General features: G+C 46.2%; 2 protein-coding genes across 9 annotated transcripts; one reads left to right on the plus strand and one right to left on the minus strand.

Annotated features, from left to right (window-relative positions):
- Positions 1-994: 994 nt before the first annotated feature.
- Positions 995-38405, minus strand: LOC144158523 (uncharacterized). 3 transcript variants are annotated; one of them, XM_077689431.1, is made up of 8 exons: positions 38061-38405; positions 35271-35415; positions 35151-35213; positions 27290-27363; positions 25637-25796; positions 19558-19643; positions 8079-8207; positions 995-1101 (listed from the first exon to the last, which is right to left on the minus strand). In XM_077689431.1, exons 2-8 carry the CDS (start codon positions 35371-35373, stop codon positions 1060-1062), a joined length of 657 nt encoding a protein of 218 aa, XP_077545557.1. In that variant the 5' UTR covers positions 35374-35415; positions 38061-38405; the 3' UTR covers positions 995-1059. The 3 variants fall into 3 exon arrangements, with proteins under 3 accessions (XP_077545557.1, XP_077545556.1, XP_077545558.1); XM_077689430.1 differs by having other exon boundaries at positions 7988-8207; XM_077689432.1 differs by lacking the exons at positions 995-1101; positions 8079-8207 and adding an exon at positions 14086-14233.
- Positions 38406-39105: 700 nt separating this feature from the next.
- On the plus strand, positions 39106-54440 carry LOC144158525 (uncharacterized). Of its 6 annotated transcripts, XM_077689436.1 has the most exons (5): positions 39106-39281; positions 39351-39446; positions 43395-43505; positions 43799-44458; positions 51846-54063. In XM_077689436.1, the coding sequence occupies exons 4-5, from the start codon at positions 43814-43816 to the stop codon at positions 52272-52274; spliced, it is 1074 nt and encodes a 357-aa protein (XP_077545562.1). In that variant the 5' UTR covers positions 39106-39281; positions 39351-39446; positions 43395-43505; positions 43799-43813; the 3' UTR covers positions 52275-54063. The 6 variants fall into 6 exon arrangements, with proteins under 6 accessions (XP_077545562.1, XP_077545560.1, XP_077545561.1 ...); XM_077689434.1 differs by having other exon boundaries at positions 39106-39446; XM_077689435.1 differs by lacking the exon at positions 43395-43505 and having other exon boundaries at positions 39108-39281.
- Positions 54441-71520: the final 17080 nt, after the last annotated feature.

A 71520-nucleotide genomic window follows, 5' to 3' on the forward strand; every position in this document is an offset into this window, starting at 1 on the left:
GCTGGTTCCGTGATGCTGGCCTGTGACACACACCTGGCGCGTATACAGACCAAATATACCACACTAAGATCGCGTCAGAAACATTTGCACTCTCGTAAACACAGCCCATTTGCGAACAGAGTGTCTGCTCCATAAAAACATGGATTTCAAACACCCGCAAACGGTAAATCTCGGTCGTGAACGTGCCGCAAAAGCAGCTGTGACAGTGGGGAGCGGGACGGAGACGCCCGCGGCTGCTTTCGAAATGGGCCACTAGGGGGATTTCAGTGCCGCCCCTACAGGCCGCGCTCGAGACGTATACATGTCACATTTCTTGCACTAGTACAGGGGTTCTCAAGCATGTTGGTCCCAGGGAACCCTGCTAAGTTCTGTTAAGTGCCACGGAACCCCTCCCCCAACTCCCGCCAGTTTTCATTCCGTTCATGCTACATTAACGTGCAATAAATTCAAAAGCAAGCAAGGGTATAGTTTTTTTAGTCGAGTTTACGCGAATGCGTACGCTAGCGGCACCCATCTCCAAACAGGAGAAATGCGCGTGGGGGTAATATAAGCCCGAGATTCAAGTGCAATATTTTAACCACGTGGCCCGTTTTCAGAGTCTGGCTGGCTACAAGCAGCTGGCGAGATTTATTGCGCATCTCGCGCGTTTCTGTTATGCGCCGAGATGTGCTTACTGACACTCGGGCGTGAGTAATGGAGGTTCCTTAGATCGATCGCACCTCAAGGTCACCATATGAGACTTTGCGACTGCGCAACCAGGGAAAATTTATCAGTGGCTCGCGGAACCCCCAGGAGGGGCCTGCGGAACGCCTAGGTTCCGCGGAACCCACTTTGAGAAACCATGCACTAGTACATCCATTCATTATCAGGCCACTTTTCTTCCATAATTTTGCCTCATAAGTAGAAGATTTCCTAAGTACCAAGCCACAGTTCAGACGACCACACCTGCAAAAATATGTAGGGAAGCATGCTTCAGAAAAAAAGAGTCCATGTCTTCAGCAGAACCTCTCTTTTATTTTGTGAATCGGCCTCTTGCCAACATTGTAGACAGGCTGCCACTTATCTCCCTGGGGAGGCAGCCAAAAGTGGCACACGTGTATGCTGTAAAAATAACAAAATGGGAGGAACACAAAATTCAGAACTCATTAAAAGAGTTTCATAAAACTGGTCAGGAACACATCAATGCCAAAGCTCTTGCAAGAGTGTTTCGCCCTTTTCCACTTATTCAACATTAGAAGAAGCACCACACAACCAGCACGACAAAGTGCATATTGGCCCAACAGAAGCACTAAATTGACATTAGAGTGCGGGTACTTCCTGCTTCCAGATTTTAGACTTCTGGCCGTAGGAGACATGGGCTGCACCCTACTGCTTCAAGAATGAATTGAAGGCGGTGTGAAGACAAAATGCATTTGTCTTTGCTTATTTGATCTGCTTGAACGACCTTTTAATAACATAAATCCCAATTATGTTCACAAGTCATTGCTTCTAGAATTTGGGAGATGCCTTTCAAATACTTGTTTTGAGGCGCATCACAAGCAACCATGCACACATCACCGATCGGTCGCGCAACTAGCAGTTACGTCCCATTAGGAACATCCAAGAGTTAAACACTTTTCGTGTCAGTAGAATATCGATAAACGGAAATTGCTTAAACAGAACAGTAGCCTGTAAGTTGGTTGGCTTTGTATTCAGATAACGTAAAAAAGCTCGGTAATCGGAACTAAAATTTCCATGTCACCGTGTAAACGGAACTATACCCGGTTACAACTTAAGAACGGCACCACCTCATGTAGCGTATCACTCCGCCAAAGCGTTGGACCCGTGATGTCAGTGCGCGCGCGTTTTGAAAGGGGTTTGCTATGAATGCGTGATATCGTCTGTCTTGTCTCACGTAGTTTGTTTGTCGTCACTGGAGTCGTTTATAAGCATATTAAGTCCAAAAAATCACGGGAACGGCTCACGCCATGTTCAAAATATTCCCAGTAATGCCCTACTTGCGCTGCGCAGAGAAACATCTGGCTACGGTGATAAGGCACAGCGGCAACTTCCGGTGCCGTTCTTAAGTTGTCACCGAGTATAGAAATGGAACTTCTTGTGAAATCCACTGGCATGAGAATCAGCTTTTTACGGTTCAGGCTGTTTCATTTTTTTTCTTCCTCCATGTTTTTTTTTTGATGTCGTAAGCCTCATCTCGTTAGTGGTCAGCCGTGTTAGCGCAATGAATGCAACATCACAGTTCTTGTTCCAGTCGTTCGGTCTCGATTCAAAACGCTGACGTTACAGGGCTCAGCTCCTTCTACCTTGTTCGTGCAATCGTAATGCTATTCGTGCTTCATTACCGCATTGCCATATTCTACATTCGGTGGCTCGTAACACTCGTGAAGTTGAGGCCTCTAGCCTCCGTGAAGACGCAGTTGCAAGGACTCAAACAAAAATAACTGAATTTTGTAGTGCACAGTGACCCATTGTTGCCAAATAAGCTTTGTTAATGCTGCGCCTAAGTTTCCTTGCTTTCTGAAAAACTATCAGCGAGTTCCATGAAATGGTATGAGTGCGTACACACACAAATTTGCACTTTTGCACATCTATCTTAGTAAACAGAACTCCTGTTAAACAGAACTAATTTTTTCGGTTCCTTGAAGTTCCGTTTATCAAGTCTACTGTTTATTATTCTGTACAGCTGCAAACCCGATATTTTAAAAATAAGGCATCCTTTATGCATTGCCATTAACAGTTTTCCAGTGCCGGTGTCGAAACCACTTCAGTTCTCTGGTGACCATTGTAGCAGAACTCAAACCTACTGGCTGTTTGTATGGTGTGCAGCCAGTTTCCCTGCTGAAATTCGTGTTGTTCTGCCGTATTCTGTCCGGAATCTTACCATTTTCTGTATCAATTGGCACAAAACTGTTCAAGTGGAAAAAAAAGTGCCCCATGTGTGATTCAAACTTGTGGCTACCGAGCCAGCCCAATTTTATGGCCATTGTGCACTGAAGTATAACACTTCACCCACTACACTAGCAACGAGAGAAGCATGCGTGGCAGAATACTGAGGCATAAAAGCCGCTAAGCATTTGTAACCCAGCACTCTGGTGTGCTTTCATGAATTCTAGTCAACCCAGAGGTTTAACCGGTAGCTTACTGTTGAATGCTTCTGAAGTAAGCCAAAGGGCAGCATATCCAATGATCCAAACAATGCCAACAGCATTGTTTATTGGAGGAAATAGGAAAGCAATCGAACAGCGTGATGGTGGGACTTTTGGTGGGATGGTGGGAATTTTGCCCATAAAAGTAAAACTTATGGTTTACAACGCGCTTTTCTCTTCCAAAATCAATTACTGTGGTTTGGTTTGGGGCACAACATCGAAGAATAATATAAACAGCATATTCTCTATTCAAAAGAAAGCGCTTAGAAATGTTGCAAACGTTTTCTACGATGTGTCACTACACGATTATTATAATTCCCTTAGTATCGTACCTGTCCCCCAATTGTACAATTTCATGTTGCTGGCTAGTTATAAAAGGAACTTAAACAGTAATAATACCGCATTTCTGTCACTATGCAACCTGAGAAAGGTTCCTGATACAGGATATACATTTCGAAACAAAGCCACTTGGGCGGTTCCTTTCTCTAGAACCAATCATGGGCTAGATAACATTGATAACCGTATTTCGCGACTATTAAATGACATGATTGTTGAAAGTGTTAACATAGACAGTATTTCCATATCCGCATTAAAGCAATATTTTATAAATTGCCATTCTTGAATTGTACATAAACATTGTGGTTAAGAGCGTAGTGACACGTGAAGAAATGTATGTGCTCTAATTTTGTTGTGTTTTTGCTCGGTTTTTCCTTTCCAATTCATAGCTTTACTTGACTGAGTCATAGGCTGCTGTCACATTATTTCTCATTGAACATGACACGGTTCGTATTTCGTACATTATAGTGTTGTCTTATGTTCCAATATTTAGGGCTACAGTTGAACCTCGATATAACAAACCTCGATTTAACGAAATTCGCGATATAACGAATTTTTTCAAGTTTTCTATCAAAATTTCGCTAGATCCATGTATTTTTATCTTGATTTTACGAAGTAATTTCGTGCGGCGCTTTCGATTTAACGAAGTCATGGCGAGAAAGGAAGAACGAAATTCCGGTCGAGGCACGTTTTATTTTGCCTCTCAGAGGCTACATTGAAAACATTCAGCACTCACATTAACTCTTAAAAGGCTAAAATGAAAGGAAAGCGGGGAATTATGCGGTTGACAACAATTAAAAGCGATGAAAGAAGCTGCTCAAAAACCGCTAGCGGTCATGGACGGTTTAATAGTGCGGCCACCATTTTGACGTCTCCATCGTTGCCTACGCCAGTGCCCTCTATGCTTAGACGCATCCTTGCTCACGGTGCTGCTGCTCTAGGTTGTGCTCGCTAATAACCACATTAATATTTTGTTCGTCCATCATTAGATGAGTCTTATAAGCAGCATGACCACTCCGAGGGAAAGAAAAATGTTCTGAACAAGAGCCTGAGGAAGTGTCAGTGAAACCGAAGGCCATTGAAGTGATGGATGCCATTGACATTCTGCGGAGGCACGCAGGCACACGCGAATTTTGAAGAGCAAGCCTTGTTAACACTGTCAGCATACGAGCGTCACGTAAAGCCCACCCTGGTCAAGAAACGCCAAGCACTGCTTACGGACTTATTTCACTACGGCTTGAATATCTAATGCTGGTGGCAATAAATTGCTGTCCGAACGTGGTCAAAACGTGTTCATTAGACAGCTGCGATGCGGAGAAATCGGTTTCTTTAGGGCTCAGCGGGCATAAAAGTAATTGCTTAATCGAATTTGGCCAGAAGATATTTAATGTAAGCTTTCCGCTTCAGCGGGAGCACGTAAGCGCTGCTCCACAAAGTGAAGCGGTCCGTGTGTACTCCGCTCAACTCTCAATCATGGCTTTATCTCGAGTGTCGTGGTTGCATCACGCGCCCATACTGCAGAGTCTTTGTGCATGAAAAAAGTCTCGAAAGCTTTATAGCCCCCTTCCGCGGTTGGCCCGCCGCACCCCTCAACGCCGCGCCTAAGCCTACCACTGAACGGACGAAAAGAGGCGTAAATTCGAACAAGCACCTCGCCGGGGTGAAGTTCACGGGGCATGGACGCGGGTTCAATTAACTAACAGCGGCGTTTAATAGTGACCGAAATGAAAAAAAGAAAAAGTGGAAACCTAGCCTGCTATCCTATTTAATTGGCGTTGCGGAAAAAGCACCGGTTTTACGACGATACCAACTACTGTCGGCTATCCGAATTCCATTGCCTAAGTGTTGAAGCTCTTAATTCACATAATTTTCGCGGCCAGTTTTAGTACAAATTTCGGTTTAAGTGGAGAGGTAACTACATAGCAGTTGTTTCTGAGCGATGGGCAAGGTTTTGAAACCTCAATAACTGGTTAAATTAACTGTAAAATCGAAACCTCAATTTTACGAAATTCTCAATTTAACGAAATTTTCGCCCGCAAGTACGACTTCGTTATATCGAGGTTTAACTGTACTTGATTTTTCTTTTTTTTTGCATACTTGATTTCTTTCTTTCTCTCCTAAATTGTGTCACTGCAGTAATTGTTTTTTTTTAGAAAAATGCAAGTTATCGTGTTTTTTTTCTGCATTTCTGTAGTTGATGTTTTCTATCATTGCTGTTTTCATTAACGTTACACAGTCTGTTACTCTACCAAACAAAGTGTTTTTCATTCCATTAAGAGCTGCACTCTGCCTAGCTCACTGCCTTGTAAGGGGAGATGGGACCCCGTCAAGCTGATCTAGCATCAGCTTTCTGTCCCCTCTCCCTGCATATTCTTTGTGCTATGTAAGAAATGCAAATAAACTGAAACTGAAACTCGGCGCAGTATCACTGCTTCTCGCAAGTTATTTTTGCCCTTGAGTAAATAACGGGTTAGGTATAAGTTCTCAATACTCAAAGTTCCTTCGATAAACGTAGAAAATTTTCATTTTAATCTATCGGCCATTATCTCGTCAGGTCACAAGTTTCATCATCGCGGAAGTCACATTACAGGCTATGCGAGACAGACGTCGGCAAGCCTGTGCAACAATACTTGCTAGCAGAACGGTAGTTCAGACTCGTGCGAAACAGTGTAAACAGTTTACAAATACCCAGTTTACCCTAAACATGGTTACATCTGCCTGCGCCACTTGCCCGTGTTGTTGACTGACCATGTTGATCGGTCCCATCAGAGATCAGACATCTCCCGTTCAGTTGCAGGGACAGTTTCCTCATGGCGGCAATGTTGTAGCTTTGTTTGACCCTTTGCGAGCCCAATCTATGCCAACATGTTGTGCAGATGAGGGGGAACTGTGATTCGTTTCTTACCAAGACATCACTTCACGAGTTGAGGAAAGCCTCGGTGAAACCATAACTGAATTTTTTTCCTTTCTGCCAATATCGAGCAACAAAATGGGTATGCATTGTTTTTTTATCCCACGATTATAAGTGCCCACACAACACAAATTTTTAAATCTCTTCAGGACCCCTTTAAGCAATTATGTTAATTAGAAATAAACAGCCCTGCATGACTGATAAAGAGAGCCATGTGCGTTTCTAACTTTAATGGTAAACATTATCTGCTTTATCTACCTGTTGTTCGTTTCACACTGTACAAAATACGATGAGCTACTTAACCTCCTATTCACAAAGCAAACAAACACAATTTTTTAAATCTCTTCAGAACCCCTTTAAGCAACTATGTTAATTAGAAATAAACAGCCCTGCATGACTGATAAAGAGCGCCATGTGCGTTTCTAACTTTAATGGTAAACGTTAGCTGCTTTATCTACCTGTTGTTCGTTTCACACTGTACAAAATACGATGAGCTACTTAACCCCTATTCACAAAGCAAAATCACCTGATGATACCAGGAAGCCTTTTATAAGTGCCCGAAAAGGACCAGAATGAGAACGGCTGTCACGTTTCAGAAACTTTCCTAAATTAAAGGCGCCCTTATCTAAGGCACCTTTCTCCGGAGCAAGTTAATATTAGGATCCCATAAAACAGACTAACACATTGGGCGGGACTTAACTTTGGCACCAATATGGAGGGACGCACCCGTGGCACCAGCTTCAAAGCACTTGGATCAGCCAGCTCCGTTGATAGCGTCCCCCATTGAGAACTTTAGGCTTAATACCCTAGTTCACACAAAAAAGTGTGCATGACTACCTCTGGAGTAAATTTTCACCACACTATCATCCCCTTTCTCACATGTGTAACTTGGTCTACGTGATTGGCTCCATTCTGACAAGCAGTGACAAACTGTAGCCGCCACTGCCTGCATCGTTCCATGAGCGCAGGCAGCGCCATGGTGTCAGTGCTGGTCACATCCAGCGCCGGCTGGGGTGGTGTGTGTATGGCGTTGTGTATGTGCGTACATGTGTACACAGCTGTGTCAGGATGGCCAGCGTGTGTGCCACTTGTTTTTGAGTGCAGAAACCCGTTCAATCTTCACAGCTGTTCATTTTAATTTTTCGCGAAAAACATGCGAAATTTGCATCCTCAGCGAAACTACCGTCATCTGCAATGTTCATCAGAAAAAGGCACACTTAAGGTAGGCTGGTAGCTACCTTGCATAGTGCTTACTTTTTGGGCCGATAAATTTGCAAAAAGGTGTCCCTCTGGCACAAGTTTGGTTTTTGAAACACGTTAAGGAGCCGAAAAGAATTTGGAGGCAAAAGTTCCACTTAAGTTCGTGAATACAGGAGTAAGCAAAACCTTGCACAAGCAAAAAGTACTGCACCTAATATAGTACTAGTGTAATTAGTTACTGCCAAATGCCAGCTTGGGTGCTTCATGTCTTAAACAAGTACTAATGCGGTGCAACTGTATATGTTTGGTTTTTAATTGACACTTTGCTGTCTTTCTCCATGGCTGTCCCTGTTTTGCACCCTACCCATCCAAGAAAGTGGCATTATATACTTACAAACCACAGCATCCAGCCTTGCGCTGTCCAGCGCCTTCTTCACTGGCACATCTTTTTTCACATTGCATGGTTTTCCATACAGGGAACTCACGGCCAGTTCTTCTGGTGAAAAGACAGCCCGCAGTAAATTGCGGGCAAACTTTGTTGGCTGGTTTCTAGCGCTCAGCTTCAGATGGGCCAGAAGCTGGGTGTCAACAAGGACATTGTTGCCGATGTCCACCTGCCCCAAAAAAATAGCAATTAGCATTCATTTCAGTAACACTGTTTCAATATGGTCGAAATACATTTCAGGGAAGACCCAAGACTGAGCTCAATGAAATTGCACCAAGCATAAGCTTCGCCAAATGCAACACTCAGTCTAACTGCATCAAAGGCGAATCACAATCGTAAAATCAAGAGTAACTGGTAATACGTCTAAAAACACATTCAAGCATGGAGACGTATTCACGTTCAACATGCTTCACTTTGTTCAATAAAGAGACAAGTGCTTAATGCTAAATTACACCCTAGCCACTTAATGAGTCAGATTTTGGCTCTTTAGATTACTTGTATGATTGACAAAGAAAGTCTCCCTGAAAAAAGTAAGAACATGCATTTTTAAAAATAAACCCAATGATTTCTGCCAGAAGCTCTCGCAGCTGTATTTTGAGTCCATCATTTAGGCAAGCACTTCCTTAAACAAAAGATCATAAAATATACAATACCTACAGGAGTACTGACACCAAAGTGTGATGTATAAATTGTAAATATGTGAAGGCACCTTCCTGAAACAAACCGCAGTCCCGGAAGTGTGCACCCAAATTCCCATTTGCTCTTTTAGACACTTTTTAGTCATGCTCTTAAGCCTTTTGTTAAAGCACCCACCCTGACATATCTTTTGCTGCATAGCAAAGGTATGGAGTAGACCACGCCTCCACAGCATGAAACAAATCTGCAGTTCTTTGGGGCACATGCTAGCCTTCTTTAAGTATGCAGACTGACTTGGCATATGCTCATCGGCTTCTCTGGTGCGGAAAAAACAACTTTTACTTTATCCCACTTCCCAATCATCTTTAGGTTCTGTGATATGCTGCTCATTCATGGCACTACAGCCACTTTTTATTTTTTCATCCTTCGCTCAAATTTCCGCTATCACAATTGAACGTTGTGAGTTGGCAAGAAGGTTCCACCCTTCTTCCTCTTTTCGCACTGCTTTCTAGCAATGAACTACATTGTATTTTATCTTGATGGCTTCTTTAATACATAAGCCCTAGGGGCATTTCATTCCCCTAATTCTTTTTTCCAGTTTACTCCAGCCCCATTGCTGTCTTGCAAAAGTGTTTTGAGTTATTATGAATTCTTGACCATGAAATTTTTTTCGCAAAATTGAGAAATGTTGGTTTGATCCAATTTGCAATATATTAATGCTGCTAACATTTTTCAAGTATAGTGCACAAGACTGCATTTTATAGATGCCATTTACACAAAACAATCAACTAATACTCCCGTCACATGGCAAACCTAGCGGTATTTAGTAGGGGTGGGCGATTGATCGATTAACCTTCCGATTAATCGATTATGCTTTATTCACGACAAATTTTTTAATCGCTAATCGGTTGGAGCCACGTGAGCGAAATAAAACAAAGGTGTCATCGTCACATTGTGCACAAGCATGTTAAGGATCATATTTGTGTTCAAAGAGCACGCCTTACTTCACAACAAAAAAAACATGCAAATATGCTCAGAGGTGAGAGTGATTAAAACAGCAAGCTGATATCCAAGACCGATGGGAGAATGGGTACTTTAAACACAAATAAATATACATAGTACAAAAAACGGCGAGCGGTCACTCCAACCATTTTGCCAGTACATAAAACCACTATGGCGTAAGTAAACCACAATAAAACGACTGTCTTTGCAATTTTGGCACGTGCAAATGTACCTGAATTGTGCGAGTGAATAACGCGTTGATAAGCGTAAGTCCGAATCAGCGTTATGATGGTGATCTTTCAGCTCATCTGGGATGTCTATGATGTGCTAGCCCGACTTAGCCGTGTTTTTTATTCTTTTCTTTCTTCTCCATCCTTTATTACCCCTCCACTCCCCTTTCTTCGTAGTGGGTTGAATGCAGGTTAGCTCCCTGCCGAGCTCACTAATACGCCCAGTGGACTTGCTTTCCTTTTCTCTTACCTCAAATTACTACAAAAAGGTGTGAACAGGCCTAGAGGAATGTTGCTGTTATTTATTTTTATATTTTTATATTGACAAATTCTATTATTTTTATCATTTTTCCTCTTAAACCAAGGCAGCCGATTAATCGATTACCGTATTTACACGATTGTAGCTCGACCCTTTTTTTCAAATTTGACAATCCAATGTCGCGGGGTTGACTTAGAATCGAAGTCGAACCGTCTACCGCTAGTAACGGCAAGAGAAACGGGAAATCGGGGGTGTTACGAAGTCGGGAGGACAGCTTTGCACCCTCGTTCCCATGGTTATGGTGTAAAGTGTGAACCGCATGAGGCGTTTTCTGCTCGCTAAAATGTGCCGCGCTGATGCTGCCGCAAATACCACGCGCATGCTGCGAGCTGCGGTGGCAACATGGCAGCGTCACCAGCCGCGGAGAGGTGCGCGTAGCTCCAGCGACCGCTTCTAACCGCTCCCTAAGATATCACTGAAGGCACAAACGAAGACGTTTGTGCAGGAAGGGATCTGATAATGTGGTCGAAAACGACACTATAAAGCATTATCCGCGCCGCGAGGGAAAGCGCCAATCAAATATCCGCCACCGTGATAAGCCTAAACATCTCCGGCGGTGCCAGCCGGCAACTGCCACCATGAAGAGCGCACCTCCTCACTGGGGCAAGTCGTCAGGCTCCTGCCGCTGCCGCATGGTAGAACTTAAAGCAGTAGAAGCTGCCGTGCGCGGAATCGTCGACGCGGACGTAAAAAAGTCGCCAGCGCAACACCGACGCACACGAATCGCGTGCAAAAACGCGTCAAGAAGCGTTTTATTTGTCTCTAACAAACAAAATGAATATTAGCGAATCCCTTGATTCAATGCACCGCACTAGCGTAGCCCAAATCGTATCACGTTGTTCAGTACACTTCCGAACGCGGTGGTGGGAGGTTAGTCGCTCAGAAGTAAATCGCGCGCACCACCACTTTCATCAGCCGCCATGTTGTTTGTTTTGGTATCGCGCGGGAGTGGCCGCTGCCGGTTGCTTCGATGGTTGTCATCTCGCAGCAAATGTGTTCTTCCCGCTCAACCCACAGCACATGGTTATTCCGGGTGCTTATACAAAAGCTTTCCTTTTTTATATCTACCACACATACCGCGAGTGCACGGCTCTTGTGGTAGCATCGATGATGGTAGAGCCGCCATGTGGATTGACGGAAGCGCTTCTCTTTCTGATACGATTTTCTTGGCGGCACTCGCATTTTCTTTTGAAAGATGCAATTTTTGGGGGTCGACCTACATTCGAGGCGACTTACAATCGTGTAAATACGGTAATTAACCGATTAAAGCCTGCCGATTAATTGGGTTAAAATTTTTAACCGACGCCGAGCCCTAGTATTTACAGCAAATGACATCAACTGTAAATGCAATTTTTTGGTGCTACAAGGAAATACCGAACGACATTTGACACAAAATGACATTAAGTGAGTCGATGAGATTGAGGAACACATTCATCTTAGCTTCCCAAATGCATGAATCGCCTTGACAGATGCGGCACATCACTAAACACGGAAGTTAATAAGCTTAAGAGCACTTCATATGAAAGCTCTAAGGAAATTATTCTTCCAGGAATGTTGTTTTGCAAAGAAAAAAAGTAAACATTGTCATAAAGCTCTGCCACATTGCTGCTACCCAAATACAGATTCTCTGCTGACCTGTCTCAATTTTTTATGTATATTTGTCACTGAGAACAGTAATACGCTCCTTTATCTTAAAAAAAAATAATTTGTTTGGTTTTCAGAGTACTTAAGCGTATAAAAAGGCTATAAATACACTTATATTTTAATCTTGCGATTCCACAACTTCATTAGACGTCACTGTTGTCATCATCAAATGACATTCGTCTTGCCATGAATACCGGCGCAGCCAAGTGCAATGTTATTAACAGCTAATGTAATTTGCTTTGAATGACATTGATTTGCTGTGACAGGGGTACAAGTTCATTTGCAGTCTTGCTCAGCTGCATTGAAGAAAAAAAGAAAAATTAAACTGTAAGGCCACCTTTTTTGAAAACTGAAATTTTTAGCAATTTTCAAACACAAATAATCATTGTTGTCAAAACACGGTGCAGACTGCACTCGTTGCGGCGGATTCACCAACAACGGACTGTTTGCTACAACAGACCATTTCTGTTGGCTTGTCTGGTCCCCATGCATTTAAAGTGGAATCCGCTCCGCTTGCACCGGACCGCGCTATAGCAGACTATCAGCGACAACAGACTATATTCCGGACAGAAATTGCTTTGACTGAATGTTAATAGCAGACTTCTGCAGTGCAAGCACCCAATGTGCTTTTTTTTTTCGGGGAAACTGCTATGTCTGGCACTAGGTCATTGGCGCAGCTAAGCCAAGCCAGCGCCAGGGGCCCTTTTTTTTGCGACCTGTGGCCAGGTAGCTGATTTCAGCGTCGAATAAACGAAGCGAAATTTACACTGTCAAACAAAGAGAAAAACAGTCCAGCGTCATGAGAAGTACGGGCCTGTCCAAGCTGACGGTCCACTCGACCATCAAGATGAAGGACACTTATGAAAAACGTGACCCGGGTGGCATTAAAGCACAAGGCCTTCAAATACACTAAGTGGCACACCAGGAGGTTGACTCTACCCTCACCAGTTTTCTTTACGTAATAAAAAACTCGGGTTCAGTGAGTTTGGCATTTACAATTCTCTCGCATGCATCATTCACGTTCCGTTAGATGAAAAAGTTAAGCATTGCCTCAAGCAGGGAGATGGTTCCCATCCATTGTGTGCAATCTGCTGCTGGCCGTGCGGAGTCCAACTGTGTCTTCCATCCCGTCCTTGTTAGCACATTCCTTTTCATAATGTCAGCTGGTCAAACTATCAATTTCACAGCTGTCCTTCATCAGATTACCAAGTGCAGAGCACTTTAGGTCGTCGTAGCTCACTCGGCGGACCTAAGTTGAGCCCCACTGCGTACCACTGTAGCGGAGTCCCACAGAGGCTTCGGAAGCCAAGTGGTTTATACAGTCCTAACCGTTCAAAACTCATGAAATACATCTCCCCATTTTTTAGCGCAAAGAAAACTGCAGGTACATTTGAGGCAAAGTATACGTAATTAACCAGCAGCGCCTGCATTCATTTAGTTAGGAACGCTCGTTGGGTTGGTTTTTACAATAGTAAGTGAAAAAAAGTGGCGGTGCAACGCCGGCCCGTGAGGGAGGAAAAGAGCACAAAAAGAACAGAACTCCCGCTGCCGCAGTTTCAGGTAGGGGGCACGCAAGCACAGCAACGTCAGGAAATTTGAATTGCACTTGACAAACCTCCGTTCCATTCATCAAGAGAGCAGTGAGACAGGGCAGCGAAGAGCCTGATGGGTGGTAGCAGTGAGCGGATAACGGCGCTACAGCCCATTATGGCAAATCACTGCTCTGCACTTCTGACAGCTTTCACATTGAGTGAAACCGTTTAGTATCAGCTCTTTTATACCCTAGTTACACAGGCGGAGTTAACCACGGTTAAGCGAACCGCGGTTAGACAAAACCGCAGTTTGCTGCGTTACACGGCAGACAAACTGCGGTTACCCCGCTAACCATGGTTAACGCAAACTGAGCTTGGCCACCTCAGTTCAGTCACACTAAACGCAGTTCCCGCAGCCGCAGTGCTCAAAATCGCGCAAGTCAGTTCAGACGCAAGTGGCGGCGCATCACCGGAGGCGAAAAAAATCATGTTGGGTTTGGAGGAGAAGAAGCAGGGTTCGTACAGGCTCCAAAAGCAAAAATTCAAGGGTTTTCAAGGACTTTCAAGGACCAGAAAACACATTTTCAAGGTTTCCATCTGTTTTATCTGGGATTATTTATAACATTTTCAAAAGTTTTTTATTGCACAGTACCTAAGCACATTAGTGCACATTTAGATAGGCACTAATGGGTTCGCGAATGCTCCCGTATATTTATTTTTTATTTCACGGTTGGTATTTAGAGGTTTTTCTTTTTCTTGGTTCAGGCTGTTTGATTTCAAAACTTCGTTAATGTTGCCGCATCGCCTTTGTCAGCAAGAGAGTCAGCTGAAACTAAATCAGCAAGTGTTGATGCAAGGCAGAACTAACTATGTACACGGCCACCATTTGCACGTAAGAGCAAACACAAATGGAGCGTAGGAGGCACAGCACATGCAATGAGCGAACGTCAACATTCTAGATGGAAGATGCAAGATAGAGACCAGAAGCCATCTTTCACTATGTCGTATTGTGACATCGATTGTATTCAGAAGTGCCTGCTCTCAATTTTGCCTCGTAATAATGAAAATCCGAACTTGTTGTAATTTCACGCAATACACTAAAACTTGATTGTTACAATGTTTCTTTACATTTGTTGACACCTAAAATCCACAACAAACACTTTAAATTCTTGTAAAAAGACAGGGCCATTGGTTCTCTCCAGAAAAATCAAGGGTTTTCAAGGACCATTTAAAAATTCCGGGACTTTCCAGGCCTTGAAATTTACACTTCTAAATTTAAGGGTTTTCAAGGTTTTCAAGGACCTGTGCGAACCCTGCGAAGGTTCTCAAATAGCGGGCGCCCCAAAGCTGCCCCCAAGAGGCGCTGGCATTCTTGGCGTCGTTCTCGGAAGCAGCGCAACTGCCCGTCAGCAGCAGCTCGTTTCCCGACCCACCCGATCAACTACGACAAAAGCCGTGCTAAATTTGCAAATTCCGCGCATTGTCCGCAAAAAAAAAAGAAAAATAAACCAGGCAATCCCGAACCGTTTTCAGCACTCGGAAATGATCGGCGCGCCTACCCGCACGGAACTGCAAGCGGCTCGAACCAGCCCAGACAACGGCAGCAACAGCTTATTGCCAGTCTTCGAAATCAATGTGATTGCAGAAAAGAACTTCCCCCAGTGAGAAAGTGGATGTTAGAGTGGTAAAAAATTGTGCTACGGATTGTAATTTGCAGTTGTAGATATAGCGGCGGTCAAATATCCACCGCGATACTAAGCCTATAGTTCCCAACACCGAGCAGACCTGAGCAACCCAAGCCGGTTGCGAGCTGTTGGGGAAGGCCCCTCCTCGCCACTGCGTTGCGTTTGGGTCTGAAGTGACTGCTTTTAAGATATTTTCTTTTGTCTACACTGCTGCGCTTTTGTTTTTTGTCGTGAAGTTAAAAGTGAGCTACCTGACATTGCACCCAATGAAGATTCTGCATTTTTAATGACCTTTGTCTGATCAGTAATACCCTGGTTACACGGCTGAAGTAACCGCAGTTAAGCAAAACCGTGGTTACTTACCTTTAACCGTGCTCATCACAAACTGTGGTTTTGGCTGTTACACACGAAATTCCAAGTGTGGTGACTGCGGTCACTTGGTTGTTAGCATAACAAAAATAAATGACCACACTTTTACTTCACGACAAAACGCAAATGTGCAGCAGTGTAGACAAAAGAAAATATCTTCAAAGCAGTCACTTCAGACACAAGCGCAACGCAGTCGTGTATGGCGAGGAGGGGGCTACCCCAACAGCTCGCAACCGGCTTGGTTTGATCAGGTCTGCTCAGTGTTGGGAACTTTAGGCTTAGCATCGCGGTAGATATATAACCGCCGCTATCTCTACAACTGCAAATTAAAATCCATAGCATAATTTTTTACCGCACTAACATCCACTTTCTCGCACGTGGAAGTTCTTTTCTGCAATCAAATTGATTTCGAAGACTGGCGATAAGCTGTTGCGGCCGTTGTCTGGGCTGGTTCGAGCCGTTTGCAGTTCCATGCGGGCAGGCGCGTCAGTGTGTTCGCAGGCAAGGCGATCGTTTCCGAGTGCTGAAAACGCTTCGTGATTGCCTGGTGTATATTTCTTTACTTTTTTTTGCGGACAACGCGCGGAATTCGCAAATTTAGCACGGCTTTTGTTGTAGTTGATCGGGTGAGTTGGGAAACGAGCTGCTGCTGACAGGCAGTTGCGCTGCTTGTGATAGCGACGCAAAGAACGCCAGTGCCTCTTGGGGGCAGCTTTGGGGTGCCCGCTATTTGAGAACCTTGGTCTCCTCCGAACGCAACGTGATTTTTTTTTTCGCCTCCGCTGATGCGCCGCCACTTGCATCTGAACTGACTTGCGCAATTTTGAGCACTGCGGCTGCGGGAACTGTGGTTACTGTGACTGAACTGAGTTGGCCAAGCTCAGTTTGCGTTAACCATGGTTAGTGAGGTAACCGCAGTTGGGCGATTCCACGAGAGAACGAACATGCGTGTGCACGACCATTTTTGTTCATTCTTGTTTTTTTATTATATATGCGCGCAATATGGAAACCCCCGAAGATCAAGTTTGTTTTCTCCTGAGGTGCGTAGTTCGGGAGAAAAAAATTTGTGAATGTGCCCGGAGCGCAGCGGTGGTTCTGGCAACTGCAGATTTTTTTCAAGTTTGCGTATCTGTGTACGTCAAGGAGTACAAGGGGTGTGTATAAAATGTTTCGGGCCATAAACTAGACCAGAATGCTAATCAGTGTAATGCAAAATCAGCGTCCAGCAGCGAACAAAAAATTTAAAAAAATTGTGAAATCGGCCTAGTTTGTTACTGTTTTTGACACCCCCTATCTACATTTCTTCTTTTCTGAAAAACTTGCAAGTCAGCCATTTTGTTGGCCATACATGTCTGAACGCATCAGCAAAAGATGATGTTTGTAGAAAATTTAAAAGTACTAAAAGAAATTGAATAACTTTGGCTCTTTTTCAGAATTTGCGCAAATTCAAAACTCAATATAAAAAAAAACCCATACTCGATTTTCTTCAAAATTGCGCAAACAAGACTCCTTTACTTGAACGACAAAACTGCGGGAAAACATGTTGCATCATTTTGTTCAGAACAAAGTTATAAAGGGCCAAACTTGGGGCTCGCGCGATGCGTCTTGGCGCGCCGCAATAAGTTCCGGTGGCTGTTGCCGGACGTTGCGCGGGTGTACACGGGCGGTAATTCACATTCCACTGCCACATGCCGGCACGGTCAATCTCTCCAATATTCCCAAACGAAAAAAAACTATTCTGGAGATTCTTCTTTTTTTTTGCCCGCCCGTTTCCCTAATGTGTTCTTTAACGAGCTAACTTTCTGGCCGATACCAGCTCGAAAGCGCTCCTTGGCGGCACCAGTGTTTTGTGGGATGCAAAACAAAAAAACAAAGGTTCCTCCAATGCGCAGGCAACCGAAACAGATGGCGCACGAGCAGTTACAAGGGAGGGAATAGATTGACCTTCAGTTTTATTCTTTGCGCCCGAAATGGGTCTTGCACTCACCCCAGCATGAAGTGTGCGTCTGCGTTTATTATGCAAATGCCGAGCTCTCTGCTTTGGCCCTGCAAAACATTACAGGGGTTGACCGAAGAATGAGCAACTTAAAGGAGCTTTGTCTTTGCACCTCACCATCGACGCCGTGTTTCTTGGGCGAGTGCCGGCAATGCCCAATTGCCGACAACCTTACCATGTCCGCTTTGGGCGTTTCGGACGGAGAAGACGTTACGTACGCTGTATGGGAAAATGGTTCTCTGATAAAAAAGAGGGTACCGCCAGCTGCATTCGTGAAGGAGCTAGGCAAATGGGTCACCAAGTGGATTTCCCATGACTATATTAGGCGGACCCAGGCCATTGCCATAAACGAAGCGAAAAGATGTGAACGGCGATCAAGCATTGTACTGCACTTCGACTTCGTTGAAAATTGGACAGTTATTCTGCCAAATGAAGTCCAGTCGTACCACTTGCACAAAACACAGGTTTCACTGTTTACGTGCGTTGTAACTACAAGAAAATCAGTTCAGAGCTTCACAGTAGTCAGCAATCACATGCAACACAATACCGCACATGCATGCTATGTGCTCCACAAGGTGCAGGAATGCCTGGAAGAAAGTGCCCCTGTGTACAGCCACGTTGTTTATGTTAGGGACGGTGCAGCCAGCCATTTCAAGAACAAATATCTGCTGTACGAACTTTCCAGAGCAAACTACATGTCTGCGAAGTGGCTGTTCTCTGCTACCGGAAACGGAAAAAACTCGTGTGATGGAGTTGGTGGTATTGTAAAACATCATGCTTCGTTACACAACCTGAGGGCAGGCAGCACCAACGTCATTCAGTCAACAGCTGAAATGATTGCCGAGTTGCAAAGCAAGCTAAAGAAGGTGACCCCGATTCACGCATTTGCTGCAGGCATCGAAGAGTTTCGCATGGAAAAGCGCGAAGAATGAAAGCGTCTGCCACGCATCCAAGGCATCCAGTCCTGGCACGTGTGATCTGTCATGAAGGAATACCCAAACCAACAGAATTTCGTTCAAAATTCGAAGAACAACAGAATTTCGAACAGAAAACGAACGAAATTTCTGAAAAAGAGCCAAAGTTATTCAATTTTTTTTAGTACTTATAAATTTTCTACAAACACCATCTTTTGCTGATGTGTTCAGACACGTATGGCCAACAAAATGGCTGGCTTACAAGTTTTTCAAAAAAGAAGAAATGTAGATGGGGGCGTCAAAAAGTGTAACAAACTATCGTCCAGACCGATTTCACAATTTTTTTTTTATTTTTTGTTCGCTGCTGGACACTGATTTTGCGTTACACTGATTAGCATTCTGGTCTAGTTTATGGCCCGAAACATTTTATACACACCCCTTGTACTCCTTGACGTACACAGAGACGCAAACTTGAAAAAATCTGCAGTTGCCGGAACCACCGCTGCGCTCCGGGCACATTCAAACATTTTTTTCTCCCGAACTACGCACCTCAGGAGAAAACAAACTTGATCTTCGGGGGTTTTCATTGCACGCATATATAATAAAAAAACAAGAATGAACAAAAATGGTCGTGCACACGCATGTTCGTTCTCTCGTGGAATCGCCCTGCTGTCCATGACTGATTTTTATAGCTGGTTAGTAATTGCTCCTAGCTACATTCTTGCCTCAGTTGCTCAGCTCAGCGTGCATCTCTACGCACTCGACCGCATGCGCTAGGCCTCTTCTAAGTGCCCGTGCTAAGCTTTGAAACAGGTGTAGGAGATTTCTTTGTCCTGCATGAACACTGTGCAAAGATGCTGCAGGTGTGCAGAAAGAACTGTCTGTAGCATTTATATGCAATACTGGCCAAAGTTCCTACTCTGCACTCATACACCCCTTCCACTCCCACCCTTGTTCAAATATTGCATACTTCGGATACAGCAAACATTTTTTCCGGATTAAGAGGGTCCGTTGTAATGGGCACAGACTGTATACGCGTTTATCGTGCTTGTTATGCCTTATTTAACATAAACAGTTATCGGCGTCACATTTCATGTAATTTAGTTCCACTAACCGTACAAAACATGCAGAGACATTTTCACCAAACAAGTAGACTTAGAAACCAGCCACCTAATAAAACAAGTGAGCTAACCTTTTGCACAGGAGCTGCCACTGCCGATGGCCCGGCTGAAAAAGCGTCGACAGCTTTGGTCAACTTCTTCACCAGCTTCTGGACGTCTGTGCATAGGAACATAAATGAGAATATTAAACATAAAAGTGTACGAACACAACTGCATACATTTATGCTGCCCCTGCAGGCAGTATGCTGAAATGAGAAAAAAGGTTAGGTGAGTCACCAAAAGTTTCATTGTACAGAAAAACTAATTCTTTAAACTAGCCTTACTCATTACGCACCGTACTACAGAAATTTGACATAATATTCTTGAACATTACCTTGCTTTACCTTCAAATACTGATCCATCCAGCTATAAAAAAATATATATATATATATAGCAGCGCCTTGGCCAAGCCTTCCTTCTCCCCTGCTTAAAAACTGGCTTGCATTGACTGACGGCTCTTATAACTTTGCAATCTTGTAAAGCCATTAGCCACTTTGTAAAAAGTCCCAGAACCGCAAGCATTTCATATGGGTCGGAAATGCAAAAGCGAAAATGCCCAGTTCAATGCCTGAGATGCATTGCTTCTGCCTCACACTGCCAAAGTGACTTGCTATCTTCTCAGTTGAGACGCTTTGCTTTGCGATCGCCATAATGCTCTCGACTGGCTTTGTTCAGTCTCCTACACATTGGACACTACTCATTCCTGCCACCACGTAACGGGAGAGTTGACAAGGGTGAATTTCACTGCTCATCAATTCACTCGTTTGGCTGCGTCCTTCCCCTCCTTATAACTGTGGCATACTGGCATAGACGGCCATATCTTGCTACTGCCAAGTTAAAGCTTGCACTATGGTACACCTTCCTCTATTTACCCTGCTTAGAAGAATTTCTCTGACCAGCAATGGTAGACTTAATAAACTGCTTATTGTGACACCCTCTTCTATTTCATTTCACCAGCTTTAAACCCAACTGGTATCAGTAGCATTCAAGTGCACACTAATGGTCCTAGCAGTTTCATTCCACAGCTAGATAGTAGTCAGGTGATCACAACCGAACAAGATTTGCCATACCACACAGCAGCTAAATGTATATTTCTAAGAATGAGTGGCACTACTGCAGATGAAATAAGTCCATACACAGATGAGAAAATGGCACTATTCATGCCTACTGACGTCAGCAAACTCTTCCCATTGCTACCAGTTAATTCCATTTTGACACTAATAATGATTCATGTACAGCACTCCCTTTGGGCTGCAGGTTACAATGAAATGCCTTATTTAGATAAGACAGGCTCGGCCAAATGCTGTGAGAGGGTATTTTTTGCAGCAATTTAAACAACAGTGTGGACGGGCACGGCTTCAATATGCACCATTATAGCAGCTTCTTACACTGCGGAGCAAGATCTAATGCAGGTTTTCATGAAAATCAGTTTGCTTCTCACAGAACTCCAAATGCCTACCACTTTATGTGGTTGCCACGAACACAACAGCTGCTGTAGAGTGTTTGGGGGGGAGGAGGAGGGGGGGGGGTTATGCTGATCTACCACAGGGGCAGGCACAATGTTTCAGGGTCAGTAAAAAAAAAAGCAGACAGGAGTCTAGTCTAACTTTGCTGTGAACATGCTCCGGGCCACAGAAAAAAATAAAAGGAAGGCGACCTTTAAGTAACAGATTTTGTTTTAATTCCTGCATAGCCTTGACTGCCCTTTCCCTTTGCACACCTCTGGACATGGCTAACTACCATGCCAGAACTTGTCTCTACCAGAACGCTGCGACCATAGGCAGTTGCTGTTTCCCTTTTAATAGTTCTGGAGATGGTCAGCCAACACACCATGGGTAATCTGTGCCAAACTATTGTGACGATAAGCAATCGCTTTCACATCACCAGTGAACGAGGTAGTGAGTAAAAAAAAAGCCTGCGTTCTGTGACGTTGCAGCATACAATCGGCCAGCCTTCTGCTGCTACTGCATCTCTCCTTTCAAAATCCAAGAAACAGAAAACACTTCCTTCAAAACAACAACTTATGTTTATAGTTATGACTGCAGCTTTCAAAAACCATTCAGCAGCAGTACATTCAAACAAAAAAAGAGGCACATTTGAAACCAACAACCGTCTGTGTTTTTAAGCGGAATTTTTTCGGGTGATGGTAAATAAAGAATGCTTATTAAGAGGCAGGCTGTACTTGAAGGTTGTCTTTGTGCATGTTTCAGTTATAGTGCCGTACCGCTTGTACTGGGGATTTTTGCAACTTCTGTGATGCCTATTGTAAGCTGTCTACACTGTACTACGTCTTGCTAAAATGCAGCTTGCCCAGCACCTCAATAATTCTTCCTGCATTCAAAGTATTTTTTAAGATCACCTCCTTGAACAAACATGGGCTCCGCATAAACAGAAAGGGTCAATTCAATCTGGTGTTTGCTCTATTTACTCACAAAAGTGGTTAACTATGAGTCACTGCAATTCCAAATATTTTTAACGACTGATGTGCAGAAGGGTGACAAAATTCACACACGAATACTACACTCCAGTGGAAAAGTAAGCAACTGGAAGTGCTCCTGACCTCCATAGGTCAACTTTTTTCTTATACTCAAGACCATAAGCATTGGTAATGGCTGTGCTTCGAAACATTCATCAATGTGCACGATGAAAAGGGCCATGAAGACAAAATACAAGTTTGTTTTATTCAAAAGATTAGGGGGTTCACAGAACAATGAACTCGTACTTCTAGCGAACTTTAGCACAGGACGAAGGAGGAAAGATAAAATGCGCGCTAGACTTCAACTTGGTTTATGCAAACAGGAACAAGAAAACACGCATATATGTACATGATTCGAAAGAAAAAAAAACAAAAACAAGCAAGCACATGATTCCGTGGAAATAAAACGCCACAATCTTTGCACTCGCTCTTATCAATATTTACGTTGAAATACAAACAACGCCTGGTCACATTACAGGACATGATCTTTACCGACACGTGTGCATACCACTCGCCAATTGCGCATGATCAAGAGACAGCCCTTCTCTCCCCAAAAAGTGGATTTGTTTGGTTGAAAGTGCCAAAGATGGTGCACTGACACTGTACTTGCCCTCCCTGTTGATCGCAAAAGCCTCGAAGACTTCCCTATCAGTTTGAGAACTACATGTAAATAAGACGCTCATCCGCATGAATTTGGGCGTGCACCCACACCTACGGCAATGGTCAGCAAGGTGGCCAGCACCCATCTCCGCACTCACAGCTGCGTGGTGCTCCCTCAACCCATCATTGAGGCACCTGCCGGTTTGACCGACGTAGCACCGTTTGCAGTCCAGAGGGATCCTGCAAACCACACCCATCGCGCACTCCACAAACTTTGTTTCATGTTTTGTGACGCAGCGGGGCTCATTATATGGCTCACTCACCTTTCGCACCATCTTCGAAAGCTTCTCAGGAGCCGAGAATACCACCTGCACACCACATTTTCCACCAACCTTCTTCAGGCGGTGGGACGTTTGGTGCTTGTATGGCACAGCCACGACAGGGGTTTTCTCTCTCAGGCCATCCACACGTAGTGCTTGAGCACTCTTCATCTCCTTCAAGACTCTCCACCACAGAAACCACCATTTCTGATGGATAGCCCACCATTTGCAATCTTTCAGCTTGCAGCTTGCGATCAACAGGGAGAGCGAGAACTGCGCCAGTGCACCATCTTTGGCACTTTCAACCAAACAAATCCATGTTTTGGGGAGAGAAGGGCTGTCTTTTGATCATGCGCAATGGACCTTTTTCCAGTAGCGTAGCCCACTCGCGGCGGCCACCTGAACCACACTTGGGGGATTATAAAAGAACACGCCCCCCTTTTCTCCCGCCTACCTGCGCAGTTGAGAAAGCCGTCCCAGGCGCCACGAATGGTTTTGGTGGTAGAGAAATTTTTCAATGGCAGCCGTAGCGCCTATCTGTTGGCCGTTTTCAGGACGCAGAAGACGGAGCACCACTTAGCTGGCTTGGCGTTTGCGACTGGCTAATCCAATATGGCATCGTTTCCATTCCCCCCCCCCCAAGAATGATGGATCAGTCGCTGGGAGTGAGGGCAGCGCATACGCAGAGCGCTACTGGAGAAAGGTCCATTGGCGAGTGGTGTGCCCACGTGTCGGTAAAGATCATATCCTGAAATGTGACCAGCCATTGGTTGTGCTTCAATGTAAATAGTGATAAGAGCGAGTGCAATGATTGCGGCGTTTTATTTCCACGGAATCATGTGCTTGTTTGTTTTTGTTTTTGCGTTCGAATCATGTACATATATGCGTGTTTTTTTGTTCCTGTTTGCATTTACCAAGTTGAAGTCTAGCGTGTGTTTTGCCTTTCCCTCCCTCATCCTGTGTTAAAGTTCGCTAGAAGTACGAGTTCATTGGTTTGCAGAACCCCCAGTGCTTGTCAGGCAGCAAACGATGCTTTATTCACTGACAAATTCCAATACTCCCGCCAAATTGTGTGTTTCGTGACGTTAGTGATGATGTATCAAGGGAAGGCTTTTGAAACAAATGTTAACTGTAAGGACTCGGCCTGCAGGCGACGGTGAAATGTTCTTTGCTGCTTCATTTAGCATCGCTGTCCGCCCTAGCTTGTCTCTGACAATATTTGCACCAGGCTCTTTTAAATGCGGAGCATTTCTTAGGCTCGCGATGTCACTCGTCGATGTTGTCGGCGCCGTCCACACGCTCACTGCACATGCGCGTCGAGGCGCAGGTGCGCGTCTCTCCCCCGTACCCTCCTCGCTCTCAACAATAGGTGCGGCGGTGCGGGAGGAGCGCGTGTACCCCGCGCACTCCGTCGCTCTCAACAACAGCTGCGGCGGTGCAGGGGGAGCGCGTCTGTGCGCCCATGCGTCGTAGCTACCCGTGCGCTGCGTCGCGCTCAACAGTAACGGCGGCAGGGCGTGTACACGTGATAACGGCGTGGCGGGTGCGTGGAAAGTTCGCGCGCTTGTGTACGGAAGTGTGCGCATGCGCGTCTCTCCCCCGTACTCCTCTCCCTCGAACACGGGCGGTGTGTATATAAGCGGCAGAGCGCGCGTTCGGAATTCAGTCAAGGGCGTCTTTGCTTGGCTTTCGCTTGACTTGACGCTTTGCTTGACGGCACCAAGCAATAAAGACAGACTTTAACTTTACACTCATTGCCTTCGCTTCTCCTTCATTCAATAAATAAGAATAATAAAGACGAAATAACAATTAAGCATTCCCAAACCATACCCAATTACGCAACATTCACGCGATACCCCAACCACTCTGCGACGCATTTACTCGAGTTCCCCCCGTGGGAAGATGCGGGCGGGTTTTTTTTTTGTTTAGGTGAAAGTAATCGTTTCATGAAACATCGGGTACACTCTCAAAACGGTCACGTAAGACAATGTCGCTGACGCTAGTTGGCCAGTGTCGTGTGAGACAACCCCGAAGTGCCAGACTGCTGTGCAGCTATAATAAGGATGGTGCTCACAGTACACACTGTTTACTGCACCATTCTTACTGCTATAAAAAGAATGTGCCCGACATTTAGCGCAAATAGCTCATTCGGCAAGCTCATAAGTCCTGCCTAATTTGCGTTTGCTTTTGCTGACCTCAGCCAATTGCATGACTGTGCATAATACGCCATATGTTCTAGTGCAGGAAAAGCAGCTAGGGTGTCACATGGCCATTCTCTGTTTTCCTCATCATTCAGCTTATTTGAGTGATGTCTGTGTTGAAAGTGGTCTCAGTATTATTCTAAAGAGGCAATCATTCGGACATACCGAAGTTTCATTTTGTCTTAATGGCCCTTTTAAAGTGCTGCCAAGTGTCACCGCAAGGAGGACATATGCAAGCGTGGTTCTCTCTTCTCACTGTGGATGGAAAGTGTGTCTCTCAGAAGTGATTTTGCCACTTTCTACAATGCATGTGGCAGGGACTATGATGTAATACTTTTTATACAGTTTTTCATTCCAAACAACAATGAAGTCTTTCCCTGAGCACCTCTAAAGTTGCAGATACAATGCCATGAAACTGTAATCAAAAATTTGCCGCTGTTAATTTGGTTACATAATTTTGATGTCAATATATCAAAACTGCACTACAATCAGAAAAAAATTGAATTTTACGTACCAACCATAGCTCTGGCCTCATCTCTTTCCTCCTTATACCGCTTCACCTTCCTCTCCGCCGCTTCGAGCTCCTGCTCCAGGGCTGAAACTTTTTCCCGTGCTGTCTCCAGCTCACTTTTGGCTTGAGCCGGTTCATCCTCTTTACCGCAGCTGCACTTCCGCTGAAAAAACAAGTGAGTACAGTTGCCAAAAAAAAAAAAGAAGTTTACACATCTGCTTGTGTAGCTGCGAATTTCAAGAAAAGACGAGACTTTTGCCGCCCCTGCCAAGAAAATGTCTCTGCTGTCTCATCTGCCCTTGTTCCCCTCCTGTCCCAGTCGACACATGGGAGGTTTGCACAGTTCAATTTTGCGCATTCATACTTCTGCGCCACCTGTAGGGACTTAGCACTAGAACCACAACTGCAAGACCCGGGTCATATTTGTGAGTTGTGGTTAAAGCATTTTTTTCAGCCCATTTTTAAAATTTGCTCTCGTAAAAATAGAGCATAAATCAACTGTTAATTAAAATAATGCTGCAAACATTCGTTATGCAATTGATGTTCTCCCTCAATTAAGCTTAATATTACCCTTTTGCTGAACAGTGTTGATAAATATGGAGCATCTTCCTAGATTTATTAGATTGAAAATGTTTTGCCTACATAAATGTCTCACTCGACAATTTTAACTTTTGGCCAAGCGGCTGAACCATGGGACCAGTCTTGGGCAGTAACTAGTTACTAGTAACGCGTTACTGGTAACTAGTTACTTTTTGTGGTAACTTGCAACTGTAACAAGTTACTTTCGAAATATAGGAACTTGTAACTGTAACACTGTTACTTTCTGCGCAGTAACTGTAACAGGAAATACCGTTAGAGTTGCTTCCGTTTTTTATATAAAAATAAAAAAAAAACAGTTTAGCACTCGTTAAAGGCCGGCGTACCGTTCGTGCTTTAAATTTATTCAGACTTTCTTCTTTCCCACATCCTGACTATCTTTCATCTTTCCACAACACACTTGCCAAGACGATTATCTTCCCTGCAAAAAACCGAGGTCAGACGTAGGTCTTCAAAGAGATTTTTTTTACTTTCCATTCGTCTTGAGTGCAGCAGAAACAAGAAAAAGAAAGAAACTGAAAATTGGACCCCCGAAAAGAGAGAACCTCTTGGATGCTAAATTTGAGAAACAACTCAACCTAAGCTACAAAGAGTTTCACAAATAAATTCCCTGAGGTGTGCATCAACAAAACAGTTGGTGCAACAAAATAAGGCTTGCACAACGATGGTTGGTGTTGGGCTTGAGTGTGCCCCCTTTTCGTCGGGGATTTTACCTCGTGCAATTTAACTACCCACATACTTAGGGTTATACGCAGTAACGGAAAAGTAACGACGTTACTTTTTCACAATAAGTGTAACTGTAACAAGTTACTTTTGAAAACTTTAACTTTAACTGTAACAGGGTTACTTTTTTGGTTCAGGTAACTATAACTGTAACTGTTACTTTTTGCCAGTAACGTGCCCAAGACTGCATGGGACACAGACAATTTTTGCATTTGATTGGCCCAGAAAAGACTATCATCATTAAAAACTGCATTTCACAAGCAATATGCATTTGACCAAGGCAGCTAACCCTAACCCAAAAACACTTGGGTTCTCTAGACATCTAGCAAGTCTTACCTTTGGAGCTGTTGTTGCTGGTAGCGAAGCCACCGCCACCCTCCTGCGTTTACGCTCCATTGCTGCTGCTGTGCCTGAAAAGTTGTGTGACAACATTGTTTTATTTATTTGGCTGAGTGAAATCTTCAGTTACAGCAGGTTCTGCCTAAACAAAATTGACTCAAGGTAACTTTTTTTAGAGACAGGCTTATCTGAGCTTGTGGGTTTTTTTGTTAAGTACAGATATCAAAACCTTAAACAAAAATGCACAAACGCATGACCATAGATACATTAAGCGCAGCTTGCTGATAGCCACTGGTGTTACCTGCGAGATTAGCAGATAGCACTGCGTCAGCCAGGCAGCTTGCATCTGGTTGTGTTTTGGGGCATGAAAATAAAAGAAGCTAGCACCTAAATAATAGTTGTTCGGTGATTGCGCTTAAAAAATTATGCAGGAAGTGTTGGGTTGCACGTGAATTCTCGCCCCTTTGCATTCTGGCGTATGCATGCTGAAACTCCACGGTGCTGGTAAAAAACGAATGTGCCAAACGACCATAGAAAAGTGAGATCAAGATTTCACTGGTTATCAGCCAAAGATAAGTTCCTAAATAGGCATTGGCCACTGTTGTGGCGGATGACTGTTTATGGTTTATGTCGAACCTTGCCCCTGAAAACACGAAAGCATCCGCAATACCTTTCACAAACCTAGCTGCCACAGCGCCGCCCACTACTCCCGCTGGTCATACAGGTGGCTATAAGCAGGATGTGCTGCACGTGCAGTCACCCAAATATTCAACTAGCATGCGCGAGCGACAACTTTTCTGCGCATGAGCACCATATGACGGGGCCAAGTTGCAAAGAGGTTGAGGCTAAGTGCATGGTAAGGAAACACGTTCAGCTGGGCTAATTGTCTAAGCTGTTCCTTCTCAGAGCGTCACCACTAAAAATGACAAGCCGCCCGAGTAAGCGAATTGTTTTGCTCGTAGTTTCTGCCCTGAAGATCAACTCTGCAGCAACAAATCGAGCGAAAAATATCTAAAGATGTGCCGAATACTCCAATTATGAAGTAAGGCTATGTTCAGGCTGCCGATGAAAAAGCCATATCGTGATCGGCATGTCACGCAGTTCGGTTGGCTGAGACGTGAAATGACTTCATTCTTTAAAGTTAAGACAGTAGCGGCAACAGTCTGAACCCGGCCCAAGCTGAAGAATATAGATTATTCATTTGCTGCTTCATGACGTAAACACTTTTTTTATCTGTAAAAAGGTCAGTTATCAACTTCGTGTGCTGCAACGCTGGTCTTTGGAAAATAAATTAGAAGCAAAACCATTCGCTCACTCCCACTGCCTCTTCATTTGCAGCACGCTTGCATGGGGACATGTTCTTAAGAAATAACAGCCTAGCAGACAATGACCACAGCTGAGCACACTTCCTGGGAATGCACTTAAGCTCGCCCTATTTTCAACTTGGCCCCGTCATATGAAGCTCACACACAGAAAAGTGGTCACTCGCGCATGCTAGTTATAGGGACCGGGCGGCCGTTGTATGGCACCACCGTCGCTTCAGCGAACAGCGCCGCCCATGGTGAACCGCTCGTCAGTGGAATGCTGGTGGCGGTCAGCGCAGCGTTGTTGTGCATGGCTTTCCATTGTTTTTCTGCGGTGTGGCTTGCAAAGCGTACATAACCACAAGGAATTTTTTCAGATCGGTAAATCTTGAGCGTGGATGCGACCTTTACGAGGCATGCTATGTGCGTGATTTACGCCCATACTCAGTATTTACAAATAGCAGACGACGCTCAATGCGCCAAGCTGGAAGTCGAGCTGGAAATCGAAGTCCTTCATGCAGTTTTTTCATGCCTGCAGTTTCACACATCGAGGAGTATATTGCAGCTAAATTCTCACAGAAAGCCGGTGTGCGCAACCGATCCAGGAATGCTGCGGCGCAGGCCTTTGGCAGTTGACGAAACGGCGTCACGCACTAGCGAAAAAAAACTTGGGGGTTGCCTTCTACAATTTACCTCAAAACAGAAATTGTGATGGGCAACGCTTCCGTAACTTCATTAACTACGGATGGAACGTGTTTAATTTCACAAAAATGCTCTTAGTACAGTTATCGGGAATCGTTTACAGAATAAATACCGCATGATAGCAGAACGTTATTAATTGTCGTGGAGGAGCATTGCCTTACAAGAATTGCAATGGTTGCTGGCCAGTTGGTAAATGGTTTTTCAAAAACCAATTTCTGCGTGGCTGAAGGACGCGAGACAGGACCATGCCCGAAACCTGTACTATGTTTAACTACTGAATGCTGCAGTCTGTTTACAAGCTACCACCTACGCTTGACAAATCATGCACTCCTCCGTCTAACGACGATGATGTTGTTTTATAGCAAAGCCTTCTCGTGTGGGTTACCTTGGTTACGTTATGGATTTAAACTTTGACTAGTTAAGCTTCGAATTTGACGAGCACGCAGCTTGGTTTTTTGATCGCAGCGCCTTTGACTTTGAGCATTTCCCATTCGGTTCCGCAATAAGAAAGCTTTGCGTTCAACCATTGTAATCATTAAACGGAAAGCTAGATGATTTTGCTGTTTAATTTTGAACTTCCATGCACCCCTCTCCAAATCTAAACTTTTTCCAGCGTGTTGGAAATGTGTCTGTGCTGGAGGACTCGGGCTGGTGACCCATATTTCAGGCAACTAATCGCGCGTTTTTGGTGTCTTCACAAGGCATTACACGATTTTTAGGTACTCTGTAAAGAATGCTTAAGCATTAAATAATACCGGCTGACGTTAACACTGCCACATTTTTAAACTACCCGTGCCAGCCTTTATTCCACACAGGTGGAAAAACGGGAAGGGGAGGGGGGACGGTTTGTAGCTTGGGCTGTTGGGTGGTTCATTAACTTTGGCTCTTGATAAAATGACCACCACAAACGTAGGAGTTCCGCTTCAGCTTTCAGGCTCCCATGCTGTCACAGCGTCGCTCACCAAAACCAAAGGCACAAAGCTTACGGGTACTAAAAGTGTAAACTACCGCAACACTTCTACCCATCTCGTAGCAAGTGCCTTTTTCTTCAAAGCACACGTATCGAGGTATCCCAGCGCTAAGGCTGGCATGGAAACCACAGTCAATGAAACCAGTGAAGATAATTTAAAATGGTAGAAATAAATACTAGTATTAATATTTTATTCCTACTAAGATAGCACGCAGCCAAGAGCAGAGCGCTGCAAAAAGTGCTCGTGTCAGTGTAGCCCGTTCCCAAATTTAGAAGCGTCAAATAAGTTTATGTAGCCATTAGCGCATTTAACAAGAAATGAATACTCATAATAGTAGTTTTATTCATACTCAGAACGGGTCGAGCCAAGCATAGATCGCTGCAATAAGCGCTCATGCCATTGTAGCTGACACCCAAATTTAGGAGTCTCGGACAATTTTACGTAGCCGTTACTGCATCTAAGAACCCAAGAGGTCTGTCTAGACTTCGATTCATCTCACATGTCCACTAACAACACCACCAAAACATTCAAAGCATCGAAGGAAACACGACTAAAACAATGTGAGGCTACATAGTCCAATGCACCGGTTCATTTCACTGACAAAGGGAGCGCTGAGTGGTGGCGCCACCCATCCAGCTGCCGGGCCCCTATAGATTTGGTCGACTGTACAGAAGGCCACGCATTCGTGCGTTAAAAGTTATGAACTCTGTACTGTAGGCAATTCTACCTAGTTTAATTGTATCTCATCACCTAAGGGTATCCAATCACATGGTGCAATTTTTGTGAGCTACGCGACAAGTGTAACTCAACAGTTTGCACTACGTAGTACGCTACTGCCGGGCCCCTCCGTCGCTGTCACTCGCTTCTCGCTGGACAGAAGGAACCCAGATGCAAGCAGCAGCGACGCCGGGGCCTGGCACCAGTGATAGCGTGCCGGAAAGTGAGAGCGATTCCGCGTGCGCCTTGTTCAAGATAATGAAGATAGTACGAGCGGAAGCTGGTTGCGTCATGCTTTGCGGGAACAGCCCAGCAGACGACGGTTGCACTGGCAGGATCGTTCTCCGCACGCGAACTACCTCCCTTCGTTTCGCCTTCTACTCACCCGCCAGCCGACGCTCCCGCGATGTTATTAAAAAATTCGCCGGCTGTACATTTCAACCAAGATACCTTTCTTTCAGCGAATACTTGTATACTTCCCTAAGTGTAAAAAGGTAAGTGCGGTGCTACAGAACAAAACTACATTAACAAACTTGGGTGAACTGAACTAGAGCGGTCACAGATATTGACGGCGATTTCACTGTTTCAAACTGTTATTTTCACTGGGTAAAATAAACCTGTAAATTAAAAACGCGGTGTCGCGAATGAGATGTAGTATTTTACACACCATGTAAGGAAATGGTGAATAAATTCACGTTCTTACCTGTCGCGAGGATAAATGCCGGCGCGAACTTGTCGTCTTTCCACCTGACTTGCACAGTTTCGCCGGCCATTTCTTTGAGAATTTTTGGGTTGTCCGCTATCTGGCATTGTTTTTCTACTGACTGGATGTTCCGAATCGGGTAAACATCCCACTTGTTATCGTCTTTCCATTTCACCAAGACGTGGTCGCTTGACTCCAACATGACTAGGCTTGGGAAATTAGGCGGGAATCTCCTTGTGCATCCGCTGTGTGTAGTGTATTATGTACTCAAAGGCTTGCACTCGATACTCAAAGGCTTGCACTCCATAGGCCCAGGACCACGCACATACAATTACATCCGAAGTTTTCTCACGAACAGGACAGCTATTGTACAAATCGCCGATATCACTTCCACCACCCTGACTCTCCCTACAAAACGCACGCCACAAGGCGCCGTCCTTTCCCCTTTATTATTTAATCTCGCCATCTTAACCGTCCCCCAACAACTCCAACAAATCCCTAATCTTAATTTTGTTTTGTACGCCGACGACATTACACTTTGGATCAACAAAGGCAGCGACGCTGAAATAGAGAGCACTCTACAAAGAGGAGTAGAAATAGTGATAGAGGAGGCTGGTAGAGCATGTCTCACCTGTTCGCCAGCCAAATCGCAGCTGCTCATACTTCCACCAAAAACACAAAACTGATCCCCCCCCGAATATCCACATAAACATGAGAGGCGACCCCATCCCAAAGGTTGAAATAATCAAAATCTTGGGCTTAACCATTCAACATAACAGATCAAATACTCACTTCATACGCCAGCTCGAACAACACGCCACGCAAACGATAGGTTTAATTCGACGAGTTACCAATAGACACAGAGGCCTCAGGGAAGCTGAACGCCTCCGTCTCCTTCAAACCTTTGTCCTTAGCAGGCTGTCCTAATCCCTTCCCTATTTAAACCCACCTAAAACAGAGCTTATTAGAGTGAGCATCATACTCAGAAAAGCTTACAAAGAAGCGCTGCAACTGCCCCTCAGCACTTCCACTGCCAAATTCGAAGCTCCAGGTGTGCATAACACCACGGAAGAGCTCATTGAGGCTCACCTCGTCAATCAAGTCACCAGACTCTCAAAAACTACCACTGGCGCTCATATTCTCCTGAGGTTACGAATATCCCCTTTAGACCCCCCAGAAGAAAAAACCGCACTCCCTCACAGCATCCAATCTAATTTAATTATCAGGCCTATACCCAGAAACATGCACCCACAATTCAACACCAGAAGGCATTCGCAACGCGCACAAGCATTACATAAAAATTACCGCGACAAACATGACGTTCATTACGTTGACGCAGCCGAATATCGGTGGCATGGTGCCTTCTCAATTGTCTCCCATTGCCCTTCCAATCAGGTACAGCGAAACTTCCTGACCATCCGCACCACCAACCCAGCCACAGCGGAAGAGGCAGCGGTAGCATTAGCGCTAACGGAAAAGCCGACCTGTTCCACAATCATCACCGATTCTAAAATGGCAGTTCAAAATTTCGCCTCCAGCTATATTTCGCCCCAGGCACTCAAAATTCTCCAACAAGCACCCCAACGTCCCCTGTAGAAATCATCTGGGCTCCAGCGCATGCTGGCCTGGAGGGGAATGAAGTTGCCCACAGTATGGCTCGAGAACTCACCATCCGAGCTTGGCCCAGCTCGTTCCCCTACCATGGCGCCAGATCTGCTAGAGACCGGATGATCACCTACAATGAAATTACCACCCACTACCGCTTCTCTCGCCGCGTATACCCCCCGGCACACACACAACTCACCATCCAGCAAGAACATACTGGCGTCTTTTACAGACAAACACATTTCCCAATCCCGCTAAATTATACCTAGTTCAGCCAGCGCTATACCTTTCACCTGACTGTACTGCCTGCCAGTCCCTCGATCGGTACACTTTAGCACCTTATGTGGGGATGCCCGAGAGATCCCTATCCACGCAAAAAAAAATAGGTACTGTTTGGTTCGCGCGTACGTGATAACCACAACTTTCCTTGCTTGACGCACCTTGGAAGATAGTAGCACCCCTTTACGCCCGTGCACAGCAAGTCATTTCTATTAAGCGTGAACTGCATGGCACATTTTTGCACACGATTCATGCACATTGGCGTTGCGTGTGCGTTTTTTTCACGCTCGTTTCGACAATTGCACACTCGCGGTGGGTTCTTTGCGTGGCAGTGGGATGAGCCTGACGACTTCCACCAATGGGGAGATGTGCAGGGAGGAGCCCGACAACTTGCAAAAATGAAGAGATGCGCCCCTAATGGCGGGAGATTCAAAGCGCTCCGAGCAGCCGGCTGGCCACGCCAGAGATGTTTAGGCTTACCCCCCCCCCGGTGTTTTTTGATGGACGCCTTCATAAGCAACGTGGGTGGGTGGCAGTTTATATGTCACTTTTCGCCCAGATTATCAGCTCTTTTCTTGCGTGAGCATCTTCGCTTGCGCCTTGTGTGGCATTTCAGTGAGGATTTAGAAGCGGTCACTGGAGCTGCCTACACCACCTAACGGCCAGTGCTGACGCCATGTTGCTGCTTCTTACCGAGCTGCACACACCACGCCAGTTGTATCAGCACTGGCGACGCTGTGCCTGAAGCTTGCACTGGATGTTCTCGCGAGAAGAAAATTGACCATGCTGTTCACGCTTTAGAATGTGGTGCAGATAAGCCACTGCTCTCTTTCCCTTTCTGAATAAGTAAGCCACGCGAAGCCAAAGATTAACGCCACCAGTACGTTGCGTTGATAAGCAGCCACCTTCGGCATCGTGAACACAAGGTGGGGAAAAAAATCCCGCTGGCGTTCTTAGCACGGCCCCGGCATCTGTTTACAGACGCTAAAAACGTGGCCACGGTCCTTCAAACCACAAGCACAACAGAAGTTAAAGCCGCGCTGGCCATTTGTAAGACCGCACTTGCAATAAATCCTGCACACACATATATATGAAATAAAGACCATGCCTTTGTTTTTACTGCTGTGCGTTTGAGTGGATAAACATACGATGACTTGAGATGTGGTTGGATTCGCACATGTTTTGGGTGTAGTGCTGTACCACTTATAGTGCAGATTTTTGCAGCTCCTACGACATACGTTATTAGCAATCGACACTGTATTTCATTACCTATCGCAAAAAAACAACCATCTATGAATTTTTTCAATTAAGGAGCACTGCAAATATTACTTACGTATTAACTTTCTGCCTTATATTTTCGTAATGATTTGTACTTGTTCAACAATGTCGACAAGTATGAACATTCACACCGGACTAAGACGTTTAGATTTGGCTATGGGTATATAAGACAATTTCACAGCTTCTGTTTCACTTTGGCCAGGTGGCTGCATCGAGTCACAGACACCGACAGACAGACCAAAATTTCTGCGTTTAAGTAGCCCAAGAAAGACCATTTCTTTAAAAACATCAACTCTAACCTGGAAATTTCTTTTCTGTTTGGGAGCTGGCACTGGTGAGGAACGTCAGAGCACACTGTGCACCTGCAAAGAAAATTGTAATGCATTCAGATTTGCAGTCACACCAAACAAGGCTCGTACCTCTGGCACTGGTAGTAATGGCAGTTTGTGTTTTTTGGCTGCAGAGTACATTCCGGTTGGAAGCAGCATACACAGACGTTGCTACAGCGCAGCTCTTGGGCATCGAAGGTGTTGGTGCCGTTCCCCTTTGTCGGTGTTGCGCCTCCTGGAAGAAAAAAAAAATCACCAAATAAATTTACACACACTAAAAGGACTGCCTGTGAGCCTATTGCCAGTTTCACATCCACCGAATAATGACATACAGACCACTGACCACCAGACACGCCGTCTGCAAACTCATGGTAAACAAATCATCCAGATCATCTACATCAGTACAGTCAAACCCGGTTATAGCAAACTCCAATATGCACCGCGATTAGTTCGATATATCCCATAGTTCGATATAGCGAAACCCGCCGTTGGATGCTGGATGAATTCTGGATGCACTGGAAAAAAGAATACCAGAATGAACTACGTTTTCAAAGTAAGACACGTAATGGGTCAGCAGATCGTATAAGGCCCGGGACAGTTGTTCTGCTCGAAGACCCCAACAAGCCCAGACTTCTTTGGAGCCTCGCTCGCATCGAACAGATTCAGCCAGGTCGCGATCACAAGGTGCACTCGTGCACCATTCGCCTTCCAAGTGGACTCGTGACAAGGCAGTTACAAAGCCAGTCCAGCGTCTTTACCCTTGGGAACCAGCATCCAGCGTCTTTACCCTTGGGAACCGGACTGACCTCCCAATTTCGGTGGCCGGGAAGAAATAGAATCTTCTGAAGCGTTGCTACACAGCTCCATCGCCACCGACAGCCATTGGCCTGCGGCTGCGAACCATCTTTACAAACTGAGGCCAGTCTCCTTTGACTGGCATCATCATCATCAATGGATCACACATCACGAGCGCACGCATTGCTTCTTTTTGTTCACCTTACCGCTCGACGTTCCATTAAATGTGAGCCTTGACGGTCGCTTCTCTCCTACCTTGATGCTCAAGTCTCGTCCATGGGGGTCGACGGCTCCCACAGTCATTGAAGTGACGAGGCCCCTAGAGTTCTGGTGGCGAAAATGTGCACTAGGGCAAAGGCTGTGAGAATGACTATAGGGGCGCTGCTGTGTGGAGTGATGTAAGGAGCGACCTTTTTACTGGGAAGCAGTATATGTCCACCCCCTCCCCAGTTTTCAATTCAACGAAGCTGATTTACTCGGCACCACTCCGGGGCTCCTACACGCTACCGCCGACCACTCTATCACAGCTACTATTCCCCTCACCACCATTATTGATGCCTCTTTCACAAGTTGCGCTATCGGCTGACAATGGCGGTAGCGTCGTTATCAGACAGTTGCGGAGAACACACAGAAACACGAATGGGCGCAAGAATGACCAAAAGCCGCCGTGACAGGCCTGGACTCAAAACCACCTCAGTCAAATTCCACCTCGCCGAGTAAGTGTGACCTGAAGAGCCACTTGCCCAGTTCGAACGCCAATGTGACCTTATAATTCTTAAACTTGAAAGGCTTTCGAAGCGACATTTATGGCAGTGTATTGCACGCCTAAGTATGCGCCCATCACTGGTTGCCGGCTTATGCGTGAACAGCTTGTGGAAGGACGGGGGGGAGAAGTGGGGCGTGCACACACAGCTGGTCTCTTTTCCACTACCAATAATGTCCGCTGTGCTGGTTTGAGATTTAAACAGAGAAGTCTGATGGCTCAATGCGTCCCATCAGCTTTCTTTCGTAATCGAGTGGTTTCGGTCTGAGTTGGTGTGTTACACAAACAGCAAGATAAGACGCCTACCAAGGGTGAGGGAAATAGACAGTTCCCGCAAAGAAGCTCAAATGGGCGCGAAAGCAATAGAAAGGTGCTGTTGCGTCCTCTAGTTCCAGCTCGTCGAGTAGCTGCGAATCTCTCCCGGATGAATGGTGACTTGCCCGCTTGGAACGCCGACATGGAACAATATTAGTTGTTCAGCTTAAAAGCCTTTTAGAGCGACTTTTTCGGAGGTTTCTTTCACTTCTAAGGCCACACACATAACCGGTTGTGAGGGGAGGCATGCACGCGAAGCTATAGGTTTTATGCCCTTACTCATGACGTGCTGTGCTGGCGGGTGGTTTAGACATGGACGTCAAGCGGCCCAATGCGACTTGTCTGGTCTCCTCTCAATGGTCAAGCGGATTGGGTTGGTGTGTTACATAAGCAGTAAGATGCCTACGACGCGAGAGTAAAACAGGCAGCTCCATGTTTGTCCGGTCACTGGAGCTTCTGAGGGTCCTTCCAAGTTCCATTCAGCTAATTGGCTAGGAAGTATCTCAATCACAAATTACGAACAAACATGTTTTCTTTCGCGCACCACGCTGCCTGCGCCAAGCTTCGCAGGTCGTCCTTCTTCAGAGTGGAAGGGCACGAATTTTTTAAACTTTTGCCTTGTTTTATTGTTTTTTGGCCTTGTTACGCGTTGAGCAGCGACAGCCCGTTTCAAAGGGCACAGCCACAATCACCATCACCACCCTCATGGTAGATTTCACAACGCCTACTACGCCAGCCCCTTTACCTTTTGTTCCGACGCGATGATTTAAACAGACTAAATCTCAACCAGCTTACTGCCCCATGCCACTACGCTTTACTACGGGAGCGACTGGAGACGACTGCGGCCTAAGGGCGGCCGTCAGGGGGGCGACATGCATCCGTGCTGTTGAGAAGCCAGCGGCGCTGCCAGAAGCAGTGCACACCGGACGCCCGATATGGGATCAGAAGTTCGCGACAGACCGCAAGGACGGAGACGCGACAAATACTGCCGGCGAAAGCAGACAGACCTTTTTAGCAGCAGCTGTGGCAGCCCAGGGAGGTGTTTTCGCAGAAGTCGCGAGGTCCCACGCCGTTTTGGCAGGCGCGCACAACTTGTCCGAGCGCGCGGTAACGCCGCGATGGGTGACAAAGCCCTGCGTGAGCGGGGCACTAGCATGGGTCACTTTCCTCAAGTCTGCCTTCCCGCGCTGACGACGTTCACACACGCATGATCGACAGGACTAAAATACCGCACACAGCCACGCGATGCTCAGTAGAACTACGCAGAACGATGAAGCGCTAACTTTTGAGACCCCAACAAAAGGCACTGGCAGTGTCCTGTCAAACGCATGCTCACTCTAGTGAAGCCTCCCATCTTTGATTTGTCCTGCGTTGGAGGACCGTCTGTGGCGCTACGCGCGTATGTTCCAACAACGTAAACAGCCTCTGATGTTCCAGTGCCGCTTGTCAGGCTGTTATTAACGTGGAGAAATAAAACAGTTTTTAACTTGTCCAGCCACTAAATAAGCATAGAAACTCCGTGGTTGTAAGTAGAGCCCCTACTACAGTGCGAGTGATGTCCTACTGCGTCCTACAAATAGAGAAAGAAAGACCAGCTTTTTTGCTTGCAATGCAAGTACTTGTTTCATGTTTGCCTGTATGTGTATATCGCGCATATTCAAGCGCTGTTGGCCCGCTCTGGCTGCATCTGTGTCGTACCCGCAGCCTGCATATCGCAAGTAGACAGAATCCCTTCAAAGAAAACAAAAAAGCTCTCGCCGGACAGGCGAGCGCCGGTCCTCAGAGTGCTGCGTTCTTGTACTCGCGTCCTTGTGTGCACCTGGGTTAGAAGTTGAGCACTCTTTCCTGCCGTACCAAACTTGTCACTTCTGCGGCCCACGGCGATCGTATTACGTCAGCGGCGCTTGTAATCATGGGGTTTCTTGATATTCTTGAAAGGCTCGTCAAACTTCTCGGGGAAAAAAAAAAAACATCAAATACACGAACACAGCGTGAAGCAATAGTTCGCATCGACGTGGCCATCACCAAACATGCCCACCTAGCGCCTCCAACGGTAACGTCTTTCTCACTGGCTTTCGTACCGATCGGGCGATGGGGTGCCAGGGGTGGCAGTTTTCACTGTACTAGGGTTCATAGTGCCGTGCGCGTTGGAATTTTACCCGTCGTGGTTCGTCGTCCTGCTGTGTACCTCGTTGCTGTGTTCACAATATGCATGGTGGCGATTAAGTGTGCGTCAAAGTAGTCTCCCTAGGAAGGTGGTTCAAGAATTCATCTCATGCTGGAATTTAAGTTCACAGGACGAGCGTTTTGTGTGCACGGGAAAACGGCCGCGTATCTCGATCGCCAGCTACGGCGAAGATAACGCTGTCGGCCTCGCAGCTGCTTCGTGGAACGTAAGCTTTTGCTTTTCGTGTTTCCTGCCTGGGGGTCTGCGTCCCAAGCTTCCCCACCGACGTCCAACCTTTGCTTATATCTTGCTGTGTAGCATAGTCTAGTGCTGCGACATCCCTCGGCCGTGGTGTAGGAGTGATTACGCCTCGCACTGTGTTCTGTAAATACCCGATTTCAGGTAATTTGACTCGACCCATCGTCCCATATAACCTGCTACGGTCCCTTGAAGCGGTCTTTCGAAGTTGAGATAGCAGTCAGCGCTCGTGGGTGCGGGCCAGTACCACTACCCCAGCACCATTGCCTCCTTTATACTTTCTCTGCCTGCCAAACCGCCGGACGAACACTATGGGCGCACCGTCGATACAGTTGCGAGCGGCCGCCGCCGCTTTCAGTAAGGACGCCACTGACGTAAGATTCCGACCACGGAGTAAGATAAAGAGGAGCGCCTACTGTGGCCCAGTAATAAATTATGTCTGCGTCTAATCTCACGGCAGCCGTGAGAATTACCTCCGGGAAATTCTCACGGCAGTTTTCTTAAAATATGGCTAGCCTAAAGTTTGCTGAATAATATTACGTCCCAACGCAAGCTAACATAACCTCGCCGAACTTAGCATAACCTAACCGAACACGTCATAACCTACCCAAATCCAGCCAAACTGCAACAAACCTAATCTAGCCCAGCCCAACAACACAGAACACAACCTATATTAAATGTAATTCAACCCATTCTAGCAGTCCTGTGCGGCAATCTCTTGATATTGTAAAAACCAGAGTAAAACAAGTATTAACAAAATCGCGATGACCGAAAAATTCTGAAAGCTAAAAAAAACATTGCATTGTTGGATTCGAACCTGAGACTTCTCGTTTACAACCAAGTACTACGCCACAGCGATACACAAGCAGCTGCTGCAAACATGGCTTTGTAGGGAACATTTGTACCATGGAATCTCCGCGTAGCGTGCTTAGCCAGTGAGAGGCGACTGCCATGAGAAATTTCTGACGGTAATTCTTACTGTTGCCGGCGTAATACACACTACCAAAATCATTTGCTGGGGCCGGTACTGTCCCCATGCCGCTGGGCACCCAGCTATCCCTTTGCTGTCTTCCTCCTTTGTACGCCTTCTCGTCGCTGTGCCTGTGTACATGGCTGTTCCTTCCTTCGCTATCCCCAGATGCTTGTTTCCTTTTGCCGCGACGTCTGTCTTTATACCTGCCAAACTATGCAGGAGGCATGCGTACACGCGCGTAATTTAAATCCCGGTGTGTGGCTGCAATAGACGGCGCAGATAATCGCACGCTGCCTACATGGCAATCGCTTATTCCCTATCAGGGAGCCTTTATTCTGACATAATCAAGACCTGATGAAAAATATTGTTCTAACCCAGCAGATGTAAGACGCAACGGTACGACAATGACTTCAGAAGCATCAAACAAAGAATGTGCAAGAGTAGTATTGCATGCCACAACATGCAATCTAGCCTGATTCTGCTTGCGACAAATCGATGCAGCACAAAAAATTTCCCTCTCTTGTTAGCCCACCCTCCCGCCATGTGCTTAACTATTTATGCTGCTTCGGCACCCAAAGAACGCTTACAAGGGTTAGTTACCCTGAGTCCCCATCGGTAAGCGGCAATGATGCATATTTCTATTTCTATGACTGGATTGGACACCTGCCATCGTGTATTAAGTAGAAAAGGCACTGTCAGCGTGATGAGGCAACCCAAGAATATCAAACGCAGTCTTAATTGTAACTCGCGTAACTTACCATCCGATGTTTACTGTCACTGTACGGTCATGTTATCTCGTCAGTAATGCCTGCGGACTCCAAATAAAGTGCTGTGATTTGTGTGGCTGCAGTTTTCGGCCTACCAGTGTTCCCGATGTTTTTCTTTTACTGGCTGACCAGTCAAACAACCGGCTCATTAAACCTTTTCTTTCGTCGAGTCATCACCAAAGAGTTATGGGGGCCGGACGAATTCCAATATCGCAAAATGAAGGATTGCGAAAAAAACCACACTATGAGTGCCTTGATCTTAAGCAGATTACTATGTCTAGGGCAGTCACGGGGGATGTTATCACGTTTCTGTTCTTTCTGATGACCGTGTGAGTGACAGTTCGTGTTCTAGAGCCAGAGAGAGAGAGAACCAACTTTTATTGAGCGCAATCAGGCACCGGACAGAGTGGGACCCTCTTTTCAGGTCCCATATGTGTCTAGCAGCTTCTGCCCCCTGGCTGCCAGTGCGAGCTGGGTCGTCAGATCGGGGCTAGACAACGATGTCTCCCATCGCTGGGGGTGTGGGGGGTGTGTGGGTTAGGTGCAGGAATAAGGGTTGGGGCGGGCGGATCGCAAAAGACTTGCACTCAGCCACGATGTGTGCCAGAGTGCCTTCTCCATCCTTGCAGGATGGGCAACTACTCGTACATGTCTAGCTACATCGTGCTTAGGAGTGCGGGATGCACTAGCGACCCTGCCTGTAACCTTCAGATAACGATCTGCTCAACTGCGGGTGAGGCCCGGGGAACCGGCACTTGTGTTTTCTGCACATTTCAGTTATTTCTCTAGCTTGTGACCGGCCGCAGCGCCGGCTATCCTCGGCCCGGATGGAAAAATTTCAGGAGTGGTGGTAGGCTAGTTCGTTTCCGTCCACCTTCGTGTGAGCTGGCACCCACGTGAGCTCTGAGGCTCGCCCCGGGGGTCTTCGTGTGAAAAGTATCGCACATGCCGCAGGGGACGCCCTCCCCTTTCGGAAGTTGGCGTACGCCTCCTTGGAGTCTGTGACTATAGTGCCAGAACTCAGATGTGTTAGCCTTAGAGCCACGATAACTCCCTCCGCTTCGACTGGTTGGATCATGCAGACGACGCGCAAGCCACCAGGGTGTCTATGGTGGTGACCGCCGCCGTCAGGGCGTTGGTTCCATAATTGGGAAGTGCTGCTTCTGTGTAGAGGACATCGGGGTTACCTTCTAACTGTCGGGCCAGTGCCCTGGGCCTTGCGGACCAGCTCCGTTCGTTCTTCCTGGGCTGCATGGTCCTGGGAAGGGGCTTGTTCTTTACGATGCCCCTCCACTCTGGAGCTAACGTCTTGGTGCCCGGTTGTGGTTTCATGCTTCATCCCCCTTGCGCAGGTTGGCCCGTCCGTGTTCATTCTGATTCAGTCCGATCCTTTGGTTAGTAAGGTGGGCCTCCACTATTTAGTCCACCCTTTTAGATGCGGAGCATCTTATAGTCTGGGCATGTCTCGCGTCGGCGTCTGCACTCACACTGCGCATGCGCAACTCTCCTCCTACCCTCTCTCCCACAGCTGCGTGATACTCCCGCCACTTCTTTTCTCCTACCAGCTGCGTGCACTTCGCTTTCGCTTCTCCCGCGTTCTCGCTTCTGCTTTCGCGGCGCATGCTCGGCGCTTGCGCATCTCTCCTCCTCTCGTCTCCTCTCCTTCAACCTTGAATGTAAATCGGGTAGCGGGCTTCGCGCGTTCAGTTCAGCGCTTGCTGCGGTTGACTCCACTTCACTCCGTTCTTCCGATGAAGTGTGATGGAAGCAACAGTCCCGTCAGTGGGTTGGCGCAAGCAAGCGTCAGCACCACCTTACAAACTAACAGCAGCGCTACGTTCAGTGAAGACAAAACTGCGCAGTGAAGGGCACACGACGCTGAGCGCAAACGCTTGAAGCGAGCGGCGGACCCTGAGCTTTGTCGGCGCGAATGCTCGGCGCTTGCGCATCACTCCTCCTGTCGGCCCGTCTTCTTCAACCTTGAATGTAAATCGGGTAGCGCGCTGCACTTGTTCAATTCAGTGCTTGCTGCGGTTGACTGCACTTCACTTCGTTCTTCCGATGATATTCTATGAACACAGCGGAAACGCAGCGGAACCCCGAGATGCCCCGCATCTATTCAGCGTTCCCTTCGGGAAGATGGGGCTAATTTTTTGTGCCTGCATATGCCCAGCAGTTTCTGCTTGGACGAGTGGACGGGCACTCCCACAGAGAGCTCGGTCGCCTTTCTGACCACCATGTCCAGGGCTTCTTGGTCTGCCTTCGTCAGCTGGAGGTACGGGGCGGAGTAAGTGATGTGGGACACAACAAATGCCTGCACCAACTTTGGGGCATCGTCTTCTTTGATTCCTCGGTTCCTGTTGGTTACTTTCTGTGTTGTAGGTACACTCTGCTTTGGACCCAAAAGCATGCGTAACTCAAGATGGAAAGCTCGAACTTGTGCGCCGCTATCCCGATGAACTTGAATTTTTGAATTCAAAAACTGTTTTTGATGTTTGACTGTAGTGCTTGACCAAGTATTCGGTCTTATAGTGGCATAGTGATTATAAAATTGACTATGATAATTATGTTTTCATGCAGTGACCACGGCAACTAATGACGTGCTTCGTGACCGGCTGCAATTCTGGGAGCTCTAAGGGAAGAGAAAAATGTGCTCTCTTCAAGGCACCGAAAGACCCAGACTTGTTTCACCAGTGGAGCCAGTGCATCCCAAATATGAAGAGAGAGCTCAGAAAACGCGACCAAGTATGTGCAAGGCACTTCGAGCCGCACCTAATATCTAGCAGGTATTACAGCGATTACAAGGGCAACATATTGCTGAACAAACCGAAAGTTCAGAGGCTGCGAAAGGGTGCTGTGCCAACTATATTTGAATGCTGTAAAGCTCAGTGCATTCATCCAGATGCACCAGAAGGCCAGATATCAGCATCAGTAGCTGCCGCCTCGCGCCCACCTGAAGGCCATGTTTCGCCGTCCATGTCTACTCTCGCGTGGGCAAGTTTGAGGAATCGTCAAGCAACGGTATTTGAGAGTGAAAAATTCTCCGGCAGTGTGCAGCCGAACCCGTGTGAGAAAGAAGGACTTGAGGACGATGATCGCCACGCAGAAACCCCAGATGCACCCGGGACAAGCTGTTGTGTCCCTGTGTGCGGGGGCAGCTCAGACTGGAGCAGCCTGGTGGAACACCATCTTCAGCATCCAGAAGAGGTCAGGCTCCCGCCCCGGTGGAACTATCACAAGGTGAGGAATTGTGGGCTCGTCTTGGTTGTGCTCTTCTGATGCAATATTGTGCAACGAGCAGGTGATTGTTGTATGATCCGTGCCGACTGCAACATAAGGCGACTATTTTGTCTTTTTTGTTTGAGTGTCTTCAGCTGTGCTCTAAATTGTGCTACATTTCAGACGGGATTCTTTCTGACGTCTTGCCGTTGTGACTTCACATTGCAAGCAACAGAGGATGGTGTCTTAGGCATTAGGCACCATAATCTTTGTGTAGAAGGCAAATGTGCGTTTGTGTGGGGGTGCATGCGACATGTGTGCGTACGTGTGTGTGTGTGTGCATATATGTGTATGTGCTTGCATAAGTGGGTGTGTATGTTTGCCTGTTTGTGCGTGTGCTTGCACACGTGTGTGTGTGTAAAAAAGGGAGGCATGGACACAGATTGGAGTGAACATTAGAAAGGGATATTCATAGAATATGTGTTTTCCTTTGGTTTTGGCACACTTTATATATATATATTTAAATGATTGCTGATTTGTCCTCAGTGGTGTACAGTATAAGAGGCTCATAGGTGCAAGGAATAATTCGTAAGGCTGATGTGTATAGTAACGAGTAGAATGAATTTTGAAAGAATTTTGTGAAGGGTCGACAAACGCACGTATCTTGCCTTATTGTAGCACAAGTATCTCGGGACACCATAAGCTTGAAAATCGTGTACTTTGAGTTTGACCACTGCTATACGGATGCTGCTATAGGAGGGCTGAAACTGCGCAACGTTCTGTGGTCTGCCGATATTTTTTATTATTTAATAAAGCTTATTTAATAATAAAACATTGCACAAATTTAATTAAGGTCTCCACATTGCACAACTTTTCTGTTTTGTCCGGGCGGACTCATTTGAAGGAGATCGCATCATCTACTGCGAGATTAATGTCGCAAGCAGTGAAACCAGTCCTGTTGTCACGAAGCACGTGATCGTGTGCAGACATCACCGAGACCAGCTTGTTGAAGTGTTTATCCTGAAAACCAGTTTGGATGACTGCTGGGAAGCCAACCACCGTTCAAGATGTTGCGAGTCTGAATGAAATTCAAACCACCGATAACGTTCCCATGTGCAGAGGTGGACCAAAACATGCATCCTACGCAAATGTCCAGCTAGAATGCGCCTTCGTGGATCCTCTTAAAGCATGGAGGCACAATAACTGTGATGGCTATGGGTCCCAGCAATGTGCTGAGTGCAGCAGCCTTGGAAACACTGTGCCACCTGCAATGCGGCAACACAAGGGGAATCAAACTGCCAGAGTTAGACTACCTCTTCCACCGGCAAAGAAATCAAAACTGCAGCTTTTCCAAAGGACCTGAAGAATTCTGGCTAAGACAATGTCTCCGTTGTGCAACCAGCAGAAGCTACCTAAACGTGAGCTGCTGCGTTCACAGGAAGCATTAAGCAAATGAAGCAAGTGCAAGTTTCATTCCATTGGTTCAGAATGGTATGGTACCAGAACAGAATGGTACCATGGGAATGTGTTTGAACAAATGGAGAGGACATCCACGTTCTGCGAAATGCTTTACAGTTTCTGGATTCCTAGGAGAGCAAACCCCAAAAAGGAGAAATAACTAAGGCAATGTTTTTGGCCAGTAGAACGAGTGAAGGCCTACAGGTCACCCTTAGCTCTACCATAGTGCTTTGTATTTGCTTTCTACTTGTAGCTTCGCGTATGTAGTTACATCTAAAATGAACCAGGGCCTAATCGAGCACTTTTTTGGAACAGTTCGGCAAGCTGGCTTCCAGAATGACCACCCCATTATGCCTACCTTCCTCCGTGTTTACTGCCTTCTATATGTGTACAAGCTCATAAGACCACCAAAATTTGGAAAATGCCAAATAACCGAAAGCGAGGAAAAGCCGTGCCCTACAGTGGAGGGTATCGAAGAAGTCTTTTTGCCTAGCAGAAACACGAGAGCAAAGGCAGCAAGCTTGTTGAAAAAATTAATGGTCTCATTTCCACTGACCCTTGGGAATGTGAAGACAATTTGCCTTCCGTTCGTGAGGACCCAGCCATCCAAGATTGAATTGTATATTTTGTAGCTGGATTTGTAGCCCGTAGATTTTGGCAAAACTCCTCTTGCACTGTATGCAAAATTGCTCTGGGAAATTCAGAAGTGCCCCAGCATGGAAAAATTCCTCAGCTCGTTCACGACAAGTCACGAGTCTTCCTAACCTTCTTGAACATTCATTTGTACACTCTCTTTTGTTCAGCAGAGAACTAGTTTGTTTTTCTCACACCTACTGCAAATATTTACGAAGAGACTTTAGACCATGTCCTTCGAACTCAAAAGCTGACTTTTCCATGTGAAGAGCATAAAGAAATGCTACTACCAGGCATTCACTATTATGTCAGCTTGAGAAATGAGGCAGTTTTGCCAACAGCAAAACAACGCTGTAAAGAAACTTGCCCGGGAAGAGAGGAAGGTGGCAAAACACATGTAGACAGGAAAAACGAAACCATTTTTTGTGAGATCTTCAAAGTGTGTACACCAGAATAAGAATCTGAGGTGTCAGGAAATGAGCAGCAAACATTAACAAAAGTGTACACACTGCCAATAAATTGGCCCGGACTACTCACTGCTTGCATAAAAGTTGCCGTCATTTTTGTCATAACTTTGCTTTGGACTCGCCAAACCAGCTGCGAGATATTTAAGAGTGTTGGCGACCACAAATCAGACCGCAAAGGGGAACTATGTACCCAAATGTGTTTTGGACACTCTTTTTTGTTTCCCTAATAAACTTGGTTTCATTAGTTCTGTTTTCCTTTTTGTGCACCCAATACTTACACAGAGGTGTCAGAAAACACCACGTCACTAGTTTACTTATCGGAGATGCATGGCTGAACATCGTGTTCTGATAATTTGGTTTATGCAAATAAAGAAGATGTTCCAAAATTTAAAACACCAACAGCAATGGTGGATAGTGGCCTATATTCTGCCATTAGGAATGCCTGCGTGTTTTTTGTCACGTATTTTCTGAGTCTAATCTGTATGGATACCCATGAGTGTGCACGTGCAAGAACACTCAGGAGCACATACTTGGCTGGGGCCACCACCTTTTCCAGTTTGGCAGAATATTGGCAACACATTTTGGTGCTTCACTTACAAATTTTCAAGTTTGGTGCAACACTTACGTGTCGTGTCGCTTACTAAATTATTTTGTGCTGATATAGTTACGGTTACATCTGGGTAAATGTCTTGTATGGGAGATTACCTACGAGGACACTTTCACGTCTTGGCCATTTAAAAAACAGCTGGTAAGGCAAGATTACGAGATGTTATCACGGGATGCTATGTTACCAGGTCTGGTAGCCATTTCTTCAGCCTGAATATGCAAACTTTATCGTGCATTTCCGAGATGAACTTTTAATAAGCAATGTCACTTTGTATGGCCCTGAAGTAATATTAGCCCCTTTCAGTTACCGTGTTTCGGAATGGAGATGCAACTTTCTTCGTCGTTTTCCTCATGAAAACGAAGAGTTCATGCTGCAGAGCGGTGCGGCTGATGTTCGAAACCTACGGAAGTGAAAGGTAGCACCATGTGATGTGTAATGGCGGAACCGCACTCATGAGCATCGTTTCAAAATGGACGCCACCAAGTTTTGTGGGAGCTCCGGTGTGTTGCCGTCGTATGTTCTCTTTTACTGCGGCGTAAATCATTTATAAAGGCTAAAAACACCCCTTTCATGTGCAGAAATTATTATTTCACCTCCATGTTTGTAAACTGCCTCAGGATATTTATTTTTTATAGGGAAAAGCAGGATTGAGTGTAGGAGGACGTGACGCCATTTGCGTAATAAGTATTCTAGAAAGGCTGAACTTTTTTTTCTTGCCTCTGGACACTTGACACTGCTAAACCTCCAAGTATAGAATTTTTATGCAGTGAATATAATAATTCGTGACAGAAAGGGTTAGGTAATCACCAGTAGACTTTTAGAAATGGCAAGAATTTTGAACCCATAACATTGGCTGCAATCCATACTTGTCACTATTAATGATGAAAACGATAGAAGTCAGACTCATATCTGCATGCTGTAATAACTGCTGGACAACCAGCTGAGGGGTTGCAAGTGTTTGGATGTTGAGAGAAATCGGGAGGGTGGGAAATGATGTGTTGGGAAACTGTGGGACGTACTGGCAGTGCGTGGCGCCGTGATACAGCAAGATTTCTTGATGCACATACCCGCCGCTGTGGCTCAGTGGCTAAGGCGTTGCGCTGCTGAGCACGAGGTCGCGGGTTCGATTCCCGGCCGCGGCGGCCGCTTTTCTGATGGATGCGAAAAGCAAAAACGCCCGTGTGTACGAGATTTCGGCGCACGATAAAGATCCCCAGGTGGTCAAAATTAATCCGGAGCCCTCCACTACGGCGCGCCTCATCGCCTGCGTTGCGTTGGCGCGTTAAACCCCAAAATCAATCAATCAATTCTTGATGCACCTATACCTGTCCTCCAGCTGCACTCGTTATTTCAGCACTTTTTACTACTAGTCTGAAGTGATGAAACGGAAATACTCTGTCTAGATTAATAGCAATGCTCATAGTAATAGCTTTTCATTCAATGTGTATAGTTAAGGTGATTTGAAATTTAGTGTTTGCTTCAAACGCATTTACTCGCCATTATCATTTTTCAAACAGTAGTGTGTTTTACATGTGTTCTACTGTAAGAAGCAAGCTGCCTTCCACTATTTGATCGTACTTGTACTTTCCAAGTGTGGTATGCAGCGCACATTTGATCGTACTTGTACTTTCCAAGTGTGGTATGCAGCGCACATAGTGCAATGCATACGGTTCTATGATATTCAAAAAGAGAAGAAAAAAACATGCAGGAACTCAAAACAAGACACCGGAACCTAGCCATCCTGCCATCCTGATGTGCTAGCTCGGTGCTACACCACCACTTTGCACAAGCGCAGATACTGAAACTATTTGGCATGTGACCCCGCCACGGTGGCTCAGTGACTAAGGCGTTTCGCTGCTGAGCATGAGTTCGCGGGTTCGATTCCTGGCCGCGGAGGCCGCTTTTTTGATGTAAGCGAAAAGCAAAAACACCCGTGTGTACGAGATATCGGCGCACGTAAAAGATCCCCAGGTGGCCAAAATTAATCAGGAGCCCTCCACTACAGCGCGCCTCATTGCCTGTGTTGCGTCGGCATATTAAACCCCCACAATCAATCAATCAAACTCTATTTGGCAGGAGGTGCTGTCAAACAAGTTAATCAAGCCACATGAAGGGGGCACGTAATGGACGAAAAGCTGCACCTAAACAGGCCCAAAGCAACCATCACTAAAGCAGGTGACAAAGCCGGCTGAGTGAGTCCCACCGTTGCGCCCGCCGGGGTGAGCAAACTCCGGCGTGCGGGGAATGCTGGGTAATAGTGCTCATTTGCCGCACCATCTACACTGTGCTCCGTGAGTGAGGGACATTAAGGGTCCATCTAAAAGAGCGATCACGGCAAAGATTCTCTATAGCATAGACGTTGCTATTATGATTGTCTCTCACCAAGTGCACTGCTCGAAAATCGATGCAGCGCCCGAAAGCATCGGAAAGCGCTGGCAGCGTCCACGTTTTTTGTCCATCTCGGGGTTTGAGGTCTTTATTCCGTTCAGCAGAAAACAATGCGTTTCTTTTTCTCTTTTGTGAATAGGCTGCCTTGAGACAAATGGGAAGCTATTTCTGTTCGAAAGCACGCCTCCCATTCGTAGGTAGCTTTGCCACGGCCTAAGAGGTTTGGGACATGCGATAGCCTTTTATGAGGTAAATAAGGAAGTTCTGGCTACATCATTTGTAGTATTAGCATGGTGTGGGTTGTCTGCAAGATTGGTGTGTCAATCAAGCATTATCAATCCAGAATTCTAGTGATGCATTTCCTTCCAGTCATGACCGCGGTGGTTTGTGTAGGCGAGTTTGGGGATCTGTGATAACTTTGCTGACTGAAATAAAGGAACTTTGGCAACATCGTTTGTAGCACTAGCATAACTGGCCTCATTTGCAGGATCAGCGTTTAAGAACCAAGTGTTACTACTGCCAACATTTCTTAAGTACTGCCAGAAATAAACACACCCGATAATATTCATTGGCAGCCTGGGGTAATATACCGAATTCTCGCCCCCTTCAGACTGTATACTGAAGTGCTCAGAGGTTTGGTGTTCGACTTCTGTTTGGAAGGTCTGTAGTTAAGCTCTTAGCACAACCTCACTAGTTTTTTGTGGTGAGGGATTTCTCAGCTTTTCTTTATCAGTGCAAAAAAGAATACCAGGGTATCTTCCCTTTTAATCTACAAGTGTGGTTCAACTCTGTAGCAAGGCAGCGCCGAAGTTTGTTTTGCTTCACACTTTAAATTAATGAAGCACTCATCAATGTTGGACATCAAGTAAAAGAAAGAAGTCGTTAAAAGTGTGTTTTTGTTTATCATGCTGTCTGAGTTCAGATTTCACGGTGATGACTAGACATACATTTAGCAGTATTTCATAATTGGCCCATAAACATTCTGGGCCAAGTAAGATAGGTGTTTTTATGATAATCCTAGTGTTCTAATTACTGCAGTTTAATGATCAAAATTAGCTCCTCATAATCAACCATAACTTGGCAGAGTTTATGGAAACTTGTCCAGCAGTGCATGTCAACACAGCAGCTGATGTGCAACTTTGCCGCTCTCATGGTTGTTTGCCCTCTCCTGCATGTCGGCATGTGCCGTCAAATAACGCTGTTGCTCCCTCTGCATGCGATTTTGCATCCATGTGGTTGGGCCTTTAGACATGTTGGTGAGTTCGGTGAGAGTTTGTAAGTTAAACAAAATTAGAGCTCCATGCGACGGGCTGTAAATAAATTATAAATTTAACATTTTGGAACTGTGCTTGAAAAATGGACTAGAAAAGCAAGCACATAACCCATATTTCGTTCTAATATATATGTAGACTTCTGTGAATGCACCTTCAAGTGTTCACCAAATTGTGTGGTACCTATGTGAAATGATGCTAACTTTTCATATTTATTTGAGGTTTGGAGTAGTGTTCTGCATTATCAAGTTATAGGCGTGCTTCATCTGTGTGTACACAACACCACCACACGCAGTACACAGCAGCGAGGAGAGATAGCCGAAACAGGAGCAGAATGCAGCACCGGGATCATTTCTGCCAGTAAGAAGCTTCGGGCCCTTCTTTTTCTTGCTGGACCAGTAGGCAACAGGCTATTGGCATAGAAAACAAGCAATGCCATTGGTTGCGAAGGCTTGTTGGTAGAAAGAATTGCGCACATGCTGTTTTCTACAGTGTTGTAAACTAGTGATTGGCTATTTACCGGTACAGTTAGCATGTGATGTGGTTCTGTAAGTTTTAACAAGTGGTATGTGTTTTGCTTCCAGAGGACACTGCAACCTACAGTAAGCATTCAACGTGTATCAGCATCGATGCCAACAAGCAGCATCGTGGTTTTGTCTACTGATGGAGCCCGCAGCAGCGATGCAGTCAGGAGCCAGTACACACAGGCGGCCATTACTACGGGTGTAGTGGGTACAGTACCTGTTGTGTGTAATATCCAGGTTGTTACTATAATGACTGTGATTTTTTTCAGGTACGCAGTGCTGCCTGAGGTTTCACAAGGGTGCAAGTTCCCAAACAGAAGAGGAATTTTTAGTTTAGCATTTGGGTCACTTTTTAGAGTGACAGCTGTACTATGCCACATATTTCAAGGTCATTCATTGCGTCACAAAAACCCTGAGTCGCTGGCATGCAAGGTGCGCTTCCTTAGTTTGCTTGCTCAGAGTTTCATCACTGCAACACGATGTGGCTAGGCAAGGGTGAATTGGCTGTTTCAACTGCACTTTATCGCCCAGCCGCGACCCGTCTGTTTGTGCGTATGGTTCAGTACAAGCAAACCACATCTAGGGGAGGGTTTAATATACAAATACTGTGCTGACCGAGTTTACAAAAATGAAGACTAGAAACAAACGATACCCGCACACAAAGGTGCTGCTTGGCCAGCGGCTTTGCCAGCTCTTGCTTCCACAGTATCGCCACTAATGGCATGCCAACTGGAAAGCCAGCACAGGCCAACAGGGATGCATGTGCCCTTCAGTGCAAAGGAAGAGATGAATGTAATCATCAAGCACAGATAGCTAGATGAGAGGCTGCGAAATCTTAAGCAAGAAATGGCTGCTGGTTACGACAGAAAACTTTGGATATGCAAAGCAAAAGCTTGGCTTAGTCTGGTTGAGTCTTGGTTTCGCTCGTTTAACCTTTGATGTAGCTCTATTGCTGAACATGGCTAAAAGCTGTTCATTCCTGTGCAATACTCACAGAAGGAGGCCCAGCCTCACTTTTTCATGGCCGACGCGGCGTCCTTGCTGGTCATGTAGCCTGAGATGACCTAGCGGTGCGTGCATGGGAGGCTGCGGGGTTGGTCAGCTGCCGATCAGCTGAGGACGCAACCGCGGCAGCCACTGCCGCTAGCTGAGTAGGAAAACAGTCTGTGCAGTGCAAGGCATCTTCACCTCTGCCACATTGTCTCAGAGGTTGTGGCTGAGGTAAGAAAATCAGGCGTGATTTCTGGCACTTCAGCCATTTTTCAGGTTATGGCAAAAAATGAAAACAGTTCTTTGTCGCGATTTCCATGGGCTGGAAATATCCTCAGGTGGCCAAGAATAATTGGGTACCCTTCACTCCGGATCCAGATTAATTTCGACCACCTCGGGATCCTTAACCTGCGGCGAAACCTCGAGCACTTGGACGTTTTTGCCTCTATCAGCAGAAAGACTTTTCGCACTTCTTGGTGTTCACTTAAAAGTGCTGGGCCATCTCCACTAACGTGAAACATGGGGAGGGGTGAAGCATACAGTGTAGAAGCGTATTCTCGGCGCCTTGGCATTTTTGCCCACGCAGGTGAAACCTCTGGAGGGTAGGGGTATGCAGCTTTGCTGCAAGTCTCATGCCTTTGAAACACGAAGCGTTCTAGCACGAGGCGTTTGAAAACGAGTGTTCCGGTGAGTTCTTTCAGTATGCGTTATGTTCTAGTGTGAGGCGTAGGAAAAGGAGTGACCTTGTGTTTTAGTACCGTGGCTACGTGATGCTTCAACGACATGAGATGGCGACAGCCCAAGCCCCTGAGGAATTCGCAGCGAGAAATAATTTAGCCTGTGAGGGCACTTGTTTCTGTATGGTTGTTGTAAACTGTGGTACTCAGTCGAGCTCTTCCATTGGGTCTACTAACAGGTGAAATTGTTCTGGTGCTCTCGTTCAGGTGTTCTGGCACCCATTTCTTTTGTTGCCCCTTTTATGTGGTACTCGATGCTCTGATCCATTGAATATTGTGCAATTTACGTTGAATCTTGATTGTTTCAAGTTTTCCTTTTTCTTCCTCTGTTGGTGCATTTATGTAATGAACTTGATGGGTGTTTGCGCAGACCCGGTGCAGAGCAGTTTGAAAAAGAGTTGCGTAATCATGTGTTCGTTGAACTCTACTGGCCCTTTGTGCTGAACATCTCTACTTACTCCTGCTTTGTCTGAGAAACTAAGACAGCAGTATCTGTAAATAAAATAAAAAAGGCATACCCATGTGGACAAAGTTACTTGGTTATTCTCTTATCGCATGCTCATAGCTTGGAGAACTGTGATTTAAGTTTTTCTAACTATACCTCACTCATTTCAGGTTAAAAATCAAGAATCCCATGTGAAGTATGCATGAAAGAAGCCGATATGCTGATTCCCCAAGCTACTAGATAGCAAATAATTGTTGATTCACTCATTAACAGGTGAAATATATTGTAACAATGATCACAGAATGCATGTGGCTCTGGATCACAAAGTATTTTGCTTAGAGCAAAGAATGCAAGTGGCCTGCGATGCAAATAGACAAGACAAATGTTTCACGTTTCTTCTTGCTGGATCACAATTGAAAAATTTATAAATATTGGAAATTACATGATATTGTCCCCCTTTCTAGCATATGGCATCAAAAAAGCAAACAGCTAAAAAATTGCACTCTTTGCTTGGCCTGTCGGTCCTTATCTGTGTTGTACCAGTGAACAAATAATGACCGAAAAACTACAAAGCTGACTACGTCGTTTCCAAATTTTGTTTTTCTTATACGCAATTACGTAACTCAAACTAAGTTTCAGCACAGCACAGACACAACAGCTTTACATTGCTCGCATGGCTGACTTAGAGGTGTGTTGTGTGATATCTCATGTAATGAAGCCATTAAGGAACAGCATGGTTAGAATAGAAACTGTCAAGCCTGGACTTCATCGCTATCCAGGTGGACTCGGAAAACACGGGCTTGCAAACAATAATCCACTTCTCGGCATAAACAACAAAATGGGCCCTTTTGAAGCCAGAACAGAACATTTGTCTCATGACTTGAGCATAATACTCACTCGATGCTTTAAGCTCTGGGATATCATGTTCAGCTGCACACAAAAGTCCTCCAAGGCAAGAGCGGTGTTCACTGGATTGGACCTCTTGCTCGAAGGACACTTGACTTCTATGAGACCAAAAGGGGGCCTTTCACATGGGTCGTAGACACCACGATCTGGCATTGCACCCAGCCATGGGCAACTAGGACGCACCATCAGCCCACAAGTGGAGACCATTACACTGCAGCCCAGATGCTCTATGACATGGATGCAACACTGAAGGGCTCGGGGTTCATTCATTGTGCCACGCCTGCGCATATTTAAAAGACAGGTATTTGGGTTTACTACAATGAATACCCAGAAGCAAACCCAGTAAAAATATTTAATTATGCAGGTCCTCGTGCTTCACTGCTAAGCATATGTTAGAGATTTGAGATTGTAAGAGCAATCATTTCAAAGGAAAGTCAAAGGAAGGTCTACCAGAAGACTTCCTCGAGGTGGGCATCAGAATGGTCTGCTGGTGAAAAAGGGGGAGAGTAGCAGTAGAGAAAAGACAAGGTTGAGAAGTGGATCACAGAGTACATTGGGGGATCTAGAGGGGGGGTCCGGATGTCCTGGCCCCTCCCTTAATTTTTGAATTTAAACCTCCAAGAAGACCACTCAGATCGCAGAAAAAGGTGAATTGATGACTTCTTGTATTCCTTGTGTTTTTTGCTTTCTCGAAATTTCAGTGAATAAATAAGGCTGCTCCCCTTCCTCCTCCTGCTCCATCAGCACTGATAGGAGCTGACCCCCCTCTCAGAAAAAGCCTGGATCCGCCCCTGACAGAGTAGTAGGCTTTCGATGACGTATTGCTTAAAAAAGGGCTAGGAAGTAAAGGGGGCTAGTGAACAGTAAAAGAGAGATTATGGGGCTATGTACTTGAGACTGCCAGTATTGAGACTGCCAGACAACTATGGGACCTAATTGTGGTACACCAATTTCCGTAGAGTCCTTCCACGACCCCTATCAAACCATGTATTTCTCTGACAGGAAAAGAGTTTAATACACTGCATCTTTAGCAACGCGACTTGAGCTATGTCTGATCATGTGTAATTATTAATAGTAATATATAATTATCAGTGAATCCAGCTAGTGAGTGAGTGGAATCGGTTTGGCCGGTTGGGTGAGTATCAAGTCCGACTGCTTTTACCACTAGTTGTGAAACGAGCATGAGGTGGCGGGTTAGATTTCGTCTGGACCTAGCTGAAGTTAGTCCGATCGACAGTAATCACTAATAGTTGTGAATACTTCACAGTGGCTCTGGCTGGTATGCGGAAACGGTTTGGCAAAAGCACATAATAAGACAGACTGCTCCCACCGCGAATTGTGAAGCGAGCGCGAGAGTAGGGGTTCTTTGGGACGGAACTTTCGTGCCAGCTGCCGTTCCGTTTGGACGGAACACTTAGACACTTTTCACTTCGGGTTCCGTCTGTACGGCACTTCAGCATTTCATGTCGTTCCATCCATACGGAACACTACATGCAGCCTTTTGCGGTGGCATTTGCACATGATTGAGCGCCGAATGCTCTCTCACCTTCAAAGTCGACTTGAAATAACTGCAGCCAGTTCTACGGTCACCTGTCGAGGAACGTTACCTGAAATCTGCATTCCACAGAAGGCAGTTCGAGACGCATTAAATCGTCCTTTCAAAACGGCCGACAGCGGCGGCTGCCGGATGGTGCTGATGTGCACAAATCCCACTAAACGCAGCTGCGGCTGAAGAGTTGCCGTCAGTAGGGAAAAACAGACCGTCGCTGGGCAGGAGACACAACAACCACGACGAACGAAGGCAGACAGACCCGTTCACAAACTTTTGCGAGGCCCTCAGAGATGCTTGTGAGCAGCTCATCAGGCGTCTCCACAGGCACGCATGTCTTTTTTAGTTCGGCCGGGGTCAAGCCCTGTATAATCGGCTCATTTTCTCTACTACACCTTAGCGCACAGACGTTATTCTCGTTGTTTCACGCGCGCCTAATTGCCAGTATTAAAACAGACCACACCACAGCACGACAAGCAGGCAAGTAGCACCCTACACCTCAAAAACTTTCCCCATCATAATACAACGTATGCCAGCCCATCTCACCGAACCTCATGAGGAATGAATGAATGAATGACTTTCTTTCAGGGAGGAGGCTATAAAGCCCTGTGGGTAGGGAATGGAAAGTAGGATTGGGAAAGACGGCACTAAGTAGTTGTAGTAAACTAAGTAATGTTCAAGCTTCACTGTAGCGGTCACTGTAGCTTTCTCTCGAGGTTCCGTTGGAGCAACACACACACACGGGCCTTACCCTGAGGGGAGGGGGTATGAATGAATGAATGAATGGCTTTATTGAGCAGGAGGCCGTAGGCCCTGGTTGGGGATTGGGTCAGGGGAAAAAAAAAGTTTAAAGTTAAAATATCACTGTTCAATGTTCAAGTCATGGCTATAGCCCTAGCTCCTTTCACATCTGTGTCCGGGCACATAGATTAGAAACACGCATCACACTGCCTTGAACAGGCCACTCACAATCGCATAGTTCGCCACACACTCAAGCGCGGAGGGGTCCGATCTAAGTAGGTCGAGGTGATCTTGCTCTGAAGATGGCGGGGTGAATTTCTGGATCAGTGTATCACGTCCTTTGGGGAAGGCAGGATACCTCTGGAGGGGGCATCCGGCATAGTTCTTGATGGCACATTACGGTTGGTGGGGCAAGACGGATGCGCACCGATATTCATTTGTGACTGCATGGTGAACTTGAACAGGTAGTCGGTCAGCCATTAAACCATCTTATAGAGACCATTTTTAGGGCAAAGTCTGTGATTTTTCTAACATTTCTGGGTTGACCCTAACATACTCGACGACATGCTCTAACGCCGGCGTCGGAACCGTGGCGCTTGCTAGCAACTGCGTACGGCCATCTGAGAAGGCTGCACATGACCAAATAAGGTGGAAAACGTTCGGTTTCTCGTTGCTGCCACAGTGGGGGCCCGTTGGTAAGGAGGGACGCCTTGGGTTCGTCCACTTCGATGTCACATCCCCTCAGGAGGATGTTATTTTCACTGAGGGCGCCCAATTCCCAGGTGCTTGGTGGCCAAGTTGATGGGAACGCTGAATTCGAGCTAGGTTTTTGGGGTCGTCGGCTTACAATAAACCGCATACGGGCGACTATGGGTCTATGCTTTGGGGGTCGTTAGGCCGGGATAGGCAAAATACGTGTATGCTGTGAAGAGTGTTCTAAACGGGCCAGACTGGCAGCTGAGTTTCCTAGCTGCAGTTCACCTTTTTATGCTGTACATTGCTGCACATCGGTGGCAGAAGAAACGCAGTGTCTAGAGTTACGTCTGAAGCAAAACTAAGTTGAAAACAAAATGTTACTTGCAGTGACGACGATGAGCTATGAAACAAATGTAACTCAATGGGTACAGGAAGCATGTGGGCTGCAGAGATGAGCGATTTTTTTTACACAGATCTTTCCGGGTGGCGAAAGCTATGGTCGGTCGCTCGCTAACTTTTGACCGGCAAAAGCAGGCTTAAGCACAAGGCGGTGTGTTCGTCATTTAGAAGTTAGAACACAACCACACATTAGCCCCCAGCTCACTGCCGGACGTCAATCTTAGCGCCCAGATAACGAAACTTCGGACAATAGAGAGTTTTAGCACTCCGTATGTTCCGTGTTGTACGTGGTTACCGTGTTGACCGGGACCCGTCTGGGCACTTGCGCATTCGTCGCGGTAGGGGGATTAGTTCCGCGGACTGGCCCTCGCCATGCCCGTGCATTCGCTACGGTGGGGTGTAACGTTGGTGGGGTGCGCCTCCTCACCCTTGACCTTCCGCGCACGCAGGTGCAGTCGGGTCCCGGTCAGCACGGTAACTACGTAAACGACGGAACAGACGGACTGCTAAAACTCTCTAATGTTTTACCAGTTTTACCGTACGATCACAGCACCCTCGGTTCCACGCGTCCCTCCAACGCCCACAATTAGGCCGCCCCAGTTCACTAGAGTTTTTCTAGACTTCAGGGCACCCCTTGCCAGTACTGCCTTTTGCTGGTCACCCGCGTTCGATCCTTCTGTGCCTCGCTCTGTTGTGTACAGTATTCGAATACAGGTTATCAGGATTGCGTTAAAGTCGTCTGTGCGGAAGTGCGCAGCTCAGAAGAGTCTCTCGTGCTGGAGCCCGACCTCGCGCCGTCAAAACAAGCGGGGACATACGTTTCAGCTGCTTCCCAAAATGTTTGTCTGCCTCCATCTTCGTGTCTGTCGTGTTTCCTGATCGAATACGAGTTCGAATACGTTTCAGAACCCCTTACTGGGAAGCTACAATACTGAAATATTGGAACTTCATGATACCAGCATTAAACATACGAGGTGGCAGTACAGCACATCCAGGTTATGATAGCTTTCGAATTTAAAGCAAAAAGGCAGGTTTAGGCGTACTTCAAAAGCTATCTTCCTTTGGGCATTCTTGTAGAGTAGAGGCAAGTTGCTTCCTAGCGGTGGTCACTATAATTGATACCTGTTCCCGTCACGCTTTTTTCTTAATTGAAGTCAGGTTGAATTTCTTCGTCGTCAGTTGTACACATATCTCTTTTTTCACATCGTAGTATAATAATGCTTCGGAATAATATTTTTTGGCTATTATTATCAGGGGAACCCATGTTCAACCATTCAAAGGCTCTAAGGTGTATTAGGTGGCGTGATGAAATATTTTAGTTTTTAGTACTTTTGTGAACACAGTCACTTGCAAGCACCACCCTTGATATAGCCAGCACTGGAGCTTAGAGTCGTGCCGGCTCCACTCGCCTATTCCCTTTTACTGCGTTTCGGTACGGCTACGCCAGTTTGCACTAAATTAACGGAAATATACGCGCCACATTTTACATCCTACGATATTTGGATATGTAATAACTTTGGTAAGGTATTTGAAATAATTGTTAGAGCGTAGTATCTACCCGCTTGATTTAGTCCTGCCGGTTAAGAAAAGATGAGCTACGTAGGGCCATCTCTGCTGTGTCTTTCCAACTACGAGTGATAATTTTGGTGTAAGTAGTGATCTCACAGTTCGGCATGACACTAGCAACATCTACTTCATTTTTCCGCCAGTGTTTATCGTGTGGGTGCGACGGTAATTTAAAGAAGGTGTTTCATGCATATTGATACAAAAAAACGGAAGTGAATCTACTCTCACCCTTTCCAGTCGTCTCTATGAAATTTGGCCAAAGATAATTTTAATCTTCGGCTTCTAATCCCAGATAAACAGCACCATTGAAAGGCCTGGAGTAACCCATGAAGAGCTGTCCATTTTCAGTGTTTGTGTACAACATGACTATCTAAACAAAGGATGTTGCAGCCCGCAGGGAATATAAAAGAACCGCTTTCTTAAATCGTATCACTATATGTCTCAAAGTTATAAAGATTTGATTTCCTTCTTGAAAGACCTCTAACTGCACTGTAAGGGTAAAAAATGTAACCTTAATGAACAGCTAAGGCAGAATGATTCACAATTGTATTCTGTCAGGACTATTTATTTGAGTAAGTATATTCCACACATGAATTTTGAGCGCTTCAACCTGTAGAAGACTGACCTCCTCCTTATCACAATAGGTATTCCGCTTTAGGTTGCAGATATATTTCCCCCCCCAAAAACCTTTATTTAAAACTTGAGGCACCGTAATTATGTGGGAAACCAGTGAGTTAGATCTTAATTCATTGGGAACGAGAAATTAAGCAGGTTTAGAACGAAAAGACCAACAAAAACATAAGCAAGACGGTATGCAATTTGTCGTTCCCTTTTCACTGTGGCGTTGGGGCCCTCCACCTTCCGAATTTTAGTGAAAAGCTTACTTTATTGAACAAATTTATAACTTTAAAATGTACCGAAATATATTCTGCAGCGCTCTTCTAGATTTTAACGAAGTGGTTACTGGAGTACTATTATCAGACTGTTTTGGTAATTGCGTACTAGTTCTAATTTGTGCGCAGCACACTCGTAGCGTCTCAATATATTTTTTGTTTGTGTTAGCCCGTTTGCTCATTGTTGGCCAAGTGTGCGGAGGTAGGGTATGCGAATACCAGTTTTTGAAGAGCCGCAAGACTTTCCAGTCATGACTGACCTGCTTAGCTTGTTAGGGCAAACAGGTGATCCAGTCCTCGCTATTAGCTTTTCCACCCCCGTTAAAAACCCAATCTTTAACATTACAATTGTTTTTCCTGGTCTATTTATTGTTTTCTTTTCCAACCACCTCTTTCGAACGTTTGCCCCTACTTCTAACGCCATTCGCAACGGGCACGCCCTATAGGAGGCGCTCAAGGTGACCCAAGATGGCTGTCCTAAGGAGGATCGGGTGTTCCCTCTACGGGCCGCCGCTTGTGTGCGCGTTGAAATCAAAGGGGTTAGCTCTACTTTTAAACGTCGTTAGGTGGCGGTGACGCCAGATTTTAATGGATGTCCTTAACTAAGATATTACGCCCTCATTAGAACTAAAGACGACCATTTAGCCCCACAAGCCAAGGTGAAGAGATACGGCAAAAGCCGCTCACGTCGCTTGCTGCGGTGGTACTGCCAGCGCTAGATCTGTGACGCTACAAAGTTAAGTTTCTGCCTGCAAATATCGCTGGTTTACTAGCCACCACCACAATTAGTAGAGTTCGCTCATTAGCGGTTCAGACTTATCAGAGTGCGCGCGCTTAATTACTTGACAAATCCTGCCTGTGTAAGGCATTTTCATAGTATATACCGCTCGGAAGTACGTTGTGTCGCTCCGTGCAGAACACGCAAGTCAATGGCCTGGCCAGCGTGAATAGTAATAGTTTCCCACTAGGTCTGTTTTACCACCAGCGAAGGCAAGGATATAAACGTTTCCAATCAAACTACCTAAACGTGACATTTTCTTTTTGTTAAAAACAATACCGAGCGGTCGGCGCCGTGGCAGTCTCAGTCGCATTGCTCCCTACTAAAACCAATACTTTGATAAGAGGCACTATTAGTAGAGCGTTGGATGCTGCTTACAAAAAAAAAAAAACACACACACACACACCCAAACCTGCCAAACAATTTTTTGGCTCCAGATTGAGCTGATTAAACGCTTGAAGCTTCTATGCAGAATGTTAACCTGCAAACCAGCTTGAGCTGCTTTCTTACTATCACCTAAGGTTTTCTGCATTGCTAGAAGCGGCTCCCTGAAACAAGGACAACCAAGGAAGAAACACAAAGCTCTTCGCACTTAAATCATTAATTGTAATATGCTGGTTCTAAACTAGCGCGCCTGGGCAAGCCTGTTGTCTGTGAATTGTGAGGTGATGGCCAAGCTGTCCCCAAATTAAAAACTGCCCTCGCGGTGTCGTACGTGCAAACAGCTTTGTTAATATGAGCCTATATCTGAAAACGCGTCCGCACAACGCACGATGCGCAAAGCAAAGAAACGGTCAACAGCCGTTGGTTTTGAAAACAGATTATGGTTCAGCGTAACATCTCACTAGTATAATGTGTCATGCCTGCGCTCTCACACCCTTGCTTTACTATGTAAGAACATGAGTACGAAGAAAATAAAATTAGAGCAACGAATTGTTATCGTGCCTTGCACGATTAGGGCGACGGACATATCAGCGACCTGGATCGAACTTGTCATCTGCATACAAACGTCAAGTAAGGGCGACGGAAACTAAAGGCGTCCGCCCTGTAACAGCAGAGTTGTTGCTTAGACGAGTTGGTACCTAATTGCAAGGACTTAAAAGCATTGCACGAAGACGAGGCACTAAAACATCACAATACACACCATGCGCACTGCGTTCGGTTCGTGTTTCGGTTCCTAGTTTTCGTGCAGCGCGTCGCAATCTCTTGCACGCGGTGTATCAAGCACGAGACCTTTTAAAACACAACATGCATCCGGTGAATGCTGTGCTTGTTATCACGTGAAACGGCGTCAAAATCCACGTCATAATACGCTGCGGGCCCACGTGCGGGCGTGCGGGCTCCGACGTTTCCGTCGCTCGCCGATCCTCCATGGAGTGATTTCTCCTGCTGCCACCGCGCGGCGCCACCGTTTGTGCGCCTTGCGAATAGCGTTTCGCATATTTGCTACACGGATGGCATGATTGCTTCTTATGATTACGGTCAGGTACGCTTTCTCTGCGGCAACATTTGTGCTCGAGAGTCAATACAGACAACTAAGCGTTGCACTCAGCGTGGAAATTTGTACCCTGGGGTACTATTCTAGTAGGCCCGAGTTTAAGCGAAACTCGGGCAAGGCGGAGCTGTGGTGATAATAATAAGGTCAAATAATATTGCGGGGCAGGGTTAGAACTATTGCAAATGCGATTCATGCCATTTGCTGATTATTGAGGTACATAATCTGCGCAGGGCAGCGCTCTACAAGGATGCGAGACTAGGGCCTGGCGCATCTTTCAGTGCTTTCTCTCACTCCACTGCTGCACTGGTGGCTACTGGGGGTAAGCAAATCAACTACTTTATTTTCTTGTACTTTGACTTTATTAATCTGTATTTTACGACAAAGTTTATTTTATTTTTATTCCAGGCGTTCATATAAACTTCTTCTTTGCAATTTGTCGTCCTAGGAAGTAGCTTCTGCCGTCGGTGGCAGACAGTGCAATCACCTGACGTTGGCCGACTGGCAAAAAAATGAAAGCGTGTGATGAAAGCGCACCAAATTCAAAAGAGCTTGCTGGGATTACGTTTCGAAACCCTCCGCTTTTCGGCACAAAATTTCCTCGGCGCGGTCCAGTCTGCTTACGTGCTTTTGAGGCGAGAACCTGGCGATACGTATTAGCTACTTGTTTTCTAATGCATTGTACTTGCGTCTTTTCCCGCTTTGGTTTCTTTACCTTTGGCACGGATTCCTTAAACGCTTCTTTTCTTCTATCTTGCGTTTGCGTCAATTTTTTTTTTCATTGGCTAGTCTTAGTGTGCAAGCAGACTGGAACAGGCCATAGCCTCCTTAGAATCGGGGTTCTGCGAGTGTGGTGAGCACCTGTCGTACTTCGGCGACATCACATCCAGGCTTTACGCTGCACGCACTATTCTAAAACTGTTACTTTTCGAATTCACAGTGTTATGAAGTTTGAGAACCGGGCACGTTAGTTCCTCAAAGCTCCCAATTGCAGCCAATCCCCCAACTGGCCATGTGTTACGAAAGACGGAATACCAACAAGGCCCACAACTTTTCATATTTGTTTGCTTTATTTCATTTTGCTCTTCATCGAGTTTGCGAAGAAGCTCTCCACAGCAATTTTTGTCATAAAGGTCAATTTTGTCGCAACCATCTCTTCTATCGCGCCCTTCCCACTCCTGCTTACCCTCCGTCTGGCGTCACGCGGTTACTTTTTTGTCAGGGCTCCCCTTTACTCGCTTTCCATTTTATTCTTCCTGCCATACCACGGTGACGCTGAAAAAAAAACCGTTGAATTGTGTAAAGATCGCCTCTGACAATAGGCACGCGCCGTTGATTGTATTGTACCGAGGATAATGAACAAATGCAACAGGCAATCAGGCTATCGGGGTATGCGCCTTACCAGCATCAACCATGTGAAAGAGGGAGGTAGAAATATATCCAATCCTATAGGATGAGAAGAAGAGAAATGGCGCCGCCGCACCCCGGCCTGGCTAGGGAGCAAGCGGTGGTACTAAGACAATTGCAGACGGGTTCCTTACTGACCCCGGTCATCATGAAGCATGTGTGCCCCGAGCAATACGAGGACGATACGTGCAAAGTGTGCCGAAGTGCGCGGGCTACGATGGCTCACATCCTGAGGGACTGCTCGGCAAGACCTACAGAAGCGTCAATGGAGACAAAGATCCCGCCGTGGTACCTGACCGCGGCGCGGAGCAGTGACAAGGACGTACAACTACAGGCCGTCCAGCAGATCCTGGCGGCACTTGAACAGCATCGCCCGAGCGAAAGCCGAGAGGGCCCGGCCGCCCAGCGCGGGCAGGCCGGAGGACCTCGACGCTAGTAGCGAGGGAGCTGCCTAGTAAAGAGCCCAGCCGGAAAGACGTAGGGCCGCGTCACGACACTTCGGTAACGGAGGCCGCCTGCAGGCGATTTTAATAAAGTCTGCACTCACTCACTCACTCAATCCTGACGCGGGGACATTGCGCCAAAGACGTGTCAGGGGAAGAAGATGAACCCCATAAGGTGCATGCGCGAGGAACTAGCTGGGTAACCTCAACGGTGGGACCTGCGTTTCTATCGGCCTCACCCCTTAGAATAAACCACCTCAACCGGCTATCGGTGCGTCAACTGTCTCTTTGACAGTATATGTAATCGTATGAGCTGTACTGCCAGTAAAGTTTTCCCAAGACAGGCATGTCAGGCAACCCTTCGAGGGGGACTGTCTGCCACGCAACGCAGGGTCATGGAAAGCCTCGTTCAATTCTGTTTTGCGAGCAGACGATAACTGAAGCGCACGCTCCAGCTGCAGACGAATAGACGCGTGGTAGGAACCTCCGGAAGCAATGTCAGCCAAATCACCTAAAAGAAAGGCGAGGTCTGGGAAACACGTCTCCATTGATAATATTGCGCACACACCTGTTGACGGTCGACTAGTGGTGGTCGATGGTGCGGTCACCACTAAGAAGCTGCTCGTCGCGTAAAACTGCAGCACGCACTACACTTCCTCCTCGACGGTCATGGAGAGAAAGCCGCCTCTAAGTCATTGCAAATGGGGGTGTGACCCAAGGCTACTGCACAACCAATGCACAGAACTTTTCGAGAGAGAAAAACGAGCTCGAAGTTCCTCCTAAGCTAAAAAGACCTGTCGGGTAGAAATATGCCTGCTTCGGCGAACATAAAAATAAACCACGCCGAAGCAGCGGCCACCACGGGCGTCCCGAGTTCAACTCGGGCGTGCAAAACCATGCCCGAGTTTCCTCCGAGTTTGAAAGTCAGTTAAACGCACCCAGCCCATTTGTGGGCGCGGCGTAACAAACGAAGCCGCACCCACCCATGGCGTCCACGTGCGGGCGTAGCGTAGTAGAGACGAAGTCGTCATTTAGAGCCCGCTAGCAGTGACAAGAACTACCACCGACAAGGAAAAAGTGACAAGGGACAGCTAGCAGCGACAAGAAAAAATGAAATCCCCAGGTCACCGTCAGCCAACGGTCATGTGAGGAGGGAAGGAAAAACCCCCTCTGCAGGTTCTTGAGTAGGGTGTGTTCGGTAACGAGTGGGGCTAGCCACAGTCGCCAGTTAATCAGACGAGGGCGCTTTGTGAGGTTACGAAGAAAACATGTATTTTAGAACAAAGCACGATGCAGACAATAATACGTAGGCGAGAGACTACCAGAGAGCTAACAACAACCCAAAAGGAATAACTAGTCTACTAACGCGACATCAAGAAACCAAAACGCTAACTAATGTACAGAAAAGCCTATAAATCTAAACACCAGAAAATAGCAACAGAAAAGTTCATAAACAGTTCACCGTGACGTGGCGTAGTACTCGGGGCGTCGGGGTGTCGCATTGCATTGCGCTGAGGGCCGCGTCGGGAAGTCTCACGCGCTGGGCCGTTGACGGTGCAGCTCCGTCGCTGCTCTTCCAGGAACGGTACTTGCGGGAGCAGTTGTGGCCGGAACCTGGTCACCACCAAGCGCCACGTCACCGAAGGCCGCGGGCAGTCGGCACCCGGGAGCCGCCGGTAGACGATCATCTCCAAACCGTGGTCGTTCAGGACCGGGGCACGACGCAGCGCGTGTGCCTGTCACGGGCCAGGGCGCTGGGGAATAGGACGCTGGTCAGGGGAGGCCTTGGCGTCAGGTAGATCCCTCCGAGCTTGGGTCCCCGAGACCCGATGAGCCCTCGATCTGCGCCTGGACGCCGCTCTCCTCGAACCGTCCTCTCCGAACTCCTCCACTCGAATGGCCGTCCTTCCTCGTCCCCGTCTGGCCTCGTCACCGCTCCGTTGTGGCCGGCCCTCATAGGTCACTCGCGTTCACCGTCATCGCCTCGTGTAGCCTGCCACTTCTTCTTTTTCGGCCCTTCCAAAACGAGGACAATCCCTTCACGGGCATGTGTCCGCGACGTCGTCGTCGTCGTCGTCCCCGCCGACTGAGCGCTTCACCTCACACGGTGCCACAGTCGCGGGGGTGTTCGGTGCGGACTGGAGTTCACTATTGAACGAGCCGATAGGAGAGGCCAAGAGGACACGAGTTTCCCCCGGGAGCCTTCTTCATACACCGTGTAAACGCAGTCGATGACGAATGACACAAATTTAACTTCTAAAACGCACTCAGCAATGCTCAAGCACGCCCTTGACCAAGGCCACCTGTTTATTCATTGCCTAACGCGTCAGCGAAAAATGACCAAACAGCCACTTTCCTGCTGCGCTCTCCTACCCTTTCCCGCTCCGTAGCCTTCCTGCGTGCTTTCATGTCCGCCAGCCAGCGCCGCTTCTCGGAAACTATGCAAAATAGTTGACAGTTTGTCTAGCGTTCCCCAGGCGGCGCTCCTACGCCTTCTTGTTTATCACTCTGCTTGGCTGTCGTGGCCTGACGCTGATAAAACCGCCTGCGCCTCGGCAGAAACAAAGCAACTTGTGGTGCCACAGGCTGACGCCGGCTTTGCGCGCTTACGTACTTGGATCATGGGCGCCGAAATTTTGAGTGGGGCATCCCCCTTCTGTCCCCTCTGCGTTAAGTCATTGTTTTGTCCACGCTGTTCGCTGTCCGCATCGGTACACAGTTTTAAAATCGAGGAGTGTACTGTAGAAGCGCCCTTACAGCGTGGCTGGACGCTCAACGGCTTAGCATTTTGTTTTATACAATTACTTGAAATTTACAAGCACGTACTACATTTTGGAAAGTAATGGTAGAAGTGAGGGCTTGAACAAAAAGGTCAACGCAATATTTTCTTCCCTAAATCCCCCAGAGAGAAAACTATCAGTAAAATACTGGCTGTACCATCATAAATTGTTGCTTGTATATTTCTTATTTGTTTATCCGGCAATTAATACCTTCTTACACTATTTCAGTTCCGCCTACGTCAGTCATCTTGCGTAAAATGCAGCAGGTATGAAGCGATCGGCACGCTGAACGAGATCCAGTGCACCCCGGAACTAGCGCCCCGTCACGGCTAAGATATGAGCAAAACGGCTCTTGAAACCCAATAGGCAGGCTGACAGACACACGTCGTAGAAGTGGGTGCAGCGTTCGCGACTCGCGAGCACTGACGTAAGCTGGTGTCCGCCGGCGGGCACCACAAAGCGGATGAGTGCCTGAACTAAGCGTCCCTACTGCTCCCATTTGAAAGCGGGCGACGCGCTAGGGAATATTTATACAGGCGGCCTTGCCTTGACAGAGCACGGTTTCTGATAAGCGCCCGCCGTGCACACTCAAGCAAGCCGTAAACAAAACCCATATTTGATGGTTGGGAGCAGGACGCGTTCCGTTCGCTACAGTGGATACATTTTATTACTTGATTTGTGTTTGCGCAGGGCTGCACTGGGAGTACCCTCAAGATACGTTGCAAACATAACTCAGTGGAAGAACAGAATTCCGAAAAAACGGACCGCCCCGCGCCTGGCGTGACCAACAGCCGGGCTGGGGATTTCAAAGTAGCAGTTGGGTTATCTAGTTGATGCTAGGTACTGAGTATTGCAGGTCAATTTTAGATGGTGCTGCATGCGGAAGATAGCACAAGCTGTAGTTTATCAACGTAAGCGGCCCCAGTACAGCGCGCTGAATATTCCAGGCGTGCTGGTTTCGCTCGTGGTGTATCGAATGCTCAAATATTAGTACTTTCATAATCCATGCAGCTTGAAACTCGATAGTAGGCGGAACTCGGGCCTTCTGGAATAGCTCCCCAGTTCTTCTAAAACCGGTGTCGCCATGGGTTGAAGGGACGGGGGAAAAGGAAATGAGAGCGCACTCTACAAATTGATTCACGGCGTGGCGCAAGTGTTCTTAATTACAGCGCCATAAACATTACACAGCAGAACGACAATGTGAGGAGCGCTTTTCACGTGGTTGTTCTGCTGGGTGATTCTCTTTATAGTGCTCTACTTTTCAGAACAAGTCAGACCCCCTTCCTAAAAATACGTTTACATACGGTGTAAGTGGCATAAGGATGACGACAGTCCTTGGGGAGTTTTCGCACGATGGCAGCTCTAGTTATCGTATATCCATTGAGCAAGATGAGACGGCCAGTGAGCCAACCAGCTGGCCATTGTTCGCGTTCTCCGTATCTTGCAGGAATTTCGTGCTGCGAACCTTCATGTTCTCGCAAATAGGGAGGGGTATGAGTGATACTAATGTTTAACAACGATACTTGACAGAATATTCCTGAAACTGAGAAAAAAGTGGCATACTAAATTATCGTCTCGGGCGATATAGTAACCCTGAAACTTTTGTAGATAATTTTTCCTGGGACGCCGCCTGTAGAAATATGTTGAGAAAAATATAAAGAAAACATACAAGGTGACACTGTCTGTAATGGGTGATACTGCCACATATGACTCGCGAGGTGTTTCCCACAAACTATGCATGCTGCCATACAATTTGGTAATTTGTTTGCCAAACATTGCTTCAAAAACTGCGTTAACATTTTATCTAATATTATTTCTTAGCTGGTGCTGTAATATGGTAACTTCAATTGACACAACAACGAACATCTCTCTCAATATACATCATATAAGAATCACGATCAACACTCATCTAGGCATTGCTTAATTTTAGAAACTCGTATTTTAGCAGCGGAGCTGTTGTACAAGCCGTAACTTTGGTGTTGCAGGAAGAAATACGAAGAAAAGTCTGAGTGTCCGTGAGCGCACGCGTAGCAGCGGCAGCCAGAGTCTATGGCTTGCAAAGTGGTTTTAGAAAAAAAAAAAACAAATCAGCGCTGTGGTCATGCGCTACCGCGCATGTAATGCCTGGCATGAGCAACACGCGATATCTATGCGTGCTACTTTGACTTCTAATAGCACAGTTCACTAAAGAACAGAACATGTCAAAAAGAATTACAAACATGTACAAATGAGTGGTGATGTGCCCTTCTGTGCTCACGTATAAAAAAATCCGGCATCTTCGTTATGGTGCAGGCCTCGCGCGACTTAGTGCAAGCTTTGCCTGTTGAGCTGCTGGAAGTGTATACTGCTGAAGATGACTTTGCATCCACCACTTGCCACGAAGAAGGCGACGACCCCTTCTATGCATATGACGATGATTACTAGCACCGCAACTATGCAAATAAACACTAATTCTGAAGCTTGGCTACGTTTCCGTCGATGCTCACATACAACAGTTATGCCCTTGAAATCTTTCGCGTGAGTGGAAGCTTCCAGGAATTTTTATTCAAGAACTATAAAATTTAGGGGGGTACACTCACCGCAGATAGCAACGAAAGTAAGAATCGAAGCAGTTGTAAAAAAAGGTCTACAGCTTTCCATAATGCCTCACAATAATATTTAATAGAAGCACGTCAGTGGTATGGTTAACCCACTAGGATATTAAAAGCATTCCGATAACACCACTTTTAACAAAAGAAGTCTAAGCAATAACCACAAAGCTCTACTCGATCGGCGTAGGAAACCAGCACGTATTTGAAAAAATGGGAAAATAATAATATAACATTAAAAACCACGTAACACATAGACTCAACAGCTTTTCACGTCTTACATTTGGTAGAGTATTTGTATGTCTCGCGGGTTCTATGGCAGTCGTTAAAATATTTCGGCCTTTACTGCAAAATGCACTCGGATACAATTTGGTATGCACGAAATCTAGAGGCAATAGAGTCAGCGTAATTTATCTAATTCCACGTAATGCTGTGGTTAACATTTTCTAGTCGCCTCTTAAAATATCAGTTCAAATATTCGCCTGACATTTTGTGCACTTTGGGTAATATTAACGACTTCCTCACCAGCGGAGATGATGCACATAATCTGTGGTTCGGAACAGCAAAAGATACTTGAAAAGTGAGATGCAATGAAAGCACATCTGGGTAACAGCTTTGAACGTTCTCTGCAAGCTGCCTCAGACCATTTAGGACTTAGGTGAGTACGATACCCGTCACCTTTATTTTGCTTTAAGAGCAGTGCGGTAGCCGGTATAGCATAATTTATTGCTAGTCTGTGTTCCAAGCCTTCATTTGCTGCTTCTTCGGCATTTATAGAAATTGGAACTAAATATTTCTTTCAGCAAACAGTGTTTAACAATACTATTAAAATGTGTTGCTTGTACGTACGGCCAGAGGTAACTCTGCGTGATATAATTTCTTGTAATTAGGCGTGATCAGCAAATTTGATCAGCCTTGTATACAGTCTCAAAACACAGCTGTTGTAGGTATTACTCAATGTATTTCTACCAAAGCTATATTTTAGGTGGAGGAGCTGTTGGAATATCCGCAATGTTAGACTGTTGAGCTATGTAGTCATCTTTCGGATACATTTTGCCTAACTTTGGCATAGCAATGGCGGAATTGGTGGAAACATTCCAAGAAGAATGTGACAGGAATCGTCTTCCTTGTTGGAAGGGATAGTAAACGTGGCGTATGCAAAACAGTATATCCCATCTATAGCTCGAAAATCTGTTGGAAAGTGCACTAGTGCTAGCAGAAATAGTTTTGCGCTGCTTGAAACAGGTTCACCCTTGCCGTGAATATTTGCGTTTTGGTAGACTTTATTGCGCCATTATTTTGCGTTTGAATTGGTATTCAAA

The sequence above is a fragment of the Haemaphysalis longicornis genome, unplaced genomic scaffold, assembly GCF_048455015.1.
Source record: "Haemaphysalis longicornis isolate Haplotype H1 unplaced genomic scaffold, Haemaphysalis longicornis Haplotype H1 scaffold_10, whole genome shotgun sequence".
Lineage (NCBI taxonomy): Eukaryota > Metazoa > Arthropoda > Arachnida > Ixodida > Ixodidae > Haemaphysalis > Haemaphysalis longicornis.

What these genes read in the sequence shown, in the direction of transcription:
- LOC144158523 (XM_077689430.1), bottom strand. Translation starts at nt 35,373, where the DNA reads ATGCCCAAGAGCTGCGCTGTAGCAACGTCTGTGTATGCTGCTTCCAAC. An exon ending in CAGCAACAACAGCTCCAAAG is followed by an intron (nt 25,797 to 27,289) that starts GTAAGACTTGCT and finishes TTGTTTTTTCAG; the next exon opens with CGGAAGTGCAGCTGCGGTAA. An exon ending in AAGGCTGGATGCTGTGGTTT is followed by an intron (nt 1,102 to 7,987) that starts GTAAGTATATAA and finishes TTATTTTTACAG; the next exon opens with CATACACGTGTGCCACTTTT.
- LOC144158525 (XM_077689434.1), top strand. Translation starts at nt 43,814, where the DNA reads ATGACGTGCTTCGTGACCGGCTGCAATTCTGGGAGCTCTAAGGGAAGA. An exon ending in CCCGGTGGAACTATCACAAG is followed by an intron (nt 44,459 to 51,845) that starts GTGAGGAATTGT and finishes TTTTGCTTCCAG; the next exon opens with AGGACACTGCAACCTACAGT.